The sequence below is a fragment of the Spea bombifrons genome, chromosome 1 (assembly GCF_027358695.1).
Source record: "Spea bombifrons isolate aSpeBom1 chromosome 1, aSpeBom1.2.pri, whole genome shotgun sequence".
NCBI classification, from domain to species: domain Eukaryota; kingdom Metazoa; phylum Chordata; class Amphibia; order Anura; family Pelobatidae; genus Spea; species Spea bombifrons.
Genome location: NC_071087.1, coordinates 83,764,505 through 83,825,452, shown reverse-complemented (window position 1 = coordinate 83,825,452; position 60,948 = coordinate 83,764,505). Strand labels below are relative to the sequence as shown.

The 60,948-nt window shown below is 39.6% G+C and overlaps 2 protein-coding genes across 6 annotated transcripts in view; one reads left to right on the top strand and one right to left on the bottom strand.

Annotated features, from left to right (window-relative positions):
• Positions 1-328: 328 nt before the first annotated feature.
• Positions 329-44,023, bottom strand: HOOK3 (hook microtubule tethering protein 3). Of its 3 annotated transcripts, XM_053465755.1 has the most exons (24): positions 43,871-44,023; positions 31,159-31,244; positions 30,054-30,126; positions 28,917-28,967; positions 28,073-28,205; positions 27,539-27,606; positions 26,934-26,996; positions 26,618-26,701; positions 25,685-25,747; positions 23,677-23,840; positions 22,609-22,749; positions 20,426-20,627; positions 19,932-20,042; positions 15,579-15,666; positions 15,069-15,138; positions 14,039-14,179; positions 13,857-13,944; positions 12,222-12,256; positions 10,756-10,838; positions 7,807-7,907; positions 7,276-7,380; positions 6,778-6,849; positions 6,105-6,241; positions 329-718 (listed from the first exon to the last, which is right to left on the bottom strand). In XM_053465755.1, the coding sequence occupies exons 1-24, from the start codon at positions 43,925-43,927 to the stop codon at positions 703-705; spliced, it is 2,232 nt and encodes a 743-aa protein (XP_053321730.1). In that variant the 5' UTR covers positions 43,928-44,023; the 3' UTR covers positions 329-702. The 3 variants fall into 3 exon arrangements, with proteins under 3 accessions (XP_053321730.1, XP_053321731.1, XP_053321732.1); XM_053465756.1 differs by lacking the exon at positions 25,685-25,747; XM_053465757.1 differs by lacking the exons at positions 329-718; positions 25,685-25,747 and having other exon boundaries at positions 6,101-6,241.
• A 9,773-nt stretch (positions 44,024-53,796) lies between these two features.
• RNF170 (ring finger protein 170) overlaps positions 53,797-60,948 on the top strand; it is a 9,184-nt gene continuing 2,032 nt past the window's right edge. Inside the window, exons 1-5 of one of the 3 annotated variants that reach the window (XM_053456295.1) lie at positions 53,797-53,930; positions 54,986-55,144; positions 57,352-57,427; positions 59,019-59,130; positions 60,098-60,171. In XM_053456295.1, coding sequence (XP_053312270.1) covers positions 55,008-55,144; positions 57,352-57,427; positions 59,019-59,130; positions 60,098-60,171 — 399 coding nt within the window. In that variant the 5' untranslated portion in view covers positions 53,797-53,930; positions 54,986-55,007. Of the gene's footprint in view, positions 53,942-54,985; positions 55,145-57,351; positions 57,428-59,018; positions 59,131-60,097; positions 60,172-60,948 lie in introns of all 3 variants that reach the window. The other 2 variants (XM_053456304.1, XM_053456286.1) reach the window with 2 other exon arrangements.

Sequence of the window (60,948 nt, the reverse complement as noted above, 5' to 3'; positions counted from 1 at the left end):
AAGTACATTAGAAAACAAAATTACAATATTAACAGGCAAAATGATATAATTTAGCATAAAATCTTGTAAGAAAAGCAAAATCTGAAATTGTAAACAATACTTCTTTCTTAAACAGTCCTACGTACAAAATAAATGCAAGAGGTGCAGATTATTTTACAATACAGGGTATAAAATAACAAAATTTTGCATTTACATACATACATACCCTTCATAGAATCCAAATAATTTTGGATGTTTAGGGATTATCTTTTATAGTCAATGTTTTATAAGTTTGGGAGCAACTTGGATATAATAAACCTGAATATACTTTAGAAATTTTGAGACATCCTTCTTTTCTTCCTACAAAATGTATTACATGAAAGCTTGGTCTAATCCCGCCTAATCAAATAAGTCTGTTATTTTCTGTCATAAATCACATTACTTTTGTCATCAAGCTGAATATATTTAATGCTTAAGAATTTTTTTCCCCACATACAATTAAAATTCTAAGTAAAAACATTCACAATACATGTTCAGCAGGCTTCTAAAACCAAGGAGCAACGTGGAAAGGAATCGGTAAAATGTTCAAGCTTTGTTCTCATGGGTAAACGCATATTACATTGCAGCCACTAATGTCGGTTAGTTTGAAGGTTAGGCCGGTCCAAACAAAAAAAAATAAATATCATGCAATGCACAGTCCCTGACTGCAAAACCAAGCTGCGTTCATGCAATGACATCACTGCAAATGAAAAGTAAAGGGAAATATGTTAATTAATTAGAAAACACAAATGAGGTTAAAAAAAGTGATTTACGAATGCAAAATAGAGATATATTATACCCACGTATAGACAAAATTACCTCAATACAAAGCCTCACCTTTCAGATTTGTTCATATGTGCAATGACAGTCTATTAGCGTATTTTTATTAAAAATGACAAAAAAATGCTGGGAGAACCCAACTTGGCTTTAGTAATATAAGTAAGTTAGTAAGCAACTAGTTCTTTTTGATATAAAAGTAAAGGGATATGCAAACGATGGTTAGGTTTTGCTTTACAGCCAATGACAGAAGCCGTGACTCTTGTGAGGGTAAGATAAAAAACCAAGATGGCTACCATTTCGGTTTAGTCAGAAAACAGTGATGCTTGTAGATAAAAAAAAAAAAGCTATAAAAATCAAAATGTGCATTATACAGAAAGAAGTAATATTTGGATGCGATGCCTTGAGTAAAGCAAACTTCTCAACAGTTTATTGAATGATATATATCCCGCTAAGCTACTTTTGTACGATGAGGTAAATACATTACTATGAAGATCCTCTATAACGTAAGCTTGCGAGCAGGGCCCTCTTTACCCAATGTATCGGACTGTGTTAGTCTGTCAATTCTAGTTTTGTCATAACTTTTGAATGTATGTATTGTACGAAATGCGTAAATTGGTGGTGCATATAAATACAAAATAACGATAGTATTGGAGCTTTCCGCATATCATTTATGATGATTTTTGTCTGTTTGGCTGGACAAATGTTTTTTTTTATTTAATAAGGTTAATAAGTGTAGGCCAAAAGACAGTTAAAAATAAGACAGTTAAATCCTCTATTACGCAGTCACATAAATTGTATTAAAACCACATCATGCATAGAGTCTCCACTGGACACAGTGGAAACTTTAAGAGCAGGCTCCGTGGTGGCAGACATTTCACCGGTTACCCCATATGACCAATGACTTTATCTGTAACCTGCTATGGTGTATCACATATAGTGGTTTAATCGAGTAGGGATTCAAACAAAATACATTAATTATATTTTTATGATAAAATATAAACTGTAAATTGTGAGCCCCATTCACGCATTTTATTAAGCCACAATTTCCACAGTGAATATAAGTGGCCAAAATACCCAAAACTATAACCAATACGCCATTTAAGGAATATTTCCAGAAATAGTTTCTCAATTAAAGGGACGGTAATGCCCATTGTTTGAAAGCAAACATTACTGGTCTTCCTGTCACCTTCATTTTATTTATCTAGCAGAAAGTGGAGAGCTAAGTGGCTTTGCACAATGTTTCACGCAGAAACACTATGCCACTATGCAGAGTACTGGGTAGTGGCGAGTGTTAAATCTAACACTAGACAAGTCAAAATATTACATTCTCACAGCCAAAGAGAATGCCTTTAAACTAATGCAGACGTGTATCCTGTTTCCTGGTGGGTTGAGGAATACGTTGCCAAACACTGGCAGCTGGATTAGGAATGGTGACCTATAACAAAGACATTCACTAAGACATTCACTGACAGGGAGAGTTGACCGGAGTTATGCTTTAGCTCCTTCTCTTCACTATTCATTGTGAAAAGAAGGTAGAGCTTGGCCGGCCTTGTAGAATGTGTAATTAAATCAGATTTATTCAGTCTCCTTACACATTGAATGATGCGGGGCCAGATCATCAAAGAAATTTGACAGCGTTGGCCCTTGACATAAAAGTTAAAATCACAACTCCCCCTTTACCGAATAAACCCCATTGCTGTTTACATGGCAGATGAGAGCCATTTTCTGGAACACAGCCATGCTCCCATATGCAACAACCTAGGCTCTACAGGATGGATTAGACTATTTTAAGCAATGAGGAACACAATCAGCAGCAACCAGATATAATTTAAAGCAGATGTAAAACTAGTGGTGACTCCCAGTATTCCACAGATGAAACTAAAGAAGAAATGCTTTAACTAATTTTCTTTTTTAATTTGAAAAGATAAAAGCCAACAAAATGCTCTGTTCTACAGTCTAATCGTCTAAACATGGTACATTCTGCATCACTGTGTTACACTTAACATATAGGAAAGAGTCACAAAATATACTAAAAATATGCAGCTGGGTCATGTACGTTCCTACAAGAGACAGAGATTAACATTCAGATAGCCTCAGCCAAACAGCTGATTCAACAAGCCATACGCTAATGAAATGATTACATTCAAAAAAACATGGATGAAAAGGCATCGCTGTGGTTATTGTATCTACGCGGCTACTACTGGTTTGGAACATAAATTATACAGATTCCCCATTAGATATCATATGAAAGCATTATAAGCTAAAACAGCATTTTAAAAATTTCCTTAAGATTTAATAATTTACCCCGGCGTCTCCAACAAACAGCAACAGAATATATTTGACCAGAATCTTATCTCAGACAATGGAATCCAAATTCTTAATGCAATAATCCTAAAAGGAATGAATGGTGGTAAATAATAGAACGGCTCAACCTCAATCACCCAGCCTGACACTTGGACTAATGAAAGTCTATAGAGGAAGAGACTCCATTAAATAAGTAGGACTTATTGCGACAAAGAGGCAGTTCAGTATGGTGTTTGAGCAGGGAAGTCACTTAAAATATCACATCTGGTAATAGTGGCAGCCTAGAGGTCTTTAGATAAAGGAAGGTCACTGGAAAACAATTAAATAAAAACCTCTTGTAAATTACACTATGTTCACGGTCAACGGCACTGTATTAAATAGGCAATTCTTTTCCCACATGCGGCTTACTCTCAGACCAGAAACAGAACATAAAGTAAAGGACCAACTTGAACAATCAGTTAGTTGCTATGGTCATAAGAGATGGTTTCTTACTTTACACCCCTCAACATTCATCTCAGGAGTAAAAGAACGGCATGGAGATATGGTGACTTATACTCCGTATAAAACTCATTAAATGATGGGGTAACATGATCTGCTTACATAAGTCAAGCTTCAAAAAGCCATGCTGATCATAAACATGCTGCGTTTCCGAGCTCATGACTGGCTCTTAGCAATGCAACGAAAGCAGAGCACTGTACGCCGACATCAACGTGTGTAAAGCGATACTAATTGTATTACTTATTTTCCTGCCGTGTCAATGCATTAGCATCTCTGGTAAAACCAGATCTTTGCCCAATTCAGCCTAAATAGGGACAGAAAGTCGTTTATCAAAGGACCCAGATTCAGTTTCAGTTGAAAGTGAAAGGTGGATAATGCAAATAATTCACAAAATAAAGGATGGTGTTCTTGTTCTTTGTTTTCAAACCAACAAAATGGTTAAAAGTTTTTTTTTCAAAAAAATATCTGTATTAAACTACTGTGTATTGGGTGATCATGAACTTTTTCTCTTGTTCCATAGCTCATAAATCAAAATCCTACAGCCTTGGTTTTTTGGACACAATATGAAATTGCCTTTTTTTTTGCGTCATGAACGACATAAAAATCTTGTTGCCGCTCTCTGAAAGAAGGTATCAACCAATACATAGATGGAACATTATAATCTTATACACATGGCAGTGTGCCTGTTTATGTGCTGTTGTTGGAATGTTTTCTTTTTATGTATTTTTTTTTTTTTAAGGCCAACTTTCACATGAAGGTAATGCCTCTGAAACCAAAATGTATCTACAGAGCATAGTTGTTACATTTTTACCGACACTGTTCCATATAAATCGATCCTGGATGGTGAGTTACCCCACTGTTACAATTTCATCGATAAAATATCTTGGTTTCTCCAAAAAAAAACAAAAAACAATTCATATGTTGTAATACTTAACATGTTATATTGTTTCTTAACTGAATAACTGTTATTCAAAGCTGCTGAGTGTACCCATGAAAAATCCAAGAGTGATGGGAAAATCTCATTTTCAACCACAAAACAAAAAATAAAATAAAAAAAATAAAAAAAATCTGGATAGTTCATTTCCATTAGCCCTTAAGATGCATTAAGAATGCTTTTTCTTTCTATTTGAGGTGTTTTGTACTTGCATACAGTTTAAAATATTACAATGTTGTGTTATTACAAGAACTCTAAGTTCACACATAAGTGGGGAACTAGAATCGGTTTATAAATATTTTAAAACATATTACACCACGCTAATGTGTACAGAACATTGCTACCCCCAGACTATGGAAGCCAAAACAAACCTTGACATAGAGGTTCATACAACAAACATATAGAAAACAAGTGGTGTAAAGTGCTACATCATCATTCATTTGCTCTTTGACTACCTTGTTTATACATTTAGAGTGCCCTCTTGTTCTTTGCTTGGCAAATACTTGGCAAATAATGAAAAAGGAGAGATGAATAAACAAGGCTAATTAAAGGGAGTTTCGAGAGCAAAAGGGGTAACAAATTCATATGGAAAATTTCCAACACTTGGCATGTTTTTATCAGGGTACATTATAACTTAAGACTTTAGACTTCAAATAAAACGTATCACCATAAAGCAACTGAACAACTGTTGAAACAGCTTGATTCACAGATTCTTAAAAACAAAGTGGCTTTCTTAAAAAGGAAACCATCATTATGTTGCCCAGAAACCACAGCGAAAGAAGGCAGTTTGCTGTATAACCTAACTCTCCAATACATTAATCGGCATTGCCATAAAAACCATGCCTTCCATGCCCCCCCCTCCCCTCAAAATAAAACCTCACTGTCCCACCAGAACATTATCTGGTCACAACTGTATTTTAAATCACCATTTTTATACACATGCCCATTTAGGTACAATCAACAATTCCAGATTGTCACCCAAACTCTTCTGCGTCCATATCATACGTAACACTGAAATAAAAAAGTGACTACATGCCTGTATATATGTACACTAAATCAGGTCAAGACATCAATTGTTTAACAATAATTCTTGTCCATCCTAGCGCTTTACCAATAATGAAATGCGCACATTTTGCAAGTCAAGTGTTTTCTCCATCAAGATATACATACATACATACATACATATATATATATTGATGGTGTTAATTCAAGGCTACACCTTTTGCAAGATAGTACACAGTAACATATTAACAAAAGTTTAGTTTGTTTTAAGTTTGCACTCTAATATTTGAATAACCTTTTTTTTTTATAATTTAAGATTTGGAGATAAAAAAAAAAACATTTTACACCGCTCTCAAGGGTGCATAGAACATTTTTTGGCACATTAAAATGTACATGAATGGGTATAGAAAAGATTTGTAAATATACGACAATAACTCGTATTAAAAAAAAAAAAAAAAAAAAAAAAGGAGACAGAACAAATAAAAGCACGTTGGTTATATTTCCTGAAATGCTGTCATGTGCAACACAAGGTCATGATGAAGATTCCCATCCTAGAAGGTTCTTCTACCTCGCTGTGGCGGGTTGGACGTGCCCTGGGTAGGATCTCCTTGTGCTTGTGGCTTGTCTTTGCCTGGCAAGGAATGATTGCCCCGTGCCCGTGCTTGCAATTCTGTCTTCTGCTGCCTTTTTATGCAAGGTCATACCCTGTGGGAACACATATATCAACTATATACCACATACTGCTCAAGAACTTGAAAGGATTTAAAAACAGTCAAAAGCGATACAACAAATGAGTAGATATACTAGTATAAGATATACAATCACATGAGAGATGGGGAAAACTATGTTTTCAGATTTAACTAGCTTATATTAAATGATCATTGCACTAAATTAATAATTATGCGTATTTCCCTAAATTCTATACAAGTTTTGAAATTCACAGGTCATTTCCTTTTATTGTAAACTGTGTCTGTTGTGTATGGGATAAATTAGAGAATAAGCCTGATGACTTTACTCCAAGATATAAGGCTAATAAAAAAAATAAAGGCAAAAAGTTGTGCTTTAAATAAAGCTAAAATGACATAGATTAGTTCGTTAGAGAGGACCTTGAACATAACTGAAATAATATAATCTAAGCATGGGGTTACGTTAGAACAAATGTCATGTTTCAGAACCTGCTTGACAATATAGTAACAATGTGTTTAAGAGCTGATGTTGGTGTACTTTTCAGCTGATCTTACCATATTGTACCAAGCACTAACAATCAATTTTTCTTCTTGATCCCTTTGTGTTTTTGATTTCTCGTATTCTTTCTAAGAAAACAGAATATAAAAGTACAGATTACATAACAGAGGTAAAGATGTAGCAAACAGATTGGGGAATAGTTAAAGGGACACTCCAACAATCAGATGCATTTTACCGCATTGTTAATTTTGCAAATGCATGGAGGGATCCTGCAGCATCCGCCATACGCATTCGCTCCTCTTCCCTGCCCCCAGCTAAATGCAGTGCAGAAGACGTATCCAGCCGAACCCATCTCCCTGCATATTATATACTCCCCTCCAGCACTTCACGCAGCCATGGAGGAGGCCAGCAGCTGCATACTTATTTATTTCTATTTTGTTTTCTTTTTGGATGGACGCATGCCCTCACATCGTACGCTAAAATATCCATTCTTCCATAGAGGGGCTGTCACGGACACTAACTCGTCCCTTTAACCGAGCAAAATAGAATATTACCTCTAAGGAAAGTAACATTTTATCCCTTTCTTGGAGCTGATTTTTTAAGGCTTGAATCTCTGGACCCGACCCTTGATTCTGTTTTGGATCCAACGTGCGGATAACCTGAGGAAGAAAAAAAAATGTTTAGAATTCTATTTAATTCAGATATGTATTTTTTTTTATTCTTCTACCACAGAGGTTTATTCAAAGTGGGAGCTAAACTTGCTATTTATCATAAAAGGGCCAACCATGGCACAAATTAATGAGGTGACTTTCAAGATTTATGACTGATCCAAACGCAGGAGCCATCCATACTATTTTTGAAGCAGAACCTCACTCGGTCAAGGCAGTGAGATTAAATTGCAACTCTCCCACCAACTCACTCTTTACTGGTCCAACTAAAAACTTCCACTGAACCAAGCCCACTAAACTCAAATCTGTAAAATCAGGCCTAACGTGAAGAACAAAGCTCAGATTACAGGCTTCACATTAAGATGTGAGTTTAAAACATTTTGGACAAATCAAACAGGCCAATAATGTTCCACTTACGCTTTTTGCTTTCTCCAGATACTTTTTGTAGCGCTCCTCCATTTGCTTCATATCCTCTTCTTTTTTCCGCAAAGCATCTTGCAGTTCTTCAATTTTCATTGCTTTGTTTTGGGAAAGAAGAAAAAAGTTAAACTTGAGACAAAAAGGTTACCCAACAACATTAACAGTAAGTAGGAATCTCACACAGTGAACCAACAGGAGAACAAAGACAGCAATGACACTGATGGAATAAGATGCTTGGGAAGCTATACTATCAATGGTTGCTTTTTATGTTAAATGCCAATTATGTATTTATTGTAACACATTTCATTGTGAGTTCATATCAATTTTATATAAGACAACATTTTTACATTACTTATGAACGGTTTAACCCCTTCGTGACAAAGGCTGATTTTACTTTTTGTACCCTTCGTGACAATGGCCGTTTTAACATTTCTGCGCTGCTTGTGTTTAGCTGTAATTTTCTTCTTTCCTGTTTACTGAACCCACACACATTATATATTGTTTTTTTCAAGATAAGAAGGGCTTTCTTTAGATGACATTGTTTTGATTGTATCATATTATTTACTATTAAAAAAAGTATAGAATATGGTGAAAAATTTAGAAAAAAATGACTGTTTCTAACTTTTAGTTGAAAAATCTTTTACTCATCTATAAAAGGTAATGAAAAAACCTGCTAAATAGATTCTACTATTTGTCCTGAGTTTAGAAATACCCAATGTTTTTATGTTTTTTTGCTTTTTTCTACACATTATGGGGCAATAAGTACAGGTAGCGTTTTGCTATTTCAAAGCCATTTTTTCCAAATCAGGTAATTCTTCCCCCCATGTGCCATTTCGGGTATCTTTGAAGCCGGCCAATGCAATTTACCCCATCAAGTCATATATTTTTGAAAAGTAGACAGCCCAGGGTATTCCAAATGCTAGTATTTTAACCCTTTCCAAGCACTAATTCTACCACCAGCCTTTGTCAAACTTTATGGTAGTATTTTTTTTTTTGCATTTGTTTTTTCACACACATTTTACTTCAGGTATGAATAAACAGGTTCTGGTATATGTCACAATCATAAAACACCCCAATATGTGTTTAGCAACATCTCCTGAGTACAGCGATACCTCACATGAATGATTTTGCCAGGCTGTTTGGGGGCAAAAGGGCCACATTTGGGGCATGCACATTTTCAATGTTGAACTTTGGCGTTTGGCGATCAACTGCCCATGCCCTATTTGGTACATCTTTGAGCCGGGCCATTTCAGTGTACCCAATAAAGCCATATATTTTTGAAAACTAGACACCCCAGGGTATTTCAAATGCTAGTATTTTAACTCTTTCCATGCACCATATCTACCACCAGTCTTTGTCAAACTTTGTGGTAGTCATTTTTTTGCATTTGTTTTGTCACACACATTTTACTTCAGGTATGAATTAAAAGGTTATGGTATATGTCACTATCGTAAAAGACCCCAATATGTGTTCGGCAACATCTCCTGAGTACAGCGATACCTCACATGAATGATTTTGCCTGGCTGTTTGGGGGCAAAAGGGCCACATTTGGGGCATGCGCATTTTTCAATGTTGAACTTTGGCATTTGGGGATCCACTGCCCATGCCCTATTTGGTACATCTTTGAGCTGGGCCATTTCAGTGTGCCCAAAACCATATATTTTTGAAAACTAGACACCCCAGGGTATTTCAAATGCTAGTATTTTAACTCTTTGCATGCACACATTTTACCACCATTTTTTCAAAGTTTGCAGTAGTATTCTTTTGTGTTTATTTTTCCCACACACCTATGTTATGTATGAATTTACAGCTCCTGGTATATGCCGCTGTCACACGACACCCCAATATGTGTTCAGCAACATCTCCTGAGTACAGTGATACCCCACATGCATGGGTTTGTAATTTTTTGGGGGGAACTAAAAGGCCACATTTGGTAGGTGTGCATTTTTCTAATTGGGAATTAGATGTGTGGCCATCCTTCCCCCCGTGTTAATTGGGACATTGTTGAACCCGGCCAATTCAATTTACCCTGTCAAATCATACATTTTTTTTAAAGTAGACACCCCATGGGCATTTAATATGCCAGTATTTTAACTCTTTCCATGCGAGAATAGTTTTAAGCTAATATGCTAATTTTAGAACTTGCTCACAAAAATATATTTTTTATATATATATACATTTTTTTTCAACTTGAAGGTTCCCCTGACTCGCATGGTTGAATGCAGTACCTGTATTCAACCTGCAAGTGGAGCCAAAGTTCTCTAGAGGGTCTGGAGACCATCTAGCGAACTTTTTCATCTTTATTGGTTTTTTTCCCGGGCCTCTCCGGTGCAGTCCATCCTGAGGTAAGTGTTGGGTGTCGCTGGATGCCTCCTGATCGAGGCATTCCAGCGACACCATTTAAGTTTAGGAGGTGATCGTTGATCGCCTCCTAAACGCTTTTAAAACGGGCGTCCGCCGCCATACAATGTATGGCAGATGTTGACGCCCCTGGGAGGGGCCAGATATGGCTCCTAGTGCCGATCGTGGCATTGCTGAATGCCTCGAGGTCGAGGCATTACAGCAACGCCGTTTGGGTGCAGAAAGCGAAAGTAGATCGCTTTCTGCGCCCGTTTAAAGACGTGCCGGTCCTGACACGTCATTTGTCGTAAACGACATGTTTTTCCGTGACATGCCCGGACCGGCAATTGTCATCAAGGGGTTAAAGAAAGGGATTTGGCACTCAGTGGTACTAGGAATTATTATGGTGGCAAAGAGCTACACTTAAAAGAGTATGTGGAACAGCACCTTTAACATTTTAATGCCCTTCAAATGGCCCCGATCTCCAACCTTTCAAGGAATGTGGGGTATTGGCAGTCGGCAGCCCATTTTGCTTCTACTGCTCTCGCTTAATTTGAGTAAAACAAAAATCTACGCAAAGAACTGTCTGATAGAAAATAAACTTACAGCTGTTGTTGTACCGGGGCTCCAATTCTTCAATAATTGCACGTTTCTTTTGTAGTTCATTATTGGCTTCATGAAGCTTTTCGCTGTTCAAAGCAAAAACATTTCCAAGTTTAGATTTTTTTCTACTAAGTCAAAAAAAACAGAAAACAACCATAAGACTCTCCATTAAAAGGTTGCTAGAATTTAACAGGAAAAGAATAAACTTTAAAGTGTTATGTTGTAATGTAAAAGATAATTGAACTAATGTGGGTATATCGCCGGTTTAATGGTGGATGCAATACATTCATATACCGTATTGGTTCGAATATAGGCCGCACTTTTTTCCCCCACTTTAAGACATGCAGTCCCGGGCGCCGGGCAGGCAGCGGGGTTAGGATACAGATCCCCCGCAGCGGTGCAGGGGACCTGTATCCTACTCTCTGATACGCTCAGACAGCCTCCCCTGCCGGCACTTTCCACGGGGGGAGTGCCGGCACGGGAGGTTGTCTAAGCGCATTGTGCGGATGCGTTTTACCTCTGCACTCCCCCGGACTTACCGGAGCAGACTCCCGGGTGTCTTGCGGGGTCGGCGGGGGACATCTACGCAATACAACTTCCGGTGCCGACACCGGAAGTTGTATTGCGTAGATGTCCCCCGCCGACCCCGCAAGACACCCGGGAGTCTGCTCCGGTAAGTTGGGGAGGGGGGGGTAAAACGATCTGTGGCAGCAGATCTCGGAGAGGGAGGGCAGTGGCAGCGGATCTCGGGGAGGGAGGGCAATGGCAGCGGATCTCGGGGAGGAAGGACAGTGGCAGCGGATCTCGGGGAGGGAGGACAGTGGCAGCATATCTCGGGGAGGGAGGACAGTGGTAGCATATCTCGGGGGGGGCAGAGTGGCAGCATGTTTTTTTGGTGCTTTTTTAAAGAAAAAAACTTTTTCTTTAAAAAAGCACCAAACTTTTAGGGTGCGGCCTATATACGGGGGCGGCCTATATCCGAGCCAATACGGTATGTTGATTTCCAGAAGAACTTCATGTTGCTGTATTCTATCCCCTGACAGCAGAAAAGTTGTTTAAAACAAACTCTTAGGCTCTAACAACTCTCTTTCCCATTGAAATGAAACAACTGATATATTAAAAAATTTGATGGTTTTAGGTAGCTTGATAAATCTAACACGGTGCGTTTAATAAATGAAAATGGTTATATTTTACTGATTTAGGAACGCAAAATGACATTCACAAACAAGCCCATGAATCAATTATATATACAAATATGTATATATAGATATATAGATGTGACGGTTGCTGATAAAAGGCCTCTGTACACCTATGAAGATATTCCATTAAAAATCAGCCATTTCCAGCTACAATGGTCATTCACAACATTAACAACCTTCTACACTGTGCTTCTGATCAACTCCATGTTATTTTAATGGACGGTAGCATGTATGTGTATTTATAATATATAATTCAATCAAAGGACTTACAGGTGTTCTTCAAGCTTCTTCTTCAATAGATTTGACTAGATGGCAGAAACAAAAATTTGAAAAACAAGTCAAACCACATTTACAAAAATTATTTAAAGCGCCACAAAAATTATTTAAAGCGCCATAAAAATAGCAGATTGAATGTTTTTGTTAAAAAATCTATTCTGGCTTGTAAAGCCATGTTTGTTTGTTTTTTTAGTTTCACGATGAGATGTGATAAATAGCTTTTTAGTAAAAGTTTTTCTTTCTTTCTAATGACAAATGTATGTGTTAATAAAATTGGGTTCAAATGAGATGCTGTACTATAGATATAACAATATACTCACAATAGCCTTGTGTGAAACCCAAGCCAAAAAGACAGAAGCATTAGTAAAAAGAGCAAGAAAAACATGGTTAAGGAGGTATTCCAATCAATAAAAAGTAATACCAGCTATTTCAAAATAGTTGATTGAGATATTTGCGGCAAGCTACAGAACTAACTTACTTTTAACGTCACGAAGATAACGGCAAACTCATAGTTGACAACTATATAAATTAAATGTAATCTGTCACCACTATAACCTTTGGTACTGTTACATTCACGTAGGAATCCTGTTATGGATTGAAATACTAAATGATGAATATTTGAGAATCATCTCTGTGTAAAGATGCCAGAGCTCTGCATTTAATAGAGGAAACTAATAGGGGGCTGTGTTGGTGAGACAAAACTGGTAGCTGGAATAAGGTACAACCGTATTTTTGGCGCCAGCCTGGCCAGGCATAACCTGCCCTATAGTGAGTTTTATTTTCATATTATATTACATTTTTTTCTTGAATTGTTTTTATTTTAATTATTTATCCTTTGGTCTTATTTATACATATGATCCTTTTTTTGTATGTTTTCTTTTTGCTTTGTATGGATTCCTAACATATGTTTGTTTCTTTTATTTACAGTATATCTATAAATTATATATATTTTTATATTCACACTTTCTTTGAGCGCTGTCTTTCTTTAGTTAACACCCATAGTCATATTATATTATAATATATATATATATATATATATATATATATGTATACATAAGCTACCAGGCTGCTAGGATTTGTCAAGCCTTTAAAGTAATTGAAAAAACTAACATGCAGAATCATTGCCAGAGCTTGTCTATAATACAGAACAATGTGCTTGTTATTGAAACTTTCTGTATCACTACAAGCCATGATATACATCCCACACCGACATTAACTAATGATATACTGTTATTTAAGATGGCTCTGTAAGTAAGCGTAGGAAGTAGGTAGGCATCTCCTACGGCTGTTCACCACAGACTATCATTGTAAGTATGGCTGCTTGTTTCAACACTAATTAGATAACATGCAGAAATATTAACTTTCCTTGCATAACGGTTACCGTTTTACCCATACAATTACTTCCCCACCTCTCCTACAGCCATTTGTGTATTTGGTTTTTTTTAAAATCATATCATATATCAAAAGACTATGATTTCACAAATGTTGTAGACATGGGGGTAACAATGAGATGACCCCAGCTATCCTTTGTTGTGGAATTAGGCTGAGGACCTGGAAAGGTTCCTGGAACCAGTGATGGTTCACATAAAACATACATACAAAGTAAAAAGCATTTATTTGACAACTTACATCCTCGGCTTTGGCCCCTTGTTCTTGTAAAGATTTCTGTAGTTCTTCTACTTGGGACTGTACTTCCAAAAGCCTTTGGTTAACCAACCTGCAAACAAAACAAAAGAACACACATACCAATTTTAACAAATAAAACATTTGTAAATAATAACAGATAAAAGATCATTTGGATCAGTTTATACCTGTTTTCAGTCTCCAGTTCATTTTTGCGCATGTTTGCATCATCAAGCAGACTTTGTAAAAGGGATATTTTTTCATTGTCGGATCCTTCTTGGTTAATTTTCAGCATCTTGTTTTCGTGTTGGAGGCGAATTAGTTTTTCCCTTAAGAGAAAGAAAGATCAATTTGTAGAGTGATCTGTTTATTTGAATTTCAATAGTAACACCAAACTGTAGCACAATGTATGAGCAATATTTATAAAGCTCCAGCGTTCCTGTGCAGCACATTGGGATTACAAACAAGTTGACAAGCAGGGGATGAAGACGGCCGCGTTGGTAAGATATAGAGATGAGGCGGAGGTGTATGAATTTCTGCTTGTCAAATCTCCCAAACTTAAAGTGTTAAAAAAGGAGAACACCATTATTATTACTTATTGTTTTATATACACCATGGCTGCCAGGTGTCCTTGAGCGTTTGAAGGTGCTGTTCCACTTAGACAAAACATTGTGCTCTCTAATATTTTAAAATTATCAGATAATATAATTGTTAGGAATCTTTTTTAGGTTTCTACAGCGAAAAAAAACTTATAAATGGCTTCCAAAAAATAATCATGATAAATGCATTTTTTTTTTTATACAAAAGGAAGGGATTTCTAGGAAGGTTTTGAACATGCAAGAGGATGATGTTTCTAATGGTGTCCATAGTGTTAAATGTAGAAGAAGAGCTGGAACAGGACCTTTAGTAAGATTTGAACTAGTATGAACTCTGCATTGACCACTTAATTTCCCACTGTATATTTTCTAAGCGGAAGATCTTCCACAAATATTCCTACTGGCTGATAATTTTGTGGAGTTATTTATCAGTATTTACATATGATCTTTCAATACAATACAGCCACTTCAATCAAGTCACCTTGCTCCATAGCTGCATACTATTTTGTGGATTCTGTGGATTCACAGGAATATAAATATATATGAATGAGTAAGTGTAATAAAGAAAACATGCGAAAATGTGCAGAGTATATGGTGGTAAAGAGAACGAGGCAGCACTTACTTTATTTCAGGTGTCACTATTTCTGCTGCCAAGCTGTCTGATGTTTCCTGGTTGCCCAAAGGCAGCAAACCTATGGAGGTGAATCCATTTAAAAAGTGTAAAACACGGCACAAATAAGTTACGTTAAATGTTTTGCATTTGAAATTAAGATGGTTTAAAACCACCAGCCAGCCTGTGTTCTAACCATCCTAAAGGAGTATATTAACGCATCTCTATAAATAAAAAGCCTTGTCGCAGAGGTAATTGTCCCGCTGAGCGTTGCTTAAAGCAAATTACACTATGACTGGACTTTCACAATGGACCCCGCAATGTTTTTAGGAGAGTTGAGGCATCCAGGAGAAAGGGGTTTAAGGTAGCCCTGGCTACTTCCCAATTTACCAGGGTCCATCAACTAATCCATGATTCTGCACTTACCAGCTGCCCATTTGTGCTCTTAAAACAAGGATTTATTTACAAAGTATTTCAGGCAAAAAAAACAAAAACATTTTAAATCTCTTTACAGTTCTTTACCTGCTGTGGTGAGCTGCCCTTCCTGAGCTTGAACACATCGAAGCTCCTCTATGGTTTCCTTCAGCGAATCTCTTTCTGTTCTTAACCTCTGGCATACAAAACAGAAACACAGACTGATGATTGGTAAGTGCCAGCGGGACAGCCAGCTCTACCCATTTCTTTTTACTTGCTATAAGATGTAAAACCTTACATGGCACCTTGGTCTTGTCTTACATTTAGGATGTCCTTTTTGTCTATCCCATGCATGTTTAAGTCCCCTCACTGTATTAACTTCTGCTGTTCCATCCTCCCAGTTCAGTAAAACCTCCTTACATTAAAGTGTGATATTTTGATTACTTTCTCATCCTTAAATATATCTCGAGTTGGTTATGGGAAAATATCTTGAAATTAGATCTTCTTCCAGTCAACTTCAAAAACGGTTATGAAACGTGCAATGATCTAACCCAATACTTAGCTTTAAAGGGAAAATACAGGAAATTTATGGCAAAAATGGTCTCCAATATATACTAAATCTGGACAACACAATTAGGCCACACATATGGCTTTTAATTTTTCCCCGTCTACCTTTCTTGGATTATTTTAGTGTTGCATCTCTTATAAAAGCACACCAAGATAGCATTAAGAAAAAAAATAAAAACAGCAAAATAATACATATGGACATGAATGAGAGAAGACAAGCTCCCAGGCACATTAATGCAGGGCTCGACAAATCCCAGGCGCCAGGTCGCCATGGCGACAGAGAATTTTGTCCTGGCGCCTAGGTTTTGTCAGCCTCTTACATCCAGAAAAAAATGTGTATGTAAGAGGCTGAGTCACCACACGGGGGCGCTGCTGTCTGCCCAGAAGTCTGGGCAGACAGCACAGCCACTCAGAGCCCGCCCCCGAGCCTGAGATCACTCCCACGGAGTGATCCTGTAGGCTGAAAACGCGGTTGCTGGAAAAGCAGCACTCGTGTTTTCAGCTGCCACAGGCAGCCTCAGGCAGTGGCGTACCTACCGGGGTCGCAGGGGTCGCGACTGCGACCGGGCCCCGGCGGCAGGGGGGCCCAACCCAAGGGGCCGCACGAAATCGGGCCCCGGCGGCAGAGGGGCCCAAGCCAAGGGGCCGCACGAAATCGGGCCCCGGCGGCAGAGGGGCCCAAGCAAAGGGGCCGCACGAAATCGGGCCCCGGCGGCAGGGGGGCCCAAGCCAAGGGGCCGCACGAAATTGGGCCCCGGCGGCAGGGGGGCCCAAGCCAAAGGGCCGCACGAACTTGTCATGAATTAAGAGAAGTAAAAGAGAATCCTCCTAGCTTGGGAGACTCCACAGAAGTGCAGTGAAAAATGTGAAGGATATCTTGACAGATTCCACTCCTTTCAAGGTTTAAGTTTAAACATAATGGGACCTGAGACAAGCTTTTCCTATAAAGGGGATCTTCCAGCCCAGTTGTACCTACTACAGAGACAGCCCTCTTTTTTCCTGGTGGTGAGTGTGAGGGAGGACTGGAAGTGGAGGTTTGTGTGACCACCAGCATAGACCCGTCCACCAACGATTCCTCCTGTGCCATCTGATGCTGGACTCTATGTTAGTGGAGAGGACTGTGTGGTGGCTGCAAAGACCTGAACTTTCAGACAATGGTACCTGCTAAAGGGAACAATATGACAGCCGGCATTGGTCCTAAAGCAAGCCCGGGGCCAAGACAGCTGCGCCTTTTGTCCCAGGTCCAGGTCCTTGTTGCTCTGACTTATCATGAGGAGAGGAGTGGAGGTACAACCAAGCTCGCTAAAATGTTGGGCTAAGCCCGATTCGGGCCCTGGCGGCAGGGGGGCCCAAGCCAAGGGGCCGCACGAAATCGGGACCCGGTGGAAGGGGGGCCCAAGCCAAGGGGCCGCCCGATACCTTTTTATGTTTTTTTTTTTATTTTTTTTTTTTTTTAAATAAGGCAAGCCGCGCCACGGAGCTGGCGACGGCCGCCTAATCATTGATGCAGCGTGAGGGGCGAAAGCTCCGCCCCCTCACGCTCAGAGTGTAGGATCAAAGGATTACATAGAGTATGAGGGGTGAAAGCTCCGCCCCCTCATACAGACTGCAGGAGCACTGGATCGTGCCACAAGAGCTGCATGAGGGCTGAAAGCTCTGCCCCATCACACAGACTGCTGGAGCACCGGATGTCGTGTCAGTCACGTACATCCAGTTTGAAAATAAAACGGCAGTCTTCATCTATCACTCCATCAGCACTTCATCAGGGCCCCAAAGTGGAAGGAATAGGGAGGTCGGTACAATAATGTATTTTAAAAAAAAAATATTGTATATGGCATTAAATTATTATTTCATTATTATTTCAATTATAAACATAAAAATAAATATATGTGTGTGTCTGTGGAGGGGGACAAAACGCATAAAGTTTTTTTTCTTTAAAAAATGGAGATTTCTAGATTTATTTTTATATAGATATACATATATAAACACTTATATATAGATTAGACACACAAGTTCAGCTCCCGAGTGTCACCTTTGTCCTCATCCAGCCAGGCACAGGATGGGCTGTTTGGGGACAAAGATGGCAAACCCTACGTGTGTTATCTGGGTGCTGGTCAGGTTCTATGTGGGCAGTGTGGAGGCCAGGGCTGGTTTTGGGGTGCGCAACCTGTGATCTATGCCTATAATTTAGGGGGTTTTAAATATACCTTTAATGCAGAGTTTTTATGTGAATTCTATTTGATCTATATCTGCAATGCTGGGTTTGTGTGTTATTCTGTTGATCTATATCTGCTATGCTATGCTTCCATACATTATGTATGTATTCAAAGAAAAAGGAGCGCATGTACAAAAGGGGCCCTATGTACATGCGCCCCTTTTTCTTTGATTATGCCCTTTGTACATGCGCCCCTTTTTCTTTGATTTTTTACAGATATGATTCAATATGTAAATTTAATTTGTTGAATATTTTGAAAAAAAATTGTTGGGTAAAAATCATGTTTTTTTGGGGGGGGTGGGGGGGTGGGGGGCCCTTAACAGATTCTCGCACCCGGGCCCTGAGGCGTCTAGTTACGCCCCTGGCCTCAGGGAAGGGGTTTGTGTGTTGATTGGGTCCCCACACAAGTCTGGGGACCTCACCCAACACCCCCCAGCTGCCTGATCACTCCATGGGAGCGACAGCGCAGCGTTAACCCCTTCAATGCCGCGATCGCGGCATTTAGGGGTTAATTCCCGTTTTGGGGGCTTTGCTGCTGGTGGTCTGCCTGGAAGCCCAGGCAGACCAGCAACAGCAAAAACGAGCCCCCACAAGCCCTTTGATGACTCCTGTAGGTATGGAAGCCTACAGCAGTCATCAAACTCCCTCTGCAATGGCTGGTCCATAGACCAGCAATTGAGTCCCAGCTGCCAGAGGCAGCTTCAGGGACAGGGGAGAGGGTTCTTCGGTCTCCACATGAGTGTGGAGACCAGCCCCAACACCCCCCCCCCCGCTGCCTGATCGCTCCCTGAGAGCGACAGTGCAGCGTTAACCCCTTCAATGCCACGATAGCGGCGTTTTAGGGGTTAACTCCCGTTTTGTAAGGGGCTCTGCTGCCGGTGGTCTGCCTGGAAGCCCAGGCAGACCAGCAACAGTAAAAAAACGAGCCCCCACAAGCCCTTTGATGATTCCTGTAGGCATAGAAGGCTACAGCAGTCATCATAGACTCCCCCCTGCAGTGGCTGGTCTACAGACCAGCAATTGCTTCCCAGCTGCCAGAGGCAGCTTCAGGGACAGGGTGAGAGGGTTCTTTGGTCTCGCCATGAGTGTGGAGACCAGCCCCAACACCCCCCTGCTGCCTGATCGCTCCATGAGAGCGACAGTGCAGCGTTAACCCCTTCAATGCCACAATTGTGTATGCCACATTCGTGGCATTGCAGGGGTTAACATTTGTCCCCACAAGCTTGTGGGGACTAAATATCTGTCAATGCTGTGCTCCAATGGAACATCCGCATCGAAAGAGTTAAAAAAATGAAAAAAATTAATTTAAAAAAAAAAAACAAACAGCACTGACCTGAAAGTCCAGGGTGCTTCCAGGTCAAACGCTGTGAGTTTAGTAAGTGGGCTGATGATGATCGGATCACTCCTGACCAACTGTTAGTTTAAAAAAATCCTGGCTCCTAACTTTTTTACCTGGCGCCTAGATTCAGAACAAATTTGTCAAGCCCTGCATTAATGGATCACTTGAAAGCATAAATAAGGGACTCCTTGTGGTATTGTGCACCAGGGAGATGCAAGGCATAATTCGAGAAAGATAGTGGAAGGATTATAAATAAAAGGTAGCGTACAAGAGTATGTGCCTCATCACTGCAGTTTCATCTTTATATTAAGATAGTAAGAATAAAGGAAAACAGACTTACATCTTTCTCCTTCTGTAAGCTGTCAATTTTTTCTTTTAGTCGTTTGTACTCAAAATCCAACTTATCAGCTTTTTTAGATTCCTCGGAGAGTCGATTCTGAAGTTCTACCACCTGTTTAAGAAGCAAAACACTTCATTTAAATGAGCAGTAGGGGCAAAAAAATATATATATAATCCCACACACAAAAACAGGTCACAGAGGTTCAGCAGCAGATGACACTGACTGGAGGGTAAGGATAAGACGCTCAGGTTGCGGGGGTTTACTGTTGGATTCCTCAAATCAACCGCGTGCAAACTGCACACTAACGCTATTAGGCATAATCTATAGTTTTCTTACTGTAGCACACCTTGCCTTCCCCCACCACCAACAAGCAAACAACCCATGGGAATAAGACGGATGCAAGCCAGAGCCAACAAAGACGCTGCATTGGAAATGGAAGATTAATGTGAATACACAGCTTAAGAGACCCCAACTGTGGCCTAGCGTAGCTTTACCTGTCTCTTGTAGGTTTCCAGCTGGCCTTTAGAAGCGTTGGCTTTCCTGAGTTCTTCTTCTAAGCTGACGGTATTCTGCATATACATGGTGTTTTTTTCCTCTAAAAGCTTCACCTGCCTTCGTAAATCTCCAAGGTCCTCCAGTTTCTTCTTATATGCCTCGACTTGGCTCTCAAGCTTGGACACTTTGTCAGATGAATGCCTATGAATAAGAAAATGAAAAGGTGTTTTTTTTTTTTGTCAAAAGGGTCACATGCCAATGAGCAATTACATGAGGTATAACCTATTCTTCTACCCTCTAGGTATTCTTTTGCTCCTAAACACCTCAAAGTTTGCTATAAAACTTGTGATCATAATGTATTTTGGACTAAATATTCTTGGGTACAACACAACCCCATGTTTAAGTGATACTAGAAGGTGAGGCCAAAGAAGCTTAGGTAATGAGAAATGGGGTATCAAAATACCACGCATAATATATACTAAGGTAAGAGAAGAGACCTCAACTTCCAGTATCATTCTACTTTATCTGAATTTCCAGTAGAAGGCAATAAAAAGCATAAGGCTCAAATCATAACACAGGACAAAAGGGGTCACAGCATATCATTATGGGACCGGAGAGGTTTTTCGCATCTTAGTGCTTCTAGGACATTGAGCTTCTAAGTAAAAGAAAACCCCAAAAAAGACGTTATTCAGTACAAGAGTGTGGCTACTGGGAAAAATATAGTTGAAGTGCGTGTATAAATAAGTATAGACAATGTGGAAACCACTTGTGTTCTCATTACTATAGTGTCCCGCTCTGAAAGTCATAAAAACGAGACAATTTGTAAGAACAATTGAACTGTTCTCTTATAATAGGGTTTGACGCATCCATGGAACAAGTCATAAATACAGTTTTTTGCTGGCCAAACACAATGAGGCGTTTAGGACTTACAATCTGCTCTCTGTTGGGTTCATAAATAGGCCTGTGGTGTCACCAGGGTGACCCGAGTACAGAGCTGCACAGAAATCAGAACAGATCCCTCATACAAATGCTTTGGTCACTGGGAAAATCACTGCTAGGAATACTTTGCAAACTTCAACTATGCAGTCAGATAACGCCATTAGATACAGCGCTATTATATAGGCAAAATAGCTGCTTGGGGACTCGCTGGAGCCCCTCAGTGAAAGACAGATGGGACAGAACTCTGCTAGCTTAATGTTCAACCATCTTAAAGCTACCCATTTATACTGCGTTTCTTAGCTTACATATAATTTATAAAAAAAAAAAAAAAAAAAAAGAAGTGCTAAATAATAAACAGAAAAATGCAAGCATAACCCGTTACACTCAATACCAAAAGAAAAGTGTTCAGAACGCAAAACCCAAAAGTCTAGATATGTCATAACTTTTAATTAATAAAGTTAAAAATAAATGAAATAATAAGTAAGCCATCTCTATATGTATAAAGACAGATGATGTGCATGTGGCTAAATCAGCGTACAGTCTGAGCAGTATTGTCACAATACACTGAAAGGGTTATAAAACAATAAAAAGCACACTAAGTACCCCTGTTACCAATACTTCAAATGGCAAAAATATATGTGACTGATATGTATAGAACAAAAATAAGTATACGTATAAATAAGTAAAATTACCCTTCATCAAACATAAACCATCGAGTCTATTACCAGACATCAACCCGCAGATCATCGCCAGGTTTTGAACATCAAGCCCTTTTACAAATCATATTATACCTCTCAACATTTAAAAAGTGTGTTTGTTTTAAGGGGTGTTGTTAGAGATATGGCTAAGGGTATGGCTTTACTACGACATTTTGCGTGGCTTTATGACAGCTATTTGAGAACAAAAAGAATACCATTTACCGTAAATACATTCTGTTACTTACATACACAATACTAGAGATTTGAAGTTGTAGAACACTGTGATAAGTAGAACCAAAAATTAGCAGATTATGCCAGGGGAAAGGATAGCGATGCACATTACAAGAGTCGTAGATAAAATAGTTGTGTCCTTGTGCTTCGAAGATGGGTTTCTGATACTTGTATTCTGCTTATTTTTAGCTATAAATGTCATTACATTGGATTTATTGGATTTAAGTATAATACTACAATCAAGGTTTGTAGGACGTGCAAATATCTCTTCACAATGAAAATATGGGTTGCACCAATAAATGGGAAAAAGTTACCTTAAGACATCTATTTCATCTTTGAGTGACTGAGCCTCATCTGCAAGTGTGGTTAAATCTTCATTCTGTTGTCTTAATTCCGCAATTTCCTTCTCTAGCTCTTCACATCGTATCCTATAATCATCTTTGGACGCCTCGAGCCTATTACAGTTGGGAGGGAACAAAATCAGCCATGGTTAGACAAGAAATCCAGTAAGTAACAGGATACCTGCAAACCTTTGCCACAATCTGCCTAGCGGACAAAACAATCTCTCCAAATCTTCTGTTAGCCTCTGTTCAGCAATGGTCACCATAGCATATGCCAGGGTGCCCAACCTGCGGCCCCCCAGCCGCTGCAGGACTACATCTCCCATAATGCTCTTTCAGCTAAGGGGCTGGCTGAGGAGTATGGGAGGTGTAGTCCTGCAGTAGCTGGAGGGCCGCAGGTTGGACAACCTTGGCATATGCATTCAAGGTTAAAAAGGGAGAAAACTAATACTTCTCATTTTTTGGTGGTTCCATACAGTGGTACATTGACTTGATTACCCAAGGATGATACAGGTACAGAACATGTGGCGATATGTGAATTCGACATACAATATTTTCAGTATACGATGGGTTCATCAGAACCCAACCCCATTGTAAGTCGAGGAGTACCTGTATCTCTAAAACAATTACACCGATCGACAAACAAAACGCACAAGCCATACAGGTAGAATGAATAATTTAGTTATTCTTCCACATCAAAGAACATATTTATTTTTGCATAATTGTAAGTCTATCTGCAGCATACTCTGATTTATTTCATAGGACATCCGTGTATCTCTCACCTAGAGATTTGCACATACTCCCAGGCACGCAGCAGGCATTACATATCATAGAAAAGTGATCTGGTAAATCTCGCATTAGAAAATGAGACCCAAGTGTACCTTATACAGCATGAAAGCTATCATTATTTTACACATTCTATATGTTTGTGGGTAACTTCTCTTCTATTTAGGGAATTTTAACAAATTATTTTGCATGGAAAACAAAGGATCTCAGGCGCTTTAAAGTATGTGTTTTAGAGGCCCCGTCCCGCCACCATACCTAAATGTTTCCTCCTGCAGTTGCTCAAGCTGGGTTTGAAGTTGCAGATGCCGTCTACCTGCTGGGCTGTTGGGATCTTCTAGGGAGTCGGACTGGTTCAAACGTTCCATCAGAACCTGGTTCTCAGCAAGCAAACTGCTCTTCTCTTCTTGAAGTCCAGCAACCTAAGACAATAAAATACATGGTAAAGCTGTTCATTTAAAGCAGCCTATCCGCACAACAGGCTGCTTTTCTCCCACATCAACGTCTGTAACGCATGCCAGTCACACACTGTGGTCACATCTGTGTTAGAAGTGCAGCTTGGTTTCATTTAAGCATTTAAGGTCAATATCACCTGGCAGAAAAAACAACCCTTAATATTTGTTTCCTAAGATCTCTACTAGTACAGAATAGGAACAAAGTAAAATGATTTTAACTTGATAGGCTGCGCCCCTGTTTAAAATACTCATAAGGTCTTGTACTGATAAAGGTTTCACTGGCATATCAGGCTGCATGGCAAATTTCAAAACAGATATTTTTATTTTTACAATCCCAGTTGCCACCCCGATCTATACACTGGCCTAAATTTTAACCATGAAAATATAAACTGTATTCTTGTTCCAGATGCAAGACTCGGACGATCGAAAACCTAAGTGTTAACTGAACCCACTATCTGTGGGTCACTTGGGGGACACTCCAGCCATGCACTTTAATGCATACGATAGCTATATGGTCCCTTTCACCGTGATGTCCCTCTTGCAAAATGCCTTAATATCCATTCTTCTTTTGGGGGACAGTCAGGGGCAGCAAATTGGCCATTTAAGACTCTAATGTTTAGCCTGTACTTCATTAGAGTAAAACAGCCCTTTTATTTTGAGTGTCCTAAACAATATAGCTTTAAGTTAAAAGGAACAAGGGGGAATATAACTACAACTAATGGAATCAGCAATATCATATTTATTATTGTGCTGAAAAAAACTACCCATTATAAGACAAGTATTTTTAAAACAAAAAGTATATTAACATATGGAAGAAGGTGATAATGATAAAAATAATAGAGTAAATAAGACTGGTGTTGGATCCACTGCCACACTAATCCATCCCCACTGACCTTCAATGTAATCCTCACTATCTTTAGAGAGCTACAGCTAAAGTCCTTCTTCTGGAATACATCCAGCCTCAGTGCGCGACAAAAGGCACACAAGTGGATGCAGTCCGCTCTCATGCAGCTATTCACAAACGCAGCCAAGGAGGTGCCGTGCCCGGGCAATAGCAAACCGTGCAACTCTGTGCGCTTCACCACAGTAATAATGCTACCTAAAACACACTAATTTATAACTAGACCCTAAATAAGAGAGCTTATCAGATAAGCCACACACAGGCAGTTGAGTACATTATGAAGTCAATGATAATCAGGTTCTCCCTAACACTTGCTGAGTTTACAGTCTCATGTTAAATGTTGAAGGCCTTCAAACTTTTCTAAACTCTAATACAGGGGCGTCCAACCTGCGGCCCTCCAGCTGCTGCAGGACTACATCTCCCATAATGCTCTTTCAGCTAAGGGGCTGGCTGAGGAGAACGGGAGATGTAGTCCTGCAGCAGCTGGAGGGCCGCAGGTTGGACGCCCCTGCTCTAATACATGTCTGGGGTTCTCTGTTGGTCAGAAGAGAGGTGTGGAAACCTAAGCGGACCTGGCTCCAGACACCGATTCATCCACATAGGCAATAAAGTTGTTTTGTTTTTTTAAATCCTTTTAAATTAAAACCATAACACCTACTTAATGCACAACCAGATACCGCTCAAGTGTATATATTAAAAACAATACCCAAACACCATGCATAGTTAATAGAAAGACCAACAAACATTGCCTTCTGAAACATAGCAAAGTGACGCGTGTGTCCAATATACAAAATATCTCTGTCTATCATTAGTGCATCTTAAAACAAAAGCATATGCAAACCAAAGCAGCATTTTGTTAGTAGTTGTGGGGGGGGGATTCTGCTGTGGGGACAAGACATTCACTATTTACCCTTTCGTCTAGCTCATTACATTCAAACCTCAGTTTATCTCGCTCGTCTTGAAGAGAATACGCCTTCGTTTAAATACAAAAGCAAAGCAAGAGAGTCGTTAAGGAATTTCAGATTGGTGTAGTCATTGCTGCTGAAGATATTTGTTGGTGAACTGGAAGTTACATAATTTATTATTATGATTACAATAAATTATACGAGCTGATCACAACTAAAAACCTAACAGCTGCTTCGGTCTGATTCCATCCTTAATCCATCACCTTAGACCAGCAGTAAAAAACAATTAAAAACAATTACTTTCGGTCTACACATTTATGAGACAGGATCTGATAAGTCTAGTTATCTAAAAATGTTCTCTCTTAGATTTGGACATTTTGCATAATTAGTTAATATGATCATATTAAATCAACAATTTCATCTGCCCTTGGTGACCGCTGTTGTAGTCTGATGTGCAGAGATAACATGGAAGGAACGTAGCTGACCTGCAGAAACACTTAAAGGAGTGTAAGCTTACGAGCTGCCCGCTTTACCTAACGTATCTGTTTGTCTTAGTCTGTCAATTCTACTTTTGTATGTGTTGTAAAAAGTGCTGCGTAAAGTGTTGGATATATAAATATATAATATCCAGCAACATAAATAAAAGATAATATGCTTTCTCTTCTTACCAGTGCATCTTGGTAGTCTCTTGGTTAACGTATGTTTTATTTGAATTATTTCTCTTATATCAGAGTAATGAAGCTGTGGCATGTGACAAGAATACCTATTCTAGAACGTGGGTATCGATGTATTTGTTATACAGTTCCTGATCAGATTGTCTATGTGTCACTTTCAATTAACAAAAAAAAAATTTTTTAAACGTTAATGTTAGATTACTTCTAGGCTTTAAAGTACAGTTCGATTAAAATGATGATGTTTTTATTGAGGAAAATACTAACCTGCATATCTAATTCGTGGCATCGTTGGGCTATTTCTTCTTTTGCTGCTAAAGCGTCGTTCAACTCCTCAAGGGTCTTCTTCAACTATTTAGAATCAAAGCCATTAAAACATTATTAATGGAAGGATGAATATGCAATTATATCTGGGAAAGTTGTAACTACAAGTTTAAAGTGAAATTTGATGTTTCTAGGCCAGAGTTCAATGGTTGGCCCTAGACCCGACATATTCAAAAGTAAATAACATACATGGTATAATGGTACGTTAGATGAAATGATCACATAGATTTTCTCTCCACAAACCCTAGAAAACCATTACCTGGCGATCCAGCTCCGCATATGCGTCAGTTCCAATGGAGACAGGCGTTTCCTTACTCATCAGCTGCAATTAGAGAAAACAAGATATTGAAAAAGAAAGCACCTATTTTCAATAAAAATGATAAGGGTAAAGTAGATGAATGTTATCTGGATATGATAAAGCTAAATAAGAAATGTTGTAAAGGAACATGGTGCATTTTCTCCGTAATAAAAACAATGTGAGAGACCATTTTTAAAGGCAAAGTTATGTCTCTTTTTCAGGGCATGTGGAAGGAAACAGTTTTCTTCCCTCATCTCTCTCGCTCCTTTTACTGAGGAACAAGGCTCAGCAGCAGTCACACAATGATGCTGGGAATATTGGCATATGTTCATTTTCACTTAGCAGCCCTGTACCCTCATCATCATCACCACGCTGGCGTGATCGCCATAGCCAAAAGAGCAGGGGGCTTGCCTTCAAGGCGTTGTGTTTTTTGAAAACCACAATGGATAGGGCTTGTTAGGCTTCAACAATATATATTTATTGCTTCCAGAGCATTTGCTCTACCGATTTGCATTGTACATATTGGAAAATGTACCCATTTTAAGGGATATGAGGTACCAACATACCTCCTGTATGGCTGTCATCACCATGTGCTGAACTGACTCCTCCATCATCATGATTGTTTGGATGTACTCTGAAAGATATATGTATTCTATTAGAGGCACCTTGTCAAAATGTATACAAATATATAGATTAGAGTACAACGATGCGTGAGGCGCTGAGTCTTTGTCCCGCTACTATCAATGTGTGAAGCTTAGTTAAAGTTTTGTGATTCAAATAGACGCATTGGCGTTACAATGTTCTTTTTCACTTCCTATATTGGAGTGTGCTGTGTATCGGCTCAGCTATCTTATTTTTAATTTTGGAAGCCTCCCTTGGCTTAAACCCTTAATTTGAACCTGCAGGCCTATGAAATTAGGCTTTTCCACAAACTTCACCCCACTGACACAACCTGCAGCTAACTATCTGCTAACATGGAGGAAACATTGCTTGTACGCTGGTGCCCAAAATATATCAGTCAATCAATTTTACACTAATTAACAATAAGCAGTCTCTAATACTACAATTGTACAAAAATGCGTAACTATAACTGTATTTACCTTGCTTTTGCTCACATTTCACAGCACAACCTAAAATAAGTTGTAACATTCGGCCAAGTTCTGAGGCGTCCGAGTGCTCGCCAACCAAATTAACATCAGGCAAGGTAAAGTCATTTATCTGATGTCCCAAAACCTGAAAGCAATGCACACTAATCACAAAACATTCAAGTCAAAATGTATCAGCGATACAAAGGCATGCTAAATTTATTACACGCCCAGCGGAGAAGCAGATTCTAGTCTTGTTTTTTTTAAACTTATTCACATATTGGAGGGACTTCACTATAAAAAAAATGACTAACTATTGCTTTTAAGCACTACTTATTCCTTTAATGACTTTGGGATTTATTTACTAAAGTCAGAGTTTATAGGTGAGTTGGCAAACTCGTTCAACTCCAATATGCAATCTGAATAGCAAACCCTGGAAGGTTTCTCCTACAAAAAGAACTGATTTATGTAACAATAAATAATACAGGGCCAACACAAGTCTTCTTAGAGAAGAAGTTCAGTTTGGTTGGTCCATCACATTGCATAGGGGAGTCAATGGGGTATATTCTCTTAATGGAGAGTTGTTTTAACTCCATGGCTCCTGGAACTTCTTGCTGCAGGAAGTGTTTGCCTGGCCCTGATAACGTATAGTAAAAATGGTAAGATTTATTTCATTCTCCTCACCAGTTGCATTATATAGGGCAAGCTCAGCTTTTACGTTTTGGTATGGAAGGTCCTTCATAGACCATTATTTTTTATTATTAAATGAGTCCCTATTGTTAGAATATATAATTCTCTATCATGGTAAATTAACAGTTGATAATCAAGACATATACTGAAATTGCATGGACATTATTACCTCATGATTGTAGTCCAGTATTCCTTTTAAAATCTTCTTCAAATTGCTTATCTATAAGATAAAAAAAGAAGTCCATCTTGTGCACAATAAAAGTGTTAAACCAAAAGGATTGTTACTTAAGTAACTCTGATAAATTGCCTTTGAACACACAGGGCTTAGTTTCTTAATCAGCAAAATAGCCTAAACATTTAAAAAAGACACTATATATTTCCTTTTGTTAGTAATTTAAGTGCTCATTACTTCTGTATACTTGTGCCATGGATGCATGTAGGAAACTTAACCCCTCCCTCCCCATGGGAATTTTTTTTAAATGTTGGTTATTCTTTTCTCGCCTATTTCTAGTTTTTGCTAATTCTGCAGAGAGAGGCATCACATGCTTATAATATAGCACACCGTTAAACTAACAAGAAACCTTGCATTCAATTGAGGGTTCACAATGGTCTGGTTAGCCAGGGCATTTAGGAGATCCTATTACCCAACCGGATGCTAGGTCCGTATTATGCAAGGCGTACCGTTTGTATAAAACAATTTTATTCTGTAATTTTAAGGGTTTGTTCAGCCACTCTGACGTTACATTGCTCAGGAACATTCCATTTCAATTCCAAACCAAAAAGTTTCCATTTAGGTTTTCCCTTTAATAACAAGTAGAGTGGAATGTTGGAGAGAGGGAAAGAAAGAGAAGAATGTCTGAGCTTGGCAAGGAGGAGGGGGAAAAAAAAGCATAGATAAAAAAAAATGGAGGAGGAAAAAAAAATGCCATACGATAGATACATTTTGCTGGACAGAAACAACATCAATAAACGGTGTATCTTATGGCAAGACACACTAACCTTTATGTTTTTAAGATCTGTACAAAACGAGTTGCCTCTCGCACTGAACGGGTTAAAACCATTCATTGCAATGCTGGTGTGTGCAAGGAAGACACATTCTGTTGTAAAATTGTATTACCTTGTATTTGTACAAGTAGAAAAGCACATGCAAACATATTTGTAATGCCCACAACTTGCCTTAATAATGTAAAGGAACTAACAAAAGGAAATCAGAACATTTTTTTTTTATTTAACCCCTTACACTAAAATTCACTAACAGGGATGTGAAGGAGTAACAGTCAAGCAACAGTAAATAAATAAAATTTACCTTCAGCCTCCAATTGTCACCAACATCGGTTTTAATCCTGTTTAACCAGTTTTCATCGAAGTATGCAGGATCTCTACAAAGTAAACAAAAATACAAAAGTAAGATTGATCTAACAGATCAGTACACATTCCACAACCCATCTGCGGATTCCAGGTATGTGAGCATTTTTAAAATCATGGGTCGAGTAACTTTTTCTGTAAGAGTCCTTTCAATTTGTTTTGGGTTTTGTTGAATGATACTTGCAATGTACAGTATTGCGGAATGGGAGGTGAGGAATTCAAATGGTGAGGAGGTGAGGAACATGGGAGGTGAGGAATTCAAATGGTGACATGTGCACTTGAAAATACCATATTTGTTTTCTTTCTCTTCATTCATATCATAGAAAAAAGAAAAAAAAAAAAAATGAAAATACCATATTTGCTTGATTATAAAAAAGGTTTTTTTCAGAGCAAATGCTCACCGCGCGCAGGCGAAAGTGCCGACAGCAGCGGAGGTTGTCTACGTGCATCGCGCATACCTTCCCCGACTGCCAGAGAGAAGAATTCCCCGCAGCACAGTTGTATGGGTGGCATAAGGCTTTTCTGGAGGCACAGTGCCCCATGCTTTTTCTTTTTTCCTAAATTAATATTCCGATTTTGGGAGGGTCGTCTTATAATCGAGCAACTACGGTATTACATGGGCTATGAAAGAACATGTTGGGCTAACTACATTTCCTGCAGTGTCCTACAGCAGCCGCCTGCTGACCAAGATCTTGAGGGTAACTGTCACATATTGGAATACCCCAGTGCAAAAACACATATTTTCTCTGATACGATCTCTACAGATGCACAGTTCTAAACTCTCTCACTAGCACTAGCCACTCACGCACATTCTGTGTAGTGTTGAGCAACTTTCCACATAACTTGAAAATAGGATCATAATTCAAATATCACGAAAAGGACACTTGCATGAAAATTGCCAAGCTATATAACTTTTCTGTCATGCGATGTCAGAGCTGGAAAAAACCTTACAAACAAGAATAATATTAATAACACAGGTGTGACAGTGTCCCTTTAAAATGTTGGCCTAATTGATTCACATGTTTATAAAAATAGAAAATACTTACATTTTCTGGAGGACCATTGCCATTGCCACCCCACTTGTGAGGTCTTCGACTGTTTTGCATGGTGCCTCTACATGAAAAGTCTGTATCTAAAGGAAGTAGAAAATGCCAACATTAAAAGTCTGTGTTTAACCTCTAACACTATATATCATTTAAATGCAATGCAACTGTAATCAGTTAACATATGAACGTATGGAGTGCATAATGACTAGAAAGGTATGACCCTGCTTGGCTGCACTGTGTGCATGGGACCCAAGGGCCCACATTATGAGATCTTTTAGTTTATCACAATATGTGCAGTGCTAGAGTGTGTGTGTGTGTCTGTATATAGTGCCACAGTCAGTGTGTGTATATGTACAGTTCCAAAGTCAGTGTATGTTGTTGGATAGTGTTTGCATGTGTATAAGAGTGTACTGTGTTACTGTATGGGGTTAGTGTGAGTGCATGACAGCATATAGTGTTAGTGTGTATGTGTTTGTGTATTCATGTATGGTGTTAGCATGCATGTGCATGAGCGTATGGTGTGTGTATGATGTGCAAACTTTATTTACTAATTTTATTTCATGTATTATTTTTATTATACTTGATTTATAAAGATCCGTCAGATTCCGCAGGGCCGTACAAGGTAAAAATTTTACAGATAACAACAAGTACAAAATGACAAGCAACCAACTTATTAAATTATTAATCCTTTTATCAATACATTTATCAATGCTTTATTAACCCCTTAGGGATAGAGCTATTTCTTTAAATTTCTGTACCCTTCGTTTTAACATTTCTGCAATGTTTGTGTTAAGTTGTCATTTTTTTGTTTCTCATTTACTGTACCCACACAAATTATATATTGGGGTTTTTTCAGAACAAGAAGGGCTTCTTTTAGATATAAAAACGGGGAAAATGTAACAAACACTTTTTCTGACTTATTTGAAGAATCTTTTACCCATCTACAAAAGCTAATGGAAAACACCTAAAACGTATTCTAATATTTGTCATAGGTTTAGAAATACCAAATATTTTTTTTATGTTTTTGCAAGTTACAGGACAATAAGTACAAGTAGTATACTGCCATTTCAAAATCTGGTCATCCTGCCCCCATGTCCTATTTGGGACATCTTTGAAGCTTGTCAGCTGAGGTTACTTAATCCAATCATATACATTTCAAAATCCCCACCAGGGTATTTCAAACGTAAGTATTTTTCACACACATTGTATTTCAGGCATGAATTTACAGCTCCTGGTATATGTCACAACACAACAAACACCCAAATATGTCTTCAGCAACATCTCTTGGATACAGTGAAACTAGAGCTGCAACAACTAATCTATAATAAAATTCGTCGGCAACGATTTTAATTATCGATTAGTTGAATCGATTTTGCTCTGAAAAAACCTTTGTTTTATAATCTGACCTCAAACAGAGCTCTGATAATAACACTAAAATCCAGCTCCCCTGCAGTGCTCCTGGGTGCTCCTCTCTGACAGCCGGCGGGCATACATCCTCCGCTACTGTCCTCCACTTCCACCGGGGCTTCTATGATGGAGCACCAGCGTGACATGACCTTCCGGTGCTCCAACATAGAAGCCCCTGCGGAAGTACCGGCCAGCAGCAGAGGTTTGTCTGCACGCATCGCGCAAACGTTCACCGGCTCCCCCTACTACACAACAAAGAGTCTGGAGCACGGGGGTAAGTCTGGGGGGGAGGATTGCAGAGTGGCATATCAGGGGGCAGAGTGGCATATCAGGGGCACAGTGACATGTAGGGTGCTATAATGCATATCAGGTGCACAGTGGTATATAGGGGGTATAAGGAATATTTTGAGGGCAGAGTGGCATATCAGGGGGCACAGTGGCATAAAAGGGGTATAAGGCATATTTGGGGGAAGAGGGTCATATCTGGGATTTCTAAGGCATATCAGAGGGGTATAAGGCATATAGGGGATATAAGGCATACTTGGGGGGCAGGTTGGGAAATAAAAACAAGAAATGCATTTTTCTCAAAGTTTTTTATTCTGCTGTTTGTTTTTAACATCCAGTTTGTTCATTAAATTATGTTAAATAAATGAAAAATGAACATTTATTTTTTATTCGATTAATCGAAAAAAATTAACCGGCCAACTAATCGAAAATAATCCTTAGTTGCAGCCCTAAGTGATACCACCCATGCGTGGGTTTGTCCGGTTGTTAGGAGGCAAAAAGACCACATTTGGGAAGTGTTCATTGTTAAATTGAGAATTTCAACATTTGGTCTTTCTGCCTCCATGTCCAATTCAATTTACCCCATCAAACCACACATTTTTGAAAACTAGACACCCCATTGTATTTCAAATGTTGGTATTTTAACTCTTTCTGTGTCAGGATTTTTGGTAACATACAGCACCAATTTAAGGACCTTTTTGTTTTGAAAAACATTACATGACGCCCCTGCAACTTTTTTTTGGTGTTTGAATTACTCAATATCGAGGTACGTCATTTGTTAAACCAATCACTTCTAAGCCTGTTCAACCCCATGAGGGGCCAGGCACATCAACTGTCACAAATTGCATGTATGTCTCAGAAGAAGAACACTGAAAGAAACAATAAAAAAGGCTGTTATGGACGACATTAAAGCTCTTAGTAAGGCGATAGATAAGAAGGAGAAATCTAAGATAATCCTGTAAAATCCTAGGGTTCAAGCTGTGAATAACTTTGTTGAACACACGCCTAATAGTTGATGCCACATGTAAAGCGGCAACCACAGTTGCTCTGAAGAGTTAGTCCTTGAAGAATGAAAAACAGGGCTCAGGCTACATACCAAATTACAACACTGACACCGCAATGGGAAGTTAAATAACCTTTTTCCAGACAGGAATTCACAGAACTCCAGGAATGTTTGCAGCCCTTGAGGACTGGAGGGAGATGTGGAGACCTGGTCTAGAACATCGTATTCTTGATAGAACTGGTGGCATGGAGATAGGAACATCTTATTGTCTAAAGTACAGTCTAATTGATAAAACGACAACATGTCAATCAACAGTTTCTCTTCCACTTCTTTTTTTTGCCCCTGGTAACAATTTCTGTCAAACAAGTACCATTCATCTTTTATCTTTAGTACATAAATACCCTACTAAGAACCCTTTTCTATTAAGCATCATTAATATACAGAACCCCAAATAGATTGTAAACCCATAGAAGAAAGACCTTTTTTTCCTGTACAGTACAAGCGTGTCTTAATGTTATTGTCAGTTTTAGTGCTATCTCCCCATATGGTAATAACGCTAAAAAATCATGTGCCCAATGGGTACATATACCTCTGTGCAGCAAAGTGCAGGACTTACTAACAGGATTTTTTGGGTATGCCGCTACATGGTTAACCAACGCTGGAGCAAATACACACAAAAGGGCAAAGGGTGGCATGAGTAGGATATTAGAAAATATAACCAGACTACACAACAGAGAATACCCACATGTATCACGGTAAAAAGTTGATCAACACTAGGGTAAATTGTTAAATTCTGACAAATACAGTAAATATTGTACAATCAATTATATATCAATATATGTAAAATTTGATTCATGTGCTTGTTTGTGATCCTAAAATATATATTTTATGATGTGTAAAATTGGTAAAGTATAAGTTTATTAAACGTGTTAGTTTACAGAACAAGCTAATGTCTGATGAGGCTTTATTTTTGGCTCTTCACACCAATCTACCAAGATAACCTTTTAAGGTGTCAGAAAAAGCAAGCAAATAATCTCTAAGGGTTTTACTTTTATGAAGAACAATTGAAGCAGCGGTTTCGTACATCTTAACTCCTAATTACAGAAAACTATCGTAGTATAGTTAAAATGATCCCATTTATCGGCTAGCAGAGCTTAATTGCAAAAATTCTCAGTAAGCAAATAAACGCTATCATTTTAACCATGCTTATTATAACCCCTTCTTAAATATTTTGACATCTTTCCCAGCATTCCTATCCTCGGCATACTGTAAAAATCACAAACTTTCATTCATACGGCTGGAGAAAACATGCCATGTCCCCAAGGATGCTGAGATTCCAATCGCCAATAACAACCCTGAAACAACGTTACTTATAATTATGCAACACATCTGTCAGTATAGCAAGTATAAGCCAGGACATAAAGAGATGGGACATTTTAATAGTTATCAAATATATAAGCATTTTTAGATTCATTTTCTGCATAATGTATCACCATCTTTCCTCCTCCCTCGTCTTGATGTAGGTACCGTAGTCTATTTGTCAAAGGCTTCCCAACTGAAATAGTTTTTAAAGTAATGCCTTATTTGCTTTATAGGGATAGGTAAAGTACGTGGAATACTAAAGTTTCACTGATGCCTCTTTGACCACTAAATGTATTGTGTTTTACGTAGAAACGCTTTTTATTAATCTAGGGCGGCTGCCTGCCACTCGGCATGAAGTACCTGAGGACTTACTGCTTCAAACCTAGCGGCTGTCCATGGCAATCTCATTGGTCTGAAAAGCATTATCTAAATGTGTACAACCTATGCCCTCCTCTAATTACCTAACAATAGTATGGGCACAGAATGGCTCCAATAGATTCCGTGCATTGCTTAAGAAATAGCCGGAGTGGTAAAGTGCTCTTATTACCATAGCAACCAATGGTCCAATCAAAAAAACGAGTTGGTTCTTAAATAACTTTTCAAACATTGCTCTGTAGTCAATATCTATATACACTGCCATCTCAGGTTATTTTAGAAATAGCTTATTAAAACCATCAAAAGCTCGGCTGAGTTTTAAGGTTGGCTGTGGCTCTCTAGTAGCTGGGCCTGGACATACCGGGCAACTAGGCTAAAGTTGCCACACAGGCAGATATTGTAGACCTAAAGACCATAGGGCAGGAATACTGGTACATTTCAAGGTATCGTTAGGACACAACAGATAAAGACAAAATGTCAGTAGCAATGAACTGAACAACTTCACACCAAATCTCTGTAAATGACGAATGAGGCCAGCTGGCTTGGACCACGCTCAGCCCTTAGCACATAAGTGATAGTCATCCGCTGGCATGTCACTCTGAGAATACCACTGGGGACATGTATGTGTTCCTTACCCCAGGCACTAGCAATTACCAGCCAAAATATTTTTGAATGTAAATTATATACTATATATTATACATATATATTCACACACAAGGGTCCAAAAGTCTAAGCCTAATGGCCCAATGTGCTTTTATTTTAGCATTTCTGAAAAACCAATTTGACAAATTAAGTCAAAAAAGTATTTGCATTAATGATTGCTTTAGCTCTCTCTGGAATAGATTTCACAAAATGTCACAATGCACCTTATTCCAGCATTCCTTTAGAGCATCTTAGAGAGCATTTAGAGATGCCACAGCGTTTCACCTTTTCTCATTGCTAATGTTCCCAAAGATGTTCAGTAGGGTTGATGTCCATTGACTGTGATAGGAAACCCATGCAAATTAGCAATCCTTGCTCATTGATGGACTTCATCCAGCCTTTCGGTAGCATGTTTGCTAGAAAATGTATCCCCTTTCACACAACTTAGTCAGAAGGGATGTCATGCCCCTGCAGCATAGAGTGACGCTTCTCTGGTCAAAGATCTCATGCATGTCACTCACTCCAGAATAGGCAAAGAATCAAGACAACATGCTTCATTGTTGGTTTTACACACTGTGGTGTTAGCCTCTCAAGTAACAGTCCTCTTATATGAACGCTGCGACCAAAAAATTATAAAATTATAAAGTTTCTGTATTGTTGTGCCCAGGCTAAACGTTTAGACGTGCCACTCTCCTAACTTTGGACTGTGACTGTGCTTTTGCTTCCACGTTCAGCCATGCTGATCTGTAAATGCAGAGGCTGTTCTTTTCCACAATCATGTGGCATGATGTGCCAGGTCACTTCAGGTCCACCTGGTCTTGTTTTAGATGGAAATGACTTGGTTTCGGAAAATCTCTGTTGTATTACCCTTAAATATTCACCTTAGCTGCAAGTTGGCACTGGGAAACGTTTCATCACTCAGGAGAACAACTTGTCATTGTGTTGTCTTTCAATAGGCCTACAGGAGTACTTTCAGGACCATACCAATATAATTAATATCAGGTGTTAATAATCCAAACACATTGTGCTAAGATTAATGATTTTTTTTTAAATTGTTTTAAAAGTCAATGGTATGTGAAGAGAATTTACCTATTTCAATTTCACATGAATATTTATCAGATATAAAAAGAATGATTTGTTGCAGTATTAAATGTATTCTTGAATAATACATATCAATCATGGTGGACCCTCTTGTGTGTTTTTTAAAAAAAATAGGATTCTATTAAAAAGAATAATAAATACAGGCAATGGTACACTCCAGCCAGCATGTGCTCTTTAATGCATATGATAGTGGTGTGACAACTTCTCTGATTCCTTGACATGCACATTTTGTTCTCCTATTAATTTCAATGGAAGTGCTCTCCTGTCGCTTAAATTTTTTCTCTGCTAGTTTAAGCAAAAATAAAGAAAAGGAACTGAAAGTACATACTAAGTACTTTAAGGCCTAAAATCCTAAGAAATTGGATGTGTGAAAAATAACAGAACACATTATCTGAAGACTGCACTATTTGATAGTAAATGAGATATCAATTTAATACTGGACTACGAGTCTTTGTCCAGGACAACGCAGATGTTTGCAAGAAGAGGACAATAGCTTGTTCTAGAAAGCACAGTAGAACTTGTTTAACATCTGTAGATATTGATTTCCAGTTTAACCAAAGGTCCTCCATAAGACCTCCAGCATTTAAAAATACGTGCTACATGTACAGTCTGAAATATTAGGATTTTTCTAAAGAAAGGATAGTTAACAAGGGTGCTCCTAAAAGATCGAACTTTTGTAACAAAGCTGTGATTTAAGGAAAATAAGGTCTCCTTCCCAACGCATAAACTTAATAACTTGAGAGTAAAAGGCTACTTCACATTTTTACCATGTCATCAACAATTTGTTTTTTTAGTGTACTCATACAGAACTTTACACAAAAAAAAACAAGTAGGTCTTTCTTTTGGTAGTATGATCAAAGTGCCAATTTTGGCAAAAACAGTATAACGTGATCAAAACTATTGTGGTCTTTTACACCCGGGGATGTCCATTAGCTAGGGAAACCCCAGGTGATGACATCATGAAGTTGCTAGAGGGGGTTTGGCTTCTATAATGAGCTCTGAAATACTATATATATATATATATATATATATATATATATATATAGTATATATAACATTACATTTTTCCTTGAACATAGAAGTTTCTCCTTTCTGTAGCATGCTCCCTGTAATTGCTGATGATCTTCCTGGCAGAAGCAACAAAAAACACTTTAGGAAACCTGACCTCATAGATCATCCACAGGGATTCTTGTGATGAGGTCAGCACTTATATTTAAGGTGTAACTTTACGTCCATGTATTTTGGTCCCTGCTGGCAGAAAGCAAACCAGTTAATGGCACCATCAGTACTGTTTAACTTTAAATAAATTCACTGTATGTTCTGTTATGTCCACCAGCGGGGGAATGTAACAGTTCAGTGGTAGGCTGGGTTTAGTAGCCGTTGACAGTGCATACATGTGTCCAGAGAGTTCATAATGATACAGAGGACATTGAAGGTACCAACAGCCCTAGTTAATGCTCTAAATGCCCACATTCTTCTCAATTTATTTGAATGTCCGTATTAATAAATATTGTTTCTCCCACAATCGGCCACTTGGGCCTGGTTTACATGGACTAATATTTAACTACAGAACCCACACTTAGGCTGCCTCCGGTAGAAAGAGTTGCCATGTGCTCCACACCATGGTACTGGATCACAGCTCCCAATGCAAGTTAATACTTTCTCAATCAAATTCTGTAACGCTATAAAACTGTGCCAACAGAGACGGCTACTTCTTCCCTGGATGCTCTGCTATGAAAAGCCAAAAAAAAAGTTATCTTTATGGGACCTCACTTCCTTAAAGTTTATATGAACATGAATACAATGTTGTTTGTTATTTTTCCCTTTAGAAAGGTCAGTTACAGCTACTTTTTGAAGGCCGTTTAAAGACTTAGTAAATAAAGCAGAGAACAGGGCTTGGTTTCCTGTAATACGGTGACGGTGATCCTTTTCCCTGAGCCGGTGGCGATTCTCTGCTAGAATAGATTGTGAGCTTGCAAGAGCGGACCCCTCGTTTTGTACAAGTTTTATCGTTAATTCTTTACAGTATCTCACAAAAGTGAGCACACTCCACACATTTTTGCAAATGTTTTATCTTTTCATGTGACAACACTGGAGAAATGACACTTTGCTACAATGTAACAAATGTGTACAAATTTGCTGTCCCCTCAAAATAACTTAACACGCAGCCATTAATGTCTAAACCTCGGCAACAAAAGTGAGTACACCCCTAAGTGGAAATGTCTAAACTGGGTGTCAATATTTTGTGTGGCCACCATAATTTTCCAGCACTGCCTTAACCCTCTTGAGCATGGAGTTCACCAGAGCTTCACAGGTTGCCACTCATCCATGATGACATCACGGAGCTGGTGGATGTTAGAGACCTTGCACTCCCCCACCTTCTGTTTGAGGATGCCCCACAGATGCTCAATAAGGTTTAGGTCTGGAGACATACTTGGCCAGTCCATCACCTGTGCTCCCAGCTTCTTTAGCAAGGCAGTGGTCGTCTTGGAGGTGTGTTTGGGGTCGTTATGTTGTAATACTGCCCTGCGCCCAGTCTCCGAAAGGAGGGGATCCTTTGTTGCCAAGGTTTAGACATTAGGTTTAGAGGGGACAGCAAATTTACACTGTTATACAGGCTGTACACTCACTACATTGTAGCAGTGTCATTTCTTCAGTGTTGTCACATGAAAAAATATAATAAAATATTTACAAAAATGTGAGGGGTGTACTCACTGTGTATATATATATATATACACACACACACACACACACACACACACACACACACACACACACACATACAAATACAGACATACACACACATCCAAAAGGGAAGACCTAACCACAACTTATTATAAGAGGTGCTGCTGAAGACCAAATGGTTATATACAGTGTAAATAGATAAGCACACTCACATCAAAGGGGTTACAAACGCTCAGAACTATAGTTTTCATTAAGGCTACTTAAATAAAAACCTTTCCAAAAGAAAAACAATGGAGATTTAGTCACATTATATGGCCATATTATGCTTAGTTCACCACTACACCAATGTACTCCAACATAGGTAGGTACTAACACTTTATACAGAGCTAAATCTCTTCAAATACATGTGACGGGGAGAGGTGCTAAATCCCTGCTATACGCACAAAACAAAAATCAGGAATAAAATAGTGTGGCAAATGTGGGCAAGAAAGGCTGCAAGGGATTGTGAGTTCCACAGCCACTAAAATTCAATAGTACAAATTTCTTGATCAATACATTTTATCAAAGCACACTGAAAATGGTGAAAGTCTGTCTCTTTAAATCCTAGAGGACCCCTAAACGATCCACTGTAACAACCTATTATTGTGAAGTGGATGAGTAACCACAGCTCAGCCACAAAGTGGTAGACGGTTCACACACATGGTGTGCTTAAGCAAACTGCCACTGGAAGCAACATCAGACCAGCAGCGTGCCAGGTCTCCATGTGGTGAGAAGGTGAGTAGTTACATAGTAAATAAGGTTGAAAAAAGACCCAAGTCCATCAAGTCCAACCCTTCTACCTAACCTTCCTAATCCTGATCCAAAAGAAGGCTAAAAGCCCCAATTGAGCTACTTTGTATTCTGCCATCAGGGGGGGAATTTCTTCTTGACTCCAAAGGGCAATCGGATTTCTCCTTGGATCAAGAAGCTCTAAAAACATTAACGTTATTCTATTTATAGCCTTGTACGTCATGCCTTTCCAAAAATAATATCCAGACCCCTTTTGAAGGCATCTAGTGTATCTGATAACACCACTTCACTTGGCAGTGAATTCCATACCTTTATTGTCCTCACTGTAAAGAACCCCTTCCTTTGTTGTCTATGAAATCTCTGCTCTTCCAGTCTCTACAAGGATGACCTCTTGTTCTTTGTACATTTCTGTTATTTAACAGGTCACTTAAGAGCTCTTTATATTGGCCCTGCATATATTTACATATTGTTATCATATCCCGTCTGAGACGCCGTTTTTCCAGTGTATCCTCCAGATTGTAAGCTTGCGAGCAGGGCTCTCCACCTAATGTATCGGTTTGTCTTAGTCTGTCAATTCTTGTCTTGTCATACCCCTTGAATATATGTATTGTATTAAGCGATGCGTAAACTGTTGGCGCTATATAATTAAAAGATGATAATAATATAATTTTAACTTTTTTAGTCTCTCTTCATAACTAGTATCTCCCAATCCCCTTATTAATATGTAGCCCTCCTTTGCACTTTTTCTAGTTCCATAATGTCCTTTTTAAGGACCGGTGCCCAGAATTGTACCGCATTTTCAAGGTGAGGTCTTACCAATGACCTGTAAAGAGGTAAGACGATCTCCTCCTCCCATGAATCAATACCTCCTTTTCTGCATGCCAAGTCCTTATTGGCCCTTGCAGCTGCTTGCTGGCATTGCGCACTGTTGCCAAGTCTGTTGTCTACCATTATTCCTAAGTCCTTCTGTACGTGTGTGTGTGTATACTGTAGTGTCACAGCCAGTGCGTATACGTATAGTGCTGGAGTTAGCGTGTGTATATGTAGTGCGGGAGTGAGTCTGAGCGTGTATACTGTAGAGTAAGTGTGTACATCAGTCTATAGTGTAAGAGTGTATGGTGTTAGCATATGATGATGAGCATAAGATGTTTGCATGTTTAAGTGTATGGCTGTATTGCCCCCCAAAACAACTTAAATGGCTGACCATGGGGCAACATAAGAAAATAAAAACAATGATAAAAATGATTCTAATCAGATTTAATATATTTATTGATTGCATTAGTGTTCAAGTAACAGACTTTATATGTCCTACGCGTTACTGGGCAATATGTTCAGCTAATACTAGAAATGTAGGCATAGTGAGGAGGACAAAAAAAGGGGCAAGATAATAGATCAAAACTAACGTATCTATAGTAACCTACGCAATTTTGAGAATTCATCTAAACACTTTTTAAGGTTATGTGATATAAAATGTACATCAAGTATTTTCTCACCCATTATCACTGTATTGTATATTTATCTATGTCTCTGCATAGCAAACCACATCCATCAACACATGTGCCTCCAGGCATCTAACGGTGTAAAGTCTATGAGATAAAGTTATGCAATGGGGAAGGGTAAATAGAAAATCCTCACCTAATAAAGACACGCGATAGTAAAGCAAAACTGAGGCCAGCATCAGCACAAAGAAAAAAAAAAGTTTTTTTTAATGTATTTTAAATGTGGTTAGGTTTTTTTGTACTAATAAAAAAGTAGTGTTGTTGCCTTGTATGAATAACCTCTAAAGCAAGGGCGGGTTCCAGAGCCTGACCTCACACTAACCCACCCACCCAGACACTCCAACCAACGCAACCAGTGTAACCCACAAGGACTCGTGTTCACACACTAACATCAAAGACATATGTTCACACACTAAAATACCCCCTGCACACACACTCACAAGCACACATACTAACATACCTTGACAAAGACACATGTTTACACAATAAAAAACCCACACTACATACCCAGGCACACATACATGCACATGCTGACACACATACCCAGGCAGGCACACGCTGACACGCATGCACACACACACACACACACACATCAGACCTGTACTGTCCATTGGACACACAAGGCAAACTTTTGTTGGCCCGGTGCTGAAAGTCCCTCCCGTACACCTATAGAAGGGGACTTTGCGCATGGGATTTACCTTTCCAGGACAGTACATATTAAAGCCTTCCCTTATGTGTATGCAATGGGGAAAGATCTCTTACCTTCCTATTACCTAGATAATTATTCCTTTCCATTAACTAACTTATTCACTATTGTCAAGTCGCTGATCGTTGGATTGTTCAGGCATTGTACCGCCAAGAGCGGCTATAACTTCGGCATAGGAACTGTATTAGAGAACCCTGACTCTGCCACAGGCTGCCATCTACCTCATCTCAGATGAGAAGAACTTTTAATCTAAAAATCTTCAAAGCAATTGCACAAGAAACACACCTTACAGGTAATTTCAACCACACTTAATGACCTTCTTCCAACCCAGGCCAGCCCACCACCATTTCCATGGGCCGGCAGGACATTATTAGAATTGGGGCGTCTCAAGAAAAGTAAAGCCTCTGATTATTAGGAGCTATTTAATCATCATCATATGCTCCTGGAATGTATTATGATAGATACAGAGTAAGGGGCCATAGCACAATGGGCAGCACATACCCATAAAGAACACAATAGCGATAAAGAATATAAAACACAATATCACAATGATGCCTCATGCGAAACTCATCTCCCGGTGTCCCTTTGTTGTGACACACGGCCCATTGATTGTCACACACACTGGGTCCATGCTGTCTAGGAATGAATTAATGGTGTGGTATTGTTTCCATCAGCGTGATGACACCTCAGTCATTCCGGGGGGAATAACAGAACTCCAGTGATCAGTGGGTCTAGACCCTTGCCGAGAGTTGTGAGTGTGGCAGTCACACACATTGAGTGGCCAGGCTCACCATTACACTTCAGTGTGTAGATGGGGAGGAGATGCAGGGGGGGATGGGAGATCCATTGCACACTTACCCACGTCAACAGACTCTCGCAGAGATCCACCCGATCCAAGCTCTCCACGTTTAACATCCTCTGTGATCGTCCACCCGGCAGGCAGTACCGCCTGACACCCGCTTTATCTCCCCACAGGGTTCTAGCACTTCGGTCGCCCACCAAAACAAATGGCTAAAAAAATGTGGTTTTTTTTGTTTTGTTTTACCAAAAAACCCCAGTGTTCAGTAGTTTCCGGCGCTCGCGTCTTCTCCGATGACACTGCGAGCCGGTGTGTAACGGGGCTGGGGAGGGAGCTCACAGACAGGCAGCGCTACTAGATGGACAGCCCTGAGTTACCGCTATTTGAAGCAGCCCGTCAGAGCCCCCGTTCCGTTGCTCCTCGCAATCTCAGGTCCACGCAGGTCTTATCCGGGGCTAGATCGGTGTCCGGCTGATCCCTGCCGTTTGCCCCCCCAGTGCCGGTAGTGCTGCTGGTATTCAGGGCCCTGCCGCTCCTGCTGTGTCGGGGGGGATGGGTGGTCGGGCGGCTGCTGCTCCTCCTCTTCCCCCTGCTCGTAGTGTCTGTCTATGAGAGATAGAGCTGACAGCCAGGACTCAGTGCGCATGCTCACTGCATCCAGCGGATATTCGGCAAAGCGCGGCCCCGGGACCCGTCATCAAACAGTGAGCCAGCGCTAGCGGGCATGCTCTGTGAGACAGGGGCGGGTGGCTGGAAAAAGTGACTAGTGCTAGAGAACGGGCTTCATGTGAACAAGACCAAAGTGTTAGCTAAGTGAAACAGCCTCCCAGCAGAAGCGGTAGAATTTCACACTGAGAGGGAACTTAAGTATTTATGGGGTAGTCTGCCCTGAATCAGGTAAAATTAAGCAGAGTAGATGGGCTTAATCGTTCTTATTTACCGCCAAATTCTATGTATCTGGGTAATATTCCTTACCTAGTAGGTTGCCTAGCAACAGAGTATCGTTGAACTGCAAGACAGTAATAAAAATGATAAAATAGATTAGGTATATTTTAGTAACCCTTGTATTTCACAGTGAAAATAGGTTAGGATTTTTAAATATACTAAAGAGTGTATTAAACATTAGCAATGTTTTAGGAGCCCGGTCTGTCTCTCTGGAGGTGAGTCTCTCTTTGGTTGGTCGTATATAACGTACGTCTTGGACCTGCTACAGAACACTCAAGAGATCCAGATAAAAAACATATAAATGATACAAATTGTATATATTTTTATATACTTTGGTTGTGTAAAGGGATTAGTCAATTCCTTAAATAGTCTTTTTTAAATAGTCCATTAACGTTACCTCCTAAAGCAGTGATGGTGAATGTTTTTGGGCCTGAGTGCTGAATTTTGTGCACAAGACCAAGTTGTAGACCTCAAAGTACCAACCATGCATTTTTGTGCCTACCCTTGGTGTTACTTTCACTTTACAGAAAAGAAGTAGCACGCAAGCATATACCTACACTGACTTTCATGCATACACACACATACTCACATGTACATACACACACACGCTCCTCCCTTTTGCACGGGGAGCCCTGGCTAACAGCTAAAACCAGGGAGAACCATACGAATGAGAGACGAGAGAAGAAGTGGGAAAGGAGACAGGAACATGGTAGGGAAACATTGCCAGAGTGAAAAAAGCAACAAAATACAAATGAAAATTCGGGGCTCTGCTTCAGCGTCATTGAGAGACCTTCCTCGTTTCCGAACATCCTACCAAATTAACGAAATTAGAAAATGAAAGTTCATGCAAATCCAGATGAACGAGTCTACTATATACTGTTTGTTCTTTTGAGCCTTAAATACGGTCCTGTATACAGTAATTGTTCTATCTCCTTTTGTTCCATGTTGTCAGTTGTGATATTTCAGTGACTTTCCCTGTTAAAACTCTATACCGAGCTGATTCTTTACGGGAATGCTAATGATGTACTTCTTCATTGTTTCCTCTACAGACTTTTATTACACCTAGGGAGCAAACGCTCCAGCCGACACAATTCACCTTACCGGGGAGGCCGTATGAGCCTTATTCTTGAAGATATGCAATATATTCAAAAAGAGGAAGATTAGCTGTAGCCACTGAACTAAATGGATGTGAATCCATTCATGCTCAAGTAGACATCAGAACAGGAGTATCCCAGGAACTGTATGGAAATAATTATCCAAAGACAGGAGAGCAGATTCGACATTAGGACTGTAGAAGCCAACAGACCAAAACACATTACACGGTAGCTCAGTCTTCTGGAGCGTGTCATATTAAAGTATCTGGGGCTAGTGGAGCAAGACATGTTTTGGTTTTCCACAGCACCTATTAACCATCTCATTTCGGTATGTTTTCCAAGGAGCTGTTGTGACAAGAAAAATTTGGGGAATATTCATCAAAGTCAGAGTGTGTTTTAACTCTCTCAATTCACTATTCGTTATGAAGGGTAATCATTAGCAAGAAGGTCTGAGCCGGCGCTGCATAATACATAATTCAATGTGTACGGAGACGTTCAAGAAACTTCACTGATTTGACTATATGACCACATACGCTCTTCTTGTAGCAGAAGCTCACTTAGGTTGACTCTTAATAATGTATAGTGAAGTCAAGGAGCTCAATCACAACTCTCATGGAAACTCTCCTGTTAACTCTTACTAGTGAATAAACTTTGTGCGTTATCAAGGTAGACCTAATTTTCTTTGTACAAAGTTTCCCCAGAGGCTCAAGGTATGGCCATTAATTGACAGCCCCTATGGAGTCCTTTAATCTCCAGGTGTGGAAAGCAGCACCCAGTACCTGCCTTGTCCAACCAACTTCCTTCAAGGTGGAATATAGCAGTGACGTGTATATGGGAAGGGGATGTATGGAAGAGTTATGATGTCATATGACATTCTACCCACATTAGTTTTCACATTAGCAGTTCTGCTCTGGGACTGTTTTGATGAAATTTGGACATTTGTCATACATGCTGATACAAAGTAAAAGCAAATTCTTCCACTAGCCCCAAATAATATAAAAAGTTACCAGCCCCAGACAGGAGTGCAGATCCTATGCTATATACGAAAAATGTGTAGATTGGGTTTTAATGCTGAGGGAGATCCCAATCTTAATATTTATACAAGAGTTTTAGTTATGACTGTTCAGTCTTTAAGGCATGGTAAAACCTGCAGTTGGCAAGGACATCACAGGGACTTAAGAGCAGCTGGACCTTTTGCCCAGCTAAGGTGGTAAGAGAGAGAACCCAAATGGATTATAATGGAGGGGCAGCAAAAAAGGGTGCCATGATAAAGAAAGGAATACTGAGATGGCAATGAAGTCGGTAGTATTTGCAGAAGTGTGGTGGCACCTGCAAGCACAAACCAGCCCATAACCCCTTATGATTACCCTTCTGATAGCTGCCTTACAGATATGGCTTGGGTCATATACATAGTATTATTAAACTACCTCCACAGCAGCATAACATGACTATTCACAATTGCCAAAAAAAACAGTAGGATGTCATTTCAGCTACTATAGAGGTAGATATTTTCTACGGTGGGCCAATAATAAAAGTTTAGAACCCAAAAAGCCATAATTTCTGGTGGGCAATTATCTTATTATAGTCATTTAAGAAAGCGCGGGATAAACTGTAATTAGTGTCAGGTTTAATGTAGCCCAGTAATTGTGGACATGATAACACCAAATTGTCACAGACAGACTGGGGTAAGCAATTGAAGTCGAGTCCTACAGTGTTCCACATAAATGCATAGGGATGGAGGAACAACTCTGATGCAACGCAGACCATTACACCAAAGGACTACACAAACACACTGGTTTTTATATATATATATTTATTAATGTTTAATGTTTACTTGTTATAAGGATTTCATGGTTCCTTAATGCTTATGTTCATATATATTGTATACCAAGTTGCCCCCGCTCCCCGCTTAATATTAACATCCATTCCACCTTCAAAGCTAAAGGAAACCCCAAACCAGCTGAGTGTTTGGTACAAAGGCAGCTACTCCATATCTAGCTGCAGCTGCTTGTAACTGTCTGAAGCTTCAAAGCCGCAAAACCTAAAATAAAAAGTAGGATCACCATAAATTAGATAAGCCTTTTAAATTAATAATATCTATATGATTAGCGCCTCTAAGTAGAGGAGCTTTGTTAACACTTAACAGTGATATGTAGTTGCGTTGATTGTGTTGAAACTTTATCTTATATCTTTATCTTTGCCAAAAGCATCTTCTCCTTACCAGTGCGCATACGCGGTATACTTAGCACCAAACAGTATTTTTATAGGGGTCGCATTCATGTCAGTGATCGGTTACTTTTAAGCAGATGGGGTGGTACGATATGTTTTTCCAGTTGAAGAATGCATATTAAAGTACTTTCAAAGTAGTCAAACACTAGAATAAGCAGTCCATGCAGGGTCACAATCAAGGTGCAGAGAGGGCAATAAAATAAGGATTTTATCCAAAATGCTTATGAGAACGTAATTAAAGAAAAGCGTTGAGCAAAGGTAGCAGGAGCATGACATAAGCCAACAGGCATCACAGTATATTGGAAATGTCTATATCTAGTGCTGGAAGCTGTCTTCTACTCATTCCTATCTCTAATAGGGACAATATATGGGCTAGGAATAACAGCAGGTAAGAAACCAGATGAATGGCTAGGTGAGTGGTGCCAAAAGACAAACAGGTAGAATGGGGGCCAAGGGTAATCTGCAAGAACGCAGAAAGTGACCAGCCTTTTCACCAGAGATGCTGCTTCAAGTTAAGGGACCAGGAGACTTTAACACTATGTAACACTGGGATAATGGCTATTCTTAAGAGCATATATAGCTAAATAAACAGATTTCGATTTTTGTATGTAAAATTAAGGATTGGTATAAAATACGTCATAGTATATTTCATTAAATTTTTATTATTTATATTATTGTGGTTTTTTGTTGTGATATAGTGCCACCTAGTGGTACTCTTTTTTACTGTCTAGTACAGATTCATATTTTGTTTATGAACTGGTGGTACTTGAAGAATGATGGTGTTTATTTGATCTTAGTATTTTATTTGCTGAGAGCTTGTTTCTATTGATCTACTTATTTTGTAATGGGGGACTTTTGTGGCACAATCACTATTATCAACACTATGTGGACACCCCTCCTAATTATTGAAGTGTTTCAGCCACACTCATTGCTAACAGGTGTATAAAATGAAACACAGGCAGCCATCTCAATAGACAAACATTGGCATTAGGGCTAGGATGAACAGAGGGTTAATAGCTGAGCAATTTAAGAAAAGGAAGAATACCCTATTCCTTTGTCAACTATACTGGGTGGGGTGCTGTAACCCATCACGCTGTCTTTTTTTGTGGAAGATTGCTGGAGAGATAAATGGGGAAATAATCTTTCCATGAATCTATGCAGAATGAACCCCTGGGACCCATGTAAGGGCCAGCTCTTTGTTATGGTGTCTTTTTATGCTGACCCTGTAAACTGCTGGCCTAGGCCAGAGTACAGCCTTGTCAGATATGATCACCCTGATAGGTTTGCATAAAGTAGGAAAGTAAGTCCCTGTCCCATACAGCACAAAGTCTTAGTTGTAGTAGTTGAGAGTGGTCAGATGAATAGATGCTAGTGTGAGAAGGTGATAAGTGCAATCCATGTGAACTTTGAGTGCCAAAAGCATGCATTAGACCTCATTATGGATCATAAGCATACCTGGGAACTCTCTGGGTTTGACCCGGAGATTGCGGGGTGAGCACTGCTTCTCCGGTTCTCCGTGTCAAGACCCGAATCTTCCGGGTCGTGGGAGCGGGGCACGCCCCACTCCCTGCCCATTTTCCTTTAAATTGGGGTGTTTCCCGCTGAACACCCACCGACGTCAGCAGGAACGCCCGCTGACGTCAGTGTGCAGTCCTGGCCATGTCCTGCAAGGGAAGGCTCTGGGTAGCTGGAGCCCAGAAGTTCCCAGGTATGATCATAGGACATCCGAGAACCCTGAGTGCTGCTGAGCAACGACCCCAAATTGGATGACGTGGTATCTTTTATTTACATTACATTTTATTTATAGCACTTAAACCAGTTGATTTCATAGGGATGTTACAAAAGGAAAAACAAATATTGTCAAACTGGCAACGCACAGAATGGACTATAACATTAACACACATTAAGCCGTGCATTGTTTTTCACATGATTCCTGTACATCATCTTGTTAACTAACTGAATATAAGAGAATGTGAGTAAATTGAGTAGTTTATCCCATAACCCAGTGACCGATGGTCTCCCCAAGGCAAGTTCCGCCATCAGGAGTGAAATGTCTTTACGAGCGACTCCATTGGTCACTTGTACAGGCCTTTAACTCCTGGAGCAGGGAGACCCCCAGGCGGAGTTTCGCCATCAGGAGTAGGACTCTATTGGTCGCCGGCAGGAAACTTCTCTGCGAGAGGAGCTTCCTGCCGGCGACCAATAGAGTCGCTCGTACGGACCTTTAACTCTTGGAGCGGGGAGACCAATGGTCTCCCCAGGCGGAGTTTCGCCATCAGGACGCTTGCATGGACCTTTAACTGCTGGAACCTCCCCAGGCCGAGTTTCACCATCAGGAGTTAAAGCTCAAACGGTCCTTTAACTCCTGGAGCGGGGAGGTCAGTGGTCTGCCCAGGCTGAGTTTCGGCACCAGGATTTTAAAAGTCCGTACGAGCGACTCTATTGGTCTCCAGGAGGGGACATCAACCCCTCCTGGAGCAGCTGCACTTCATTGGCTGATGGCAGAGGAGGCACCTGACGGCGACCAATAGAGTTGCTCATACTGACCTTTAAACGAAGACGAACATGAAGAGTTGGCTGGCGCCCAAGTCTAGTTTTAAGTACACAGTGCACCTAGCTTGACCATAGCAATCCCAAATAAAGTAGTAGCTCAGGAATTTGGAAGTAAAGGCCTTTAGCTTGTTTTCAGAACCTTGTTATGGTATGAGAACACCTTCTCATAGTTCCTTTGCTGAATTACTGGCAGCTTACTCACACCGCTCTCCTGATGTTGCTCGTATAGAAGTGACATCAAAACCTGGCTTTAGCAGACCCCTTTTAGTACCTAACTTTACACAGCACAGTGTATGGGAGGATTTACATTAAATAAGTTCAAGGTACTGGTCACAGTTTGAGTAATTAAAAAAAAATACTTTCCTCAAATATAAGCATACAAACTTAATGACATATTCAAAATATATTTTAACTTTGTCAGCCATGCTGTGTGGAGTATAAGGCAAAGTGTACTATGATTGGACCTTCACTGTCTGTCCCGCACAGTGCAACACAGAATTTGCAAGGATCTGGTGTGCAAGCAGGAGAGGGGCTGCCAGATAGCGTGGTGTGCAGAAGGGGGTTTGGGATGGTAAGGGTCTGCTTGGTAAGTGTTATGAGGGCAAAGGGCTGTCAGATATCGTTGTGTGGGTCTGTGTGTGTAAAAGAAAGAAATAATACAAAGAGAAAAGAGTGACAGAGGAAAAAGAAGATACGGATGGGGAGAAGAAAGTGAGAGGGAGATAGAAAGGGATGAGAGAGGGAACAAGAGAGAAAAAAATTCTTGTCATTTTAATGAGGGGCACATACAGTGATATTAAAATATAATAAGCAGGTATAGCAATTTTACTTATAATGCACCTGTCAGACACAGTGCCTAAAATGCTTGCAGCTTAAGGGATAGGTATAAATGTAAACTTTTGCGCATGAGACGTGAATGTTAAACTGACCTATTTTTTATGGTTGCAAAAACCTAAGCACACCTTTTTATTCACAGATCTTCATTTGGTGAGACTGGAAAAAATGTATAGGATGGTGCAAGGTTGGCTTTCTGAGACAAGTTTAAAAAATTGCCTCCACAGGGAACTCTACTGTATTAACCCCTTAACGACAATCCACGTACATGTACGGGGTTGCCGTGCAAGGGGTTAACGACAATGCCCGTACATGTACGGGCTGCCGTTAAATAGCTGCATCGCCGCGATCGCGGCGTTTTCGCCGCGATCGGCGGCTTTGCAGCATCCACGGAAGCCTCCCAAGTGAGGCTGACCGTGGATCCGGGGAGGGCAGCCCTCGGCAGCCCTCCCCGGAAGAAAAATGGCCGCCGCCGCACCGATCATCAAAGATCGCGGCGGCGCCCGGCTAAAACAGCTTAGGAAGCGATCGGAATCGCTTCCTAAGCATAAATGGTGTTACTGACATGCCTCGATATCGAGGCATATCAGCAACACTAGCCCCCGACCCCCGATCGCCTTGTGATTGCTCCGAAGAGCAACCACAAGTGCCATCCTGTAAATGACGTTGCCGTCATTCACAGGATGGCATTAACAATAGAAATGAGTTCATAGAGGGTCTATCCAGACCCTCTTGTGAACTCTCGAGCTCCTCCTGCAGGTTGAATGCAGGTACTGCATCCAACCATGCAAGGTCAATGGAGCCCAGCTCACTAATGAGTGATTAGTAAAAAAAAAAATAAAAAAAAAATTTAAAAAAATTTAAAAAAAAAAAATTAAAAAATGTTTAAAAAAATAAAAATAATATGGTAACATATAAAAATCCCCACTGTCACCAAAAAAAAAAAAAAAAATTAATAAGCAAGTCCTAAAATTCTTTATCTTTACAAAAATTCCAGCATGGAAAGAGTTAAAATATTGGCATTACAAATGCCCATAGGGTGTCTCGTATTAAAAAATGCATGAGTGGATGGGGTAAATTGAATTGGCCGGGGGGTTCAAAGGTGTCCCAAATATGGGACATGGGGGCAGTAGGATCAGATGTCTGAATGGCCAAAAAATACACACCTCACAAAGGCGGCCTTTTACCTCCCAAATAACCCAACAAACCCATGCATGTGGGGTATCACTGCGCTCAGGAGATGTTACTGAACACATATTGGGGTGTTGTTTGACAGGGACATATACCAGGAGCGATAAATTTATACCTGAAGTACAACGTGTGTGAAAAAAATACAAAAAAATTTACTACCATAAAGTTTCACAAAGGCTGGTGGTAAAATTAGTGCATGGAAAGGGTTAAAATACCAGCATTTCAGATGCCTTGGGGTGTCTAGTTTTTAAAAATATATGACTTGATGGGGTAAATTGCATTGGCCGGCTTCAAAGATACCCGAAATGGCACATGGGGGGAAGAATTACCAGATTTGGAAAAAAAAGGTTTTGAAATAGCAAAACGCTACCTGTACTTATTGCCCCATAACGTGCAGAAAAAAGCAAAAAAACATAAAAACATTGGGTATTTCTAAACTCAGGACAAATAGTAGAATCTATTTAGCAGGTTTTTTCATTCGTTTTTGCAGATGAGTAAAAGTTTTTTGTTTAAAAAGTGAGAAAAAGTAATTTTTTAACAAAAAATCCCCATATTTTATCATTTTTTTTATAGTAAATTAGATGATATGATAAAATTAATGGTATCTAAAGAAAGCCCTGTTTGTCCTGAAAAAAACAATATATAATATGTGTGGGAGCATGAAATGAGAAAGAAGAAAATCACAGCTAAACAGTAACACCGAAAAATGTTAAAATAGCCATTGTCCCACAATATACTACGAGTAATAACCCCTATTGTCCTTAAGGGGTTAAATAATTCTACTACTAGGCAGCTTACAAAATTTAAAAAGTCTACAGTAACACAGGAAACTTTTCAGAGAATGCTTAATAATATAATATATAAATAATAGATTAGAGCTCCAAAGAGACTGCTGTCCTATGTAAGCAGCCTAACAGATTCTTGTTACAGACACCAGATTAGGCTAGCTGGCAGACAGCTTCTGTTCTTTAGTTGCTAAATAAAGCACTGCTGCGTTAGCAGTCATTGGGCAACTACGGGTTAACCGTATAATGTGTCACTATACAGGTGACAGCTTATCTCTACGTATCCACTACGTATCTAACTGTATCCCACTGTGTCTAATCGCGATTATTACACAAACACCATAATACCCAGCTAATACAACGGAGGAAGTGATATACATTGAGTTTCCTGCACAGGGCCCGCCTCCAGGAAGAGATGCGACTCTCCTGCCTGTCACTAGCAAGCTGTCTGAATGCAGGAGGAGGACAGGGAAGCTGTGCTTATACATGTATGTACTATGTGTGTGAAACGGGTGTCTTGCTGTGGAAAAAAACCCATTCTGTATGTAAAGGGTGGCTGCGCTTTAACGTTTCACTAAAGGGGAAGCTTTCTGTGACTGGCTGTGTGGTTTGAAGTTAAAGTTTATATTGTTCAAAAATAACTTTATTGAAAATGTGTATTAACACACAGACTAATGTGGTGATGGTAGATATTACTGCGTTTTCTACCCACTGTAGCACTTAAATACCATATTACTGGCACATGTTTACATTCATGATTATTTTTTTACATGTTTTAAAAATAATTCACACATATATATCATATATGGCTTATTATACCCTGTAATCATAATTTTAGGTGTTTTGCTATGTCTGTTAAACTCAGTATACTCTCTTACTCCACCGCTTCATCTCTCTAACCTTAAGTAAATCATTTTAGAACAGCATAATAATAAGTCAACTCTAAGGCTCATGTGATAATATGCTCTATGCCTCGTTCCTGTTTACAAGCATTAACACAACAAAATAAGAAGGCTTGCAGCTAAAGTCAATATAAAAGAAAAAAATATGGCACATTGTCAGGCATAAAATAAGTTAACAGCAATTATACGTATTTCCGTTGGGACAGCCTAGCCATCATATATGTTTTAATACATATAAGATCTGGGTATTCCTTTCAGCTGACCCCCTGCATGTGTTTGCTTCTTTACCCTTAAGATTGTAAGCTTGCGAGCAGGGCTCCCTCCACCTAATGTATCGGTGTGTCTTACTCTGTCCATTCTCGTCTTGTCATACCCCTTAAATATATGTATTGTATTAAGCGTTGCGTAAACTGTTGCCTTAAAAACCTGACCACAAAAGGGACAATATGCACCACGTTGCTATTAAACAGGGCTTCTAATGTTCTGCACAGGCTCAGCGAGTTCCTAAATGTTATTGTATTTTAAGGACAAACATCTAAAGTGACATGGCTAAAGCAAGGCTTTTTAACTCTGTTTAACCCCAATTCAAAATATTTGAAAATATCTTGCTATTACCTACATTGTTTCTTACTTCTCTTTAGGTTTTAATGCCTGAATTGTGGAATGGCTGAAAACCACCAAGGAATTGTGCATGCACAGTTAGACGAGAGTTCATTTATCGAAGGAGTAAGCAATCAAGTGATCATTGCAGTTGTCTTAAGCTTAACGTTCGTTGCAACTCTTGTATATTTTCTCCTAAGGTATGTTGAATTTTTTTATATGTTTATTTGAAAATGTGGTATGGTATAATTTATTTTAGTGAAAGCACTTTCCAACCACTGATTGGCTGCTTTGTGGCACAAATAGTCAGACCATTGAGGAGGGGAGCAGCGGCTGCAGCAGGGCATGCTCTTCTTTGTCAGTTAAGTGCATATTAGCCCATTCACGGCAAATCCTGTACACATATGGTCTCGCAATGCATTCCTGACAAAGCTCGTACTTGTGGCTGCTTTTAAATTACTGCATTTGGTGCTTTTTCGCTGCAGTTGGCGGCTTTGCAGCATCCACGGAAGCTAGGCGTGGACGTTGTGAGGAAAGGCAGCCCCCAAAAAATGTCTGCTGCCGAACTAATCAACAAAGATGGCGGCAGCCAGCTAAAACAGAGCTTAGGAAGTGCTATTGAGGTATTCAGCAACACAACCTCCCTACCACAATCACCTTGCTCTGAAGAGCAACCACAAGCGCCATCAGTGAGTGACATTGCTACCACTCACAAGATGGAGGCTTCAACTGAGGGGTCTTTCCAGGTAATGCATTCAACCATGCAAACCATTCAACATTGTGATTAGTAAGCCCAGCTTACAAAAAAAAAACCTACAAGGGGTTATAGTTACCACAGAGTACTTTAGCATTGGCTCTTCAAGAGTTCCAGTTGAAGGGGGAGGATGAACGAACATTTGGAGAAGAGGTAAATAAGACGAGGGACTCTGGCAGAAGGATTCATATGGATTCACATGCAAATTGATTTCACTTTGAGCACTTTTCTTTCACCGATTGGCTGCTTGAAAGCGACAATTATTGGCGTGAAAACGGGACCAAGGAAGGGCCATTGCTCTGTAACTCTGGCGCTAAACCTTCTTAAGGTATTTTCCTTAAACAGGTTTAAGAATGCTATTAATGTGGGCAGGAAGAAATATTATTAAAAACACAACTTTATTAATGCATGACCACCTGCTGGCTGTGGTATGGCAAAGGAAATTTAATTGTAGAGCCAGGGACGGAGATTTAGGCAGGCTGTGATTGTAGGGCAGAGTAAATAGGTCCTAGATATTTAGCAGGAGGCAATATGGATATAGTATCAAGCTGATCGTTGCAGATACTCACATGGGCTTACTGCTTCTCCAGGAACATCACACTGCCCTACCTCTCAGTTTTTTGGTGGAGGCTGCTTTATACTGCTACGCTTTCTATTGTAACAGCCAGTATAATGTTAGGCAGGTTATTTTGGACTTATCTATTTGAAAATGAATCTATAGTTCATCAACATTCAGGATTCTAGTTGAATTAGGTTTAAAAATGCATAGTGAAGTATGTACAAAGCACTTTAATATGTATGTATTCAGGTACGTCAGGTGATGTGGCCTTTTGTTCTTCTGGGTTACATGATGCACAAATGTAAAAGTGGTTACCGCATTAGCCAAATCTTATTATTTTTGTGTAATTTGGAGACTTTAGGAATTACACTTAATGTCAGTTTGCAAGTTTTATCTGTGTTATATTTCATTGTATTTGAATGGTGTGTCCCTCTCAGGGAAACCATTTAATATTGTTCTTTAAAATCATGGACACATTGAATTAATACATTTTTCACAGCCATGTTTTACAAAACAGAATAAGGTTAACTGGTTTTATTAGAATACAGCTTTTTGTGCATATGCCATTTAAAACATTCCAGCTAAATTACATTTTGGTGGCAAAGGGAAAATGCTTACACTGTTTTTCATACACTGCTGAATTTTCAGTTCATAGCTAAATAGAGTATTAGAAACTTCATTCCCAGTACTAAAAACATGCTTACTACTGCAGATGCTGAACAACAAGTACGTTGATGCTATCTATCCCTTTTCAGTTGAGAAAGGGGCACGTAGCTCTAAAACATTAAGTTTTTTGATGCCTGCAATAATAGAGCTGGTGGCGCAAGTGCATAGATAAAGTTTTATGAATTACAGTTTTGCTTTTGAAGTTGATCAGGAGCCACATATGAATTTGTTCAATACCACTGCCATTTTTATTTGATTGGATTCCTAGTTCTTTTTAATGCACAAACCCTTCCCAAAACAGCAGCACCTTTTTAGCCTCCAAAAGTAAAAGAAAACTTTGCACGATGAGGTTTCCTAAAACCTAGCTGAAAAAAATAATAATAAACTAATTTACCATGTCACTAAGACTCATTTCTTATGTTAAGCAGGAATGAACAGCAAAACATTCACCCCGAGAATCAAGAACGCGTGAGAGCTGTACGAGAACAGCTACAGAATGAACAAGTAAGTACCTGAAGTTAGTGGCACGGTTTTACGTTTTCTTTCTGAACAGTGGTGATCAGAATGGAATACAGGAGCAGAAAGTATGGTATTCTGTCCTAGGAATATGGCTGAGCTTTAGCAGTTCTGTAAGGAAGAATGATCCAAAGTTCCTCCTGAAAATAGTTTGAGGTTATTGCTGCCGTAGGGGGTTCAACCAGTTATTAACTACAAGGGGTCACTTACTTTTTCCACCAGCACTAAATGTTCAAATAAGTGTGTTCGATAAAGACGTGAGAAATCATTGTTGTGTTTAATTAGATTTAACACATTGTGTTTGTCTATACTTGTGATTTAAATGTAGATCAGATTTTATTAACAATTAATGCAGAAAATCAGGTAATTCCAAAGGGTTCTCTTACTTTTTTTGCCACTGTAAATATTCAAGAAATTGTTTGTGGTTTGGAAGCTGTATAGATTAAAAATAATGTTGTGAACAAGTTAACTGGCATGATGATCATGAAATGTACCGAATTTGCTCGATTATAAGACGACCCTGATTATTAGACGACCCCCCAAAATCGGAATATTAATTTAGGAAAAAAAGAAAAAGCCTGAATATAAGACTACCCTATAGGAAAAAAGTTTTACCAGTAAATATTAATTCATGTAAACTAACTTTCATATTTAATAAAAGCAATGATTGAGAAAAATATATTTTTTATTTCCTTTTATTTGCCAACCTGCCCCCCCAGTTATGCACATCTGCCCCCAGGCTTGCCACTCTGCCCCCAGAAATGCCTTATACCCCCTATTTGCCACTCTGCCCCATGATGTGCCTTTTAACCCTCTATATGTCACTCTGCCTCCAGAAATGTCTTATACCCTCCTATATGCCACTGTGCCCCATGATATGCCTTTTAACCCCCTATATGCCCCTCTGCCCCATGATATGGGCATATAGGGGGTTAAAAGGCATTTCATGGGGCTGAGTGGCATATAGGGGGTTAAAATGCATTTCTGGAGATATATATATATATATATATACTGCTAACAGCAATCACACTCCTATCAAGCCAAGGCAGCCAGTACATGCTGGAACCTGGGGATGTTAGAAGTGTGATTACAGCCTCCCTATGCCATGCTACCACCCCCACCCCCCTTACACATCCATGCTATCACACACACACACACTCATTCACAAACATTTAAATACTCATTCATTCCATTAATCACACATACACACACGCTCAAACCCTCCACCCCCCCACCCCCTTACCTGAACTGCAGATCTCCCACACGCAGACTTCTGCAGGGGCCCGCTGTGCGAGCAACTTCTCTGGCCCCGCCCCCAGAGGAAGGAGGGGGGACGTAGATTATGTGAGGAGTTATGTGCTAGCTTCCTGTTTCCTGCTGGTAATAGCAGAGACGCTGCTCGCGATCAAAGCCCGGTAAGCAGCACGGCCGAAGCAGAATGAGGTCTGATTAGAAGACGACCTCGATTATAAGACGAGGGGTATTTTTCAGAGCATTTGCTCTGGAAAAAACCTCGTCTTATAATCGAGCAAATACGGTATATTTTATTGCCTACATCTGACTTCATGTTTTGTCCCAGCAGGACACACCAGTGGCACCCCGGCATCAGTTTTACTCTGACATGTCTTGCCCTGTATGTTTACAACAAGCCACTCTTCCAGTGGAAACCAACTGTGGACATCTTTTCTGTGGTATGTGCTGTTTATTAAAGTACCGGTAAATGTAAATTATTACCCTTAAGAAAACTATGAAGCAGCCCTTACTAATATGAAAAGCAAGGTTTACGCAATTGATATCTTAAACAGATCCTCACTGTTGAATCTAACGATATGTATGGACAGTGTTGGTGGCCGTGCTGTGGGAGGGAGAAGGCAGGGGGACATTGTTCGTAGAAAAGGCTGCAGTAACCCTGATCTGGAAATTTGTGCCACCAATTGGCTGCTTGGTGTAGCCAATCAGTGGCAGTAAAGTGTATACAGGAGCACATTCCCCGCATGTACACAGGAGTCTCATTGGACCCCTGCAACACTCACAAGCCAGCACTGGAGCTGACCGGTGGAAAGAACACATCTCCTGCATGCCAAAGAGCTAGGCGACAGCTAAAGAGCAAATGTTAACTCAAGAGTCCCTTTAAATAAGCCCAATTAACATTTAAGAAAAGTAAGTGTGCTCCAGTTATAGCACCAAATAGTTAAGTGCCCATGTCATCCATCAGTGTATCAGTTCAGACAAATACAAAAATCATCAAGGATGTCGCCGAACTGTGAACGAATACACATGCACGCTAGGTCATATTTGTACTTTATATCTATGTTCTGTCACTGATATGGCAAAGACGTACAATATATAAAGCTTCATCATAGCCTAACGGCCAATCCACGTATGTGTTGGCTAATTGATTATTATAATATGTAAGGCAAATAGTGCCCCCTGTGTTATTTTTGATGACAGGAAATACATTTATAACGTATCTGTCGCAGTATCAGAGTAGAATTATAGTATTCTGACCAAATATATGTTTTGGTGGTGCAGGTGGAATAAATTTTTCTGCAATCTAACATACTGCACATGTTATTCTATTATCAGTATTATTTAGGTTTACCCTAAGGAAACATCGCAGAATATAAAATACAGGTTTATGTTCTTTTTCTTTTGTAGGTCCATGTATTATCGCCTACTGGAGATATGGCTCGTGGCTAGGAGCAATTAGTTGCCCTATTTGTCGGCAAACGGTATTTCAATATATTTTTCTCAGCAGTGCAAGTTTGGATTGTTAGTTGTCAAATATTCTATTGCAGTGGCTTGACTAATTGATATAACCAACATACCACATTGACTAAAAATAAGGGAAAGTTTGATGGCTGGTCCTGCTTAAAGATGAAATATTTATAGCCTAAAGTAAAAATATACTACTTTGTGACCTCTGTGTAAACCCAACCCTCTGTGGTTGCTTTAATATACATTCTCCCAAACCAAAAAAATAAATAAATGGACCACACAGGAATTTATGACTGGAGTGTCCCTTTAACATCATACTAGCATTTTTAGTAGGGGCAAATTAGTAGAATTAGAGAAACAGAGAAATATACCAGGTAGGCCCAAAGCCCACCCCCCAGTTAGAAATGAAAAAGGGACAGAGTAAGGAAGAGAATAAAAGAGGACGACCACAAGGGAGGATAAACATGAGGCATTGCTTAAATAACCACAGCCCCTCCCACAACTACAGGCTAATGAAAATTAGACTTAACGTATACACATATATCATCAGCACAGGGTAAGTTTACTAAGTTTACTAAAGTTACACACTTTACTAAGTGTGATACTAGATAGAAATAAGAAAACTCACCATTCTCAAAAATCATGTGACCAAGTTCATTTCAAATGCACTAAACAATAACGGGTATTCCTTCCCCAAGAGGCACTTTGTTGGCTCTAGCAGAAGGATTTGAGAACACCAACCAGTGAGGAGCTCAAGAACTTGAATAGTTTGTAAGATTGTATTTTGCTGT

What these genes read in the sequence shown, in the direction of transcription:
- HOOK3 (XM_053465755.1), bottom strand. Translation starts at nt 43,927, where the DNA reads ATGTTAAACGTGGAGAGCTTGGATCGGGTGGATCTCTGCGAGAGTCTG. An exon ending in GCGAGAGTCTGTTGACGTGG is followed by an intron (nt 31,245 to 43,870) that starts GTAAGTGTGCAA and finishes TACTTCCTTTAG; the next exon opens with ATACAGACTTTTCATGTAGA. An exon ending in ATAGTGACACCTGAAATAAA is followed by an intron (nt 14,180 to 15,068) that starts GTAAGTGCTGCC and finishes CTTTCTCTTAAG; the next exon opens with GGAAAAACTAATTCGCCTCC.